The sequence below is a fragment of the Toxotes jaculatrix genome, chromosome 14 (genome assembly GCF_017976425.1).
Source record: "Toxotes jaculatrix isolate fToxJac2 chromosome 14, fToxJac2.pri, whole genome shotgun sequence".
NCBI lineage: Eukaryota > Metazoa > Chordata > Actinopteri > Toxotidae > Toxotes > Toxotes jaculatrix.
The window spans coordinates 16,691,490-16,763,578 of record NC_054407.1 but is presented as its reverse complement, the minus strand read 5'-3'; the positions used below and the strand labels follow the sequence as shown (position 1 = coordinate 16,763,578).

The 72,089-nt window shown below is 40.6% G+C and overlaps 2 protein-coding genes across 2 annotated transcripts; one reads left to right on the top strand and one right to left on the bottom strand.

The window, feature by feature from the left end:
* Positions 1 to 17,848: 17,848 nt before the first annotated feature.
* wnt9a (wingless-type MMTV integration site family, member 9A) lies at positions 17,849 to 38,220 on the bottom strand. Its single transcript, XM_041055075.1, is given in 4 exon segments — positions 17,849 to 22,114; positions 24,529 to 24,791; positions 24,880 to 25,139; positions 38,015 to 38,220. Coding segments are annotated over 4 exon segments (1,230 nt in total). The 3' UTR covers positions 17,849 to 21,613.
* An 11,002-nt stretch (positions 38,221 to 49,222) lies between these two features.
* Positions 49,223 to 62,143, top strand: wnt3a (wingless-type MMTV integration site family, member 3A). Its single transcript, XM_041055093.1, has 4 exons — positions 49,223 to 49,335; positions 54,477 to 54,718; positions 60,323 to 60,588; positions 60,676 to 62,143. The coding sequence occupies exons 1-4, from the start codon at positions 49,244 to 49,246 to the stop codon at positions 61,153 to 61,155; spliced, it is 1,080 nt and encodes a 359-aa protein (XP_040911027.1). The 5' UTR covers positions 49,223 to 49,243; the 3' UTR covers positions 61,156 to 62,143.
* Positions 62,144 to 72,089: the final 9,946 nt, after the last annotated feature.

Genomic DNA, 72,089 nt, shown 5'->3' with positions numbered 1-72,089 from the left:
TGACAAATTGTGGTCACGGACCAATTGGGCAAACAATCACTGTGTTACTTTCACAGAAGTGTTTTTTTAAAACTGGAAATGAATGTCTGCTCAACATGTATCCGATTTTATCCTCGGAGCTAATTATTTGCATAAAGCTCAGATTTTCCCATGGCTGCTCCTCAGCCTAGTGCAGCGGACACTAAATTGAATGTGGATGTTGGCATGCATTTAAAATAAAATCAATAAATGCATATTTTTTTTAATATGCACATTTGTCTTCCTCAGTCATCTCTGTCTTGGATCAGTAGCTCTGCCCGGCTGAACAAAGTTTGCTGCAGCTGGGCCTCTTGGAAAACAGAGAAGCTCAGTGCTTATGCTGAGCATGAGAAGTACCTGTGCACTTTGTCACCTCATCAAGTCTGCTTCATGACCTTAGATAAAGCCTTTGACAAATGCAGGGTGTTGTCTCCAGATTACACTTCCTAAAAAGCTGGCGCACTTACGTTCCCCATTCTTCTCCGTGTTCCCCTCTTTATTGCTTTTTCCGGCTTCTTTTCGTTGTCGTACAAATGTCCCCGAGTATGAGGTGTTTAATAAGTGTCCACATTTCCTCTGTTAGAGGAAATAATAAATCCCAAGTCAGTATTTCAATAAACAAAATGTACTCCTATCCCTCAACAGTTAATGAGAGAAAAGTGTGTTTGGCACATGCATGTAACAATGATATGCCAGGTGCTGCTATTCTGTTATTGAGACAGTCTGGCAAAAGCTGTTTCTTGGCATGAACGAAGGCAGTCATAATTTTACTTGACACTTAGCAAGTGAGCGTGAGAGTTTTTTTTTTTTTTTTTCTGGGTTATAATAGGAACTGACCTTGTGGTCATCAGTCTGGAGTCATTGACTAAATATTGGAGCATGAGGTAAAGAAATGTCGAGCTCGAAGCAAACGTCATCAGTCCAATTGTTCCTGCTCATCTCTGTGCACCATAACTCAGATATGTCAAGCTACCTGCAGCCAGATTTGCAGGCCTGGAGCGAGGTAAAAGTCAACCCTGACGACATCAAAACTATGAGCCTGTTGGCATGAGGGATTGAAATACCTTTCACATCCCTGTGACTGATGTCACCTCCGGAGGCTAAATAAAGCCATCCTGGGTCTTGTTACACACACAAGTGATCTGAGTGATTAAACTTTCTACCACTTACAAAAGTGAGACAGTCTACAGTAGACAGTTTTCAACAAGGATACTGCAACCGACAAACTTGTCATTATTTTGTTGTGTGTGTGCCATATACTGCCTGCAAGTTCAGTAAAAGTAGAAATACCACACATTAAAATACTCCATTACAAGTAAAAGTCAATTCAAATTCATGTTCAAGATTATACCTATATGCGCAGACGTGCTACTCGCAATATGTACTTAATTTTCTAAAGTAAAAGTACTTACAATGCAAAATGACGCCTTTCAGTATTGTATTATGTATTATGTTTTATAGGATTATTATGATTAAAGCATTTATTTAAAAGCAGATTTTCATATTGTGGTAGTCAACGTACAAGTGCCTCAAAATTGTACTTAAGTACAATACTTGATCAAATGTAGTTTACTGTTAACTTTCTATAAATGTTATTGAGCCACACTGTAACCAGGTCCGAGTCACAAGAAATCAACAAACCCTCAGCTTTCTCCGTTCTTGCCCCTTTTCACCGACAGATCAATGCGCAGAGTCAGCAACAGAGGATTAAGTGTCATCCTCAAGGACTCTACAGCAGCGTGGATGTTTTCCAAAACCAGGGCTTGAACCTGGCTTCTCCACTTAAAAGACAGCTGTCTCACAGTTTGTTCTACAAGCCTCCTAACCGCAGCAGCTCTGGCAGCAGAGCAGTATCACAGCCAACATGGGGCGGAAAGAGAATCTCTGACCCAAGTGCAAAAGACAATAGAAAATATGACATGGGAACGTCTCAGCTGTCTGGTTCTCCAACACTGAACACCGCAAGTCAGATCAGCGAGGGGATCCCCAGTTCCAACCTGGGAGCCTTCGCTTAGTTGAGGGAACTGCCTCTCATCCTGTTTTTGCTTTTCCTGTCCTCTGGACAACCACAGCCCGGGATCCCCATGCTTTTTGAAAGTGGAAAATGATGGTCTTGTGTCATTTGTCTGGACAATGACTGACAGTCTCTCCGCGTACTCCGGAGCTGTGAGGGGAAAAGGAATTTCCATGAGGGTAAGCAGACATGGGAAGTTCGGTTACAAGTCAGAGCCACACTGGGGAGACCTGGTCACTGAAGCTCATTTTTGAGGGGCTGACTCCTTCAAAACGTCTCAGTCATAGGAAACACTGAGTTGCTAGACATCATAAATTACTCACTAAATCAGTAATGACAAATCAAAAGTTATTTCCTAGTTTTTAGTTTTTTCCTTGCGAACTATAATATGTAACAGGGAATCCGGGTTTAACCCAGTTTTACCCTGAATTTTACGAGTTCAGTTTAAGCACAGTACTTAACTAATTCCCTTCCATTAAAACTTTCATAATGTTTATCACTATCTGTCACTGGTTTGAGAGCAGCTGAACTCAAACACTTGGCTTCAAGGGTTTTAAACATGATTAGAATTAAGGGTTCAGTATGCTTAATAACTAACTAGGTCGACCACGTCTGCTTTTGCCAAGGCAAGGCCATGGCCTCCTCCGTGGCTCCATCACACTGCCCTTCAGATCTTACACTGCAGGGAGTGGGCCATGTTCACATTGTCTGCTTTGTTGTAAAGGGTGTCTCAGACACTCTTAAATCATGTAACACACCTTTTGTTTTAAGCATACTGAGGCCTTTGGTGTCATCTCTTGAATCTTGTTAATAGAAAATACAGTTGTCTGACTCACTGGTGTGTTCTTTGTGTTTCACCTATCTTACTAATCTCCATCTGAGCCCTGAGCTCAGGATTTTACTTTGTTATCTGGAAAGTCTTCCATTCCTCCAATCTCCTCATCATCTATTTGCATTGGACTCCACTGCTGTCTGTAGATATTGGCCAAATAAAAACATAGCTTTCATCACACCAGGGGGTCAGTTCAACGGTCAGGTCATGGGGGTGGACACAAACATCCCACCCCTCAAACCTAATTCTCCTGCCGCTTTCTCTTCCAAGACCCATACAAATCCCACACCCAGCAGCCTCCCACAGTCCTAAACTGTGTGCTGCAGGAGCACAAATAAGGAACAAAAGCTGCCTGACCAGTGGGATTCTTTTTTTTTTTTTTTCTTTTTTTTGTCTAATCGAGGTTGGCATTCTTTCTCCCAGCCTGGGCTTGCTCTGTACAACAAGGGTGCAGCTCCAGTGGCTTAGGCCACTGGTGGCACCTGTCTCCTCTTCAGCGCCAGGCCGGGGAGACTGCCCTGCTAGCCTTGATCCCTGCGCTAATTATTTTCAAAGCAGCCGGGATTTATATCACACACATGCAGGCGCCAGTGGCACTACAGCTCCCCCAGGAAGCTGCTTTTCTGGCTTTCTCTCTTGCTTGGTGGGCAAAGATTGTCACCATGGACATGAGCAGCGCTCAGGCACCACAGAAGCATCTGGCCAGCTGGTTGGATTTGGTTGGTTTCCAGACTGGGATTACTTCAGTACATTTACAAATGGTCTCCACATTTGCTCCACAGAAACACAACAAGGTTATTCAGTGACATGAATAATTTCTCCTCCTCAAAAAGTGGATATGTGAGTTTGCCAGATATACACTCACATTGCCATGGAAGGAGCTATACTGCAATATTTGTGGAACACAATGCCTTACATGCTGTGGTGTAAACTACAACAGAGACTGATCACTCAGCTTTAACATCACTGAAGCCTGTGGGATTATCAAAAAAAAAAAAGTCTCAATCATGGTTATTAAAACAAAACAAAACAGTAGTTTGAGATCGCTTGCTAGTTTTTTCTAGGGCTTTCAACTGCAACTCACAGAAAAATGTATATTTAAATGCAGATAGTATTAAAATGTTATAAAGTTATATAGTGCCTGAATTGGTGGCACTATGCTAAAACAAAGATTACCTGAGAATATTTTAATTAAATCAGGTAACTTTCTAATTATAAGAATCTGATCACAGCACCCAAAGAGTTAAACGTCTTCTAATTTTGTTATTCTTATTAATATTATTAGATGCAGACAAGACAGAGTATGATTTGCCCCATGTCCTTTAATTTTTATCTTGATAAAAATAAAAGCTGTTTCCACTTTCTTGGCAGGTGACCAGATTCTTCTCGAGCTCACACAACATCCAGGATGTAAAGCCTGCCCATTTCGAAATAGGTGAAACATTACGGTTCAGCAGACCGTAAAACACACAGGAACGTAAACTGTGACCTTTTTCATACAGTAGCCTATTCTCTCCTCTCTTTGTTTTGTTCAGAAGTCAATCTGGATCATTAATTTTACAGGCTCCCCAGGGCTCGGTGCATTCTTTGATGTTTTCTGATACACTGCACTTAACATTCCCCACGAACTTCTTATCACTCTCAGGCTTGACGTGACTGACAAATAAGTTATATCCCATGCAACACACACTTATCTAAACACTGAGAAAAATAAGGAAAAGGCATGCATTTTTGGCTCTTTGCCATCCTACAGCACAGTTGAGATAAGGTCTACATTTGATGATGTTGCTTGAAGTATGAGGCAAACTTGGCAGGGTCAGTGCACTCTTGACTTGGGCAGCACACATGCAACCACATCGACAGACTATAATGGTCCAGTTGACACTGGTTCAGGTCTGCAATGCGAGAAATCCCCTCATTGCTCTGTGGGAAACATGGAAGAATTTTTTTTTCAAATTTTTCCCCAACTGTACAATAAATACCTTTCATGAAAAACAAAATAAAGAAAAAAAAATGCACACATGGTCTTGAACAGGAACTATATGAATGAATAAATAAACCAAATAATTTTAAATACATTTAAAGTCAAACTGAAAGTTGAAGTCTCCTAACTTTTTGTGCAATCAAACATAAACTATAATGATAATGCAGGAGCACATCACAGACCACACAAACATGCAAGCCCTTTACAGCATTTAAGATCTGGGAGGACCTTTTATACTGTATGTGTTCCTCTCAAAGCAGAGGCTAGCTAGGCTAAGTAACCTCCATTTGGAAAGTGGAAGCTTCTGGTTGAGCTTGCCAACATTGGCGCTGATGGCTACTTATTTTTGTTTAAGTTATTTAAACACCTGTTGAGTTATTAGGAATGCCCTGTTCACATTATATGAACGATGGGTTCCAACTTGCAGTAGCTGTCTCTCTACCTAGCATTAGAGTGATGTGACCCTGTTTTGACCAAATGACTACAAAAGTCAAAACAAACACCATGGAAAATATACCAATTTCTCAGCAAATATTAATTTTAATTTCACTCTGACTGTTAAGTAAAATTGTAGGCTCCGATTGTTATATATTAGAACATAACTCTGGTGATAAAAGTCTGATGATAAGGATCCAGTCATTTCTTCTTAATCTCATTTATTTCTCCTCCTGCTTTTTAGCCATTGTTATGAAATGTTTACACTTCCCAATCTGGCAGGTCCATAAAGACATGTTTGTCTCTAATTGACCAACTGGCAGGGGTGCTGTTGCCTACAGGTAAAAAGCCTTAAAGTTATTCACTCCACGTCCCAAAGGAATCCTAGAAAAAACAAACCACCATGTTTGACCTTTGCAGAGACTCTTGTAGCAACAGGCTCCTCTTACAACTCATATCAGCTTCCATTGAAGTACAAACAAAGGCTCAGTAATAGTAACCAAATAGACAAGCTGAGCAGAGGTCTGGCATAGGCAGGGAACATTATGAGCACGAGGCAGATCCAGACTAGGTTTAGACACTTATTATGACCAAAAACAATAACAGTTTTTAAGTGGGTTTCCATTTCCAATATTTGTGGACAAGTGGATCTATTAAAAGCACCTGTTTGATCATTTACATTAAAAAAAAAAAAAAATCATCAGATCAATAGAAACTCACATTTGACATAAAAAGTCACAGTTTCCCAGCTTATATACACAGTGACACTGGAGGGGATGGTACTGCCAGGGGAGAAGCCCATTACAACTGATTTTATAAATATTTAGGCTTAGCCACATTAAGCTGATTTGGGTACTTTACTCTGCTGGTCTGTCGTGAACACTTGAGTCTAAATCTGCTTAATTTGTACTGTGCCACTCCGCGCGAGTTTTGCATTCTCCTGAGATAATATAAATGCCTGATTTTGCAGTTACATCACCACACATTTCTTTATATTTAATAAGCAATTCATGGATGCTATGAGGGTTTTAACTTGGTCACTGGTGACAGTTTCTTACAATTTGATCTGGTGTTTTTGGAGCCTCTGGGTACAGAGAAGGCTCCCGTCATCAGCTGGGAAAGTCTGAGCAGATCTGTGATAATTGATCTGGGAAGCAAAGACCCTAGAAATCCTGGCAGTTCTGAATTACGAGTGAGTAAGGATCCAATACCAGGTTATTGCGGCGAGACAGCGGAGATGTTGTGGTCGAGGGCTAGGCTAAACCTTCTGGGTGAAGGGTAGTGATCCCTGTGGCTGACTGAAAGAACAATTACTGGAAGATTAAAAAGGGCTTCAAGAGAAAATATGATGAGGATTATAAAGAGCTGAAATAGAGATGTTTGTTTTTCCACTAAATTCTTCACTCCATTTTAGATGTTAGACATTTTTGTGGAGCTCAATTAAAAAAAGGGGATGCAGACAAAAAGACTGTGGTTCATCTTTGATCCCTGGTCTCAAGGTGCTGGCTCTGACCACAATACAAAAAAAAGGGAAACTGATTCTGTTATAAAATTAACCCAAATGGGTGTGTTTCATACCAAGAACTGGACAATTTATAAGAGGGAAACAAAAAAGTACTTTCAACAAGACTGTGAGTCTACAGCAATGCTAACAGCTCTTTGAGGCAATGCACTGGTGGCCTGAGCTAAATGCCAACATCAGCATTCACTGTGTTAGCATGTTTACTCATTAACATTTACTCATTAACATAAACACAAAGTACAACTGAGGGAGTGAGAATGTCTTTCATTTAGCAAGTATTTGGTCAGAAACCAAAGCAGTGGGATTTTTAAAATTTTGAAGGTTGTTACCTTAGGGGACCATGAGTGTCTGTAATAAATTTCCTGCCAATCCATTCAATACTTGTTGAGATATTTCACTCAGAACAAAAAATGTGAACCTCATGGTTGCGCTGGAGGAAAACTCAGAGGATTCATTAAGATTCGTCCTGCAGGAACTCTGAAGGTCTGTGCAAAAGCTTGTGTCAATTCATCTTGTAAATGATGAGATTTTATTGGACAAGCGACAACTTTGACCCGGTGGTGGTTCTAGAAAGAAAAGTCAGGGGATTGTCAAAGTCAGCAGGATTCATCCTCTGGGGGCCATGAATGTCTGTGCCAAATTTTTCTGCAATCCATCCCATAGGCGTTGAGATATTTCAGTGTGAACCGAAGTGGCGGACAGAGCAACGTTGCTGACCCTCAAGCCACTAGCAAGGCTAAAACATTACTTTGGAATTAAATATTGTATGTTTGTATTTCTGCGAAAAAAGCACCCAAAATATTTACAGTGATACCCATCGAAAGCCCCTCCTTTACTGCCTATCAGTGCTGGGATTTGATCTGCAGAGAGCCTGTTACCCTCACTAGCCTCTCCTTCACTGAACCTACTATCTTGGGCAAAATTCTTAACACAGCCACCGAAGAGCCAATGACAAGCTGGTCACACAAGTATTATGTTTTATGTTTTCCCCATTGCTGTCTAATGTTTCACATTGAGGTTGGGACCATCAAGCAAACTACAGCTCACAAAAGAATGGGCCCATTGATTCCCAGAGGAATAATTTTAGTGGAGGGAGTATTTAGCACAGGCCCAGCTAGAGAGAGCTATTAGCTGCTTCTCCAGCTCTGTGATCCATGACTGGAGAGGCTCAGTGTGAGGAGAGAAAGAGGACCCTCGCCTGGCACCGCATCCACACTCATTTCTCGTGGCAGGCAGTGCTGAAGTCATTTTTCGTGGTCTCATCAGAGCCATAAAAACACAGCCAATATGACTTCCCTGATATATTTCTTATCTGAAGCCTAAAACAAACAATACATCTTATTTTACATCACTTTTTACTGTTGATTTGATGGCACAGAAGAAAAAACAACGCTGGAAATGGTTTGTTGCAGCTTAACATCAAGCTTGCAGAGATATGATATAAGCAATTTCAGTATGCAGGAAACCAGTGTGTTTGCTAGTGTGTAAATCGTACCCTCTGAGACTGGGCCTGAAGCCCTCATTCTCAGGAGAAACCAAAGTGGTCCATCATTACCTCCTCTAAACTCCCCCTTTTCCCATTTCAGCACCACACTGAGCTAAGATATCAGCTAACACATTATCCTCTTAGCCCTGGAGACTGATAGCCAGTGAGGGCCTCGAGCCAGGAGCAGCCATACAGGTCAGAGAGTAAAGCAGGCGTCACAGTTACAGCAACACTAAACTTAGATAGACAGATAATATATAGCTCACTTATTGATCTAGCGACCGATTGGAATGCATGCACACTTAATTTTCCCTTTTAGCTGAAGTTTTTGTTAAAAAAAAAAACAGATTTGACAAATGTATTTTTCATGTGGTCATATAAAAATCCCTCTTTCACTGAGCATATAAATCTTATTATTAATAATTGTTGTTTTAGGTCAGTAAAAAGCAGCAAATATGGGAATCAATTAGTTGTAACACTATAAACCAAAGCAGATATATAGTGTCATTACAAAGTGTTTTGTTTTGGTTTTTTTTTTTGTGATGAGCCACACCCTGTTTATTGTAAGGCTGCACTAAGACAGCAGTAAGACCATTAGCATTAGAGAGTAACATTAAACCATTATCCCAGTGTCACTGAATATCGGGTGACATTATCCTGTCTGTGCTGCCCACCATGATGGACTTTTTCAAGAACATTTGATTGTATTTCTTGGCTCAGACTGTTCTATGTCAGCAGAGGAAGCCAAACCCACCAGGTTTTTATGATTTAGAGGACAAAGTCAGGAGGGTTTTATTCCAAACAGCTTGCCAAGTCATTTTATATCACTTCAACAAGCCAAAAACTGAACTTATGAAATGACATTAATAGCTGTCAGTGTAGAAGAAACAAAAGTCCATAATAGTTGAGAGATGTTTTACAAGAAAATCTGGCATTCCTCAGGCACCATGTTTTTCATCAGAGCTTGGAGGCATTTTATGTAATAGCTCGAGCCCTAAAAGTGAGATGTCATGCAGCTAAAAGCACTACAGCAGCCCCACATGCTGGCAGTAGCCCAAGATGCACCTGCACTTTCAATTACTCAGCGAGTGTACTTCTCTCTGCTAGTCTAGACACCCAACACCTGCTGTACATTAATCTGTAATGGCCTCCGTTGCCGGATATTCCCAGTTAACAAGACAACATCTGATTGCCATGCCTTTCCCTCCTGCCTAGCAGCGCCACGCTCCTTGGTCTGCTCTGTGGAGTCTGGCATGGTCAGCTTCACTTATAACTAACTGATACCTGCCACCTACCAGTGTGTGGTTTGGAGCTGAGTGGGGAAAGCCAGGAAGGTGGCAGATCCGCTTCACATGAATTTGCCTTTTTTGGCTGGGGCATTGTCAACCTGGATGAAATTGAACACCTCCATACTGCTTCACTGGAAGGTTACAGTGTTTCTGGATGTGGTCCATGGGCTTGGTTCTCGCCAGCCACCCTCTTCGCAAGCCACATAGTGACGTCATTATTCCCTGTAGTCACACCTCAGAGCTGGCTACAAATTAAAAGGATTGCAATTTGAACTGCATGCTCACATTTTAATGACCTCCCATTTTTTAACACCACTAAACTCAGCATGCATTCTGCTCTTTGCACATATACCACATAGTAGCCACCCAAATGTTCTGGTAAGTCAACAAGAACTGAATACTCAAGTCTTAAAAACGTGCTGCAATATGAAAAAAGGTCTTTCAAAAACAGTGACGTAACATGCTTATTCACGCTATTCAGTTTCTTTTTTGTTTTACCTTCATTTTAAAGGCATTTAAGTTCTTCAGGAATAGAGCGCAAGAAATTTATTCTTTTTTAGAGCAACAAGCCTGGAACAATAAACTGCTCAAGAAAGGAAAGCGCAGCAAGATCTCAGCAGACAGCTGTGCTCTCTTACCGGAGTCAACACATTACTAACACTAGTATGTGACTCGTAAGTATGTTAAACTCAAATGTCATAGGTCATTATACAGAAAACACACCTGTTTTATAATTAATTGTATTTTTTGGCTGGACCAACAGGTGGTGCAGTCATGGCTTGCAGCATCAGCAAGTTTTAAAAACTTGCAGACTCCAGATGGTAAATTATTCTGTCAAATGAATATATTTTGCTCCCCACAGTCCCAGTAGTAGTCTGAAAGGTTGCACCGCCATGTAGATTAATCACAGACGAATGATGCTCCTATTCTGGTCTTTAACTACTGTGATGCAAGAATATAGTGTTGAGATGCATCTTCCTCCCATGTCCAGATCTGATCAGTTGTGTGGTCTAGCACTTAAACAATGAGATTATTAACCAGTCAGGTCATGATCAAAAAATTAATCAGCAATTCTCACAACTAATCTTCTGAATGTGACTATGCTGCTTTTCTCAGATTTTTTAATAGAACATCTTTGGTTTTTGGATCTTTGGTCAGACAAAACAAGTTATGTTTGTTGAATTTGTGGCACCAGTCCATCCAAAAATGCTAATTTGCTGTTGCTGACTGAGTTCCTTGCGTACATTTGACTGCTGTTTTGAGGAGCAGAATGAACGATAACCTGAGGTCACTGTGATTTGAGACTGCAAGGTGCATTCATCTACCCTGGCTGGCTGCAGCCAAGGAATGGCGCGCACTCTGACAGCTGCAGCACCGTGTTGAGTAAAGTGAATGTAAGGAAACACAGAGAGAAGGAGACAGTTGGTCAACCTGTCGACAGCTTCTCCATAATTCAATAAGTCAAGGTGGAGGACCATTCCTGCGAGGCTACAGAGGCTCCGTAAATAGCTGTCTAGCATGATGAGTGTTTTTTTTTTTCCATGGTAATCTTGCTTGTCTCTCTCAACAAGCCTGCAAACATAATTGAAAACACAGACGTGAAAAAACACAAGTATCGCTGACACAAGGAATGTTTCTTTGTCCTGGATGGTTACGCTTTCACTGTCCTGTTTTAACATGTTCCAAGAATCTCTGAATCTGTCTACAGGTCAGCATGTTCGACAATGCACCCCTTGTTCTATTATCTTTAAAATGAAATTATTCATCGCTGTTTTCATGCATGATGACAATGTTTCTTATGTTTACATTGCCAAGGAAATACTGTTCTGTCAGTGTGCTACAAAGAAAAACATTTGTCTTAGATTTTTGGGCATGATTATGGTGTACGTGCAATTTGTCTTTTCAATAAGTCAGCTGAAGAAATTCTAGTATGCTGCCAACAGGGCTCCCTTTTTTTGTATGTCAAAACTTCCCTTGCATTTCTTATATTTTACAATCTCAAAATATTAGCAAAAACAAATCACAAAGTGTAGTGTAGACAGTAGTTAAGGACTTTTTGGCAAACCTACCGCAGACTGTTGCTTCAATTTCCTCTTCAAATTCCCCTTTTTGTCGAATAAAAGCAGCATTTCAACTTTCCCACCATCTCCTCTCAATATATCTGCCTCACTCCAATTGTGACTTAAGTCTCTGTTGGACTGGGGCCAGCATGTTAACTCCAGCTAAATCAATGGATTAACAATTTAGCCCAACCCCACCACACACACACACACACACACACACACACACACACACACACACACACACACACACACACACACACACACACACACACACACACACACCACCACCACCACCAATGCTAATCTTAAGGAGCTGACCTCGGCCAACAAATGACCAAATTCACACAAAATGGAGACCCGCCCCCAACGACAATGTGGTCTATCCTTTCTTCTGTCCTTATGAGAGGCTCCTATTGAAGCAGCCAGCCACACTTGTTGAGATTGTGGTGACAGATCCTCAAGTACCTCTCTGTTAAACGAAACCCCACTGTCCTTTGGGATTCAATTTAGTTGGCAAATGCTTGTCACAAAAACAGCAAGGGTGGGAATCCAGCTAAAGCAAACTATCTTGCATTTATAGACAGGATTATTATCTCCTTAGCTCATATTCCCACACCACATTTGTTGTTGGTGTTGTAACGGTAGAAGTGGTGAGTGAACGAATGAGTCGCCTTTCCGTATGCCACACAACTTTAGCCTATTTGTGTTACACAGTCTTAATTTATGGGTAATAGCAATGGTTTTCCTGCCTCCAGTTAGCAGGCCGTGCTGGTTGTGACCCATGAGGTCAGCGTCACTGTTGAACCCCTGCCACCGTGTCTGGTACAGTCAAGCGGGCAATGTGCAGCTGTGCAAGACTCTGGGCTGGAGGGCTGCTCACACACACCATGTTTGTCATTCCACATGTCAGTCATTCTGATTTCTCCCAAGCCAGTATGAGCACATTTTAGTGAGAGGATGCAGGAGGAAAAGTACAAACCTAATCTGTTAGCACCAGTGTTTCCCATATTTTAAAGTTTTCACATGCTGTTCAGCGTACATATGTTCCAAGAGCTACCTCTCATTACAGTGAATACATGTATAAACCTTCATATAGTTTAGTCTTTTTCATGATCTGCATGGATCTTGGCACATGTAATCTGCAAGGTTCAATAAATGTTCATGGCAATGGGATTTCAAGAATGTGGCATAAGACACAAGACACTTTGTTGTTATTGCATGAAATAAAAGTCAATTAAAATATTTTGTACATTTATACTATATAGTGCACATCTAAAGGGTGAGATAAACTGAATTAAACAGAATTTATAATTGTGCATTACGAGGTAGTGACCGGACCTGCATGAGTAGGCTCTGTAGTTACATCCTCCTGATGTTCGCCTCCCGTGGATTTACATCAGAGCTATGACGTGTACAAAGACACCCCTTGGAGTTATTTTCTTAGGAAGTTTCTTGGAAGAAAAAAAACATGTAATCAGATATGTATTAATTATTTCACCATGACTGGAGACTTGATTCTCCACACAGTTTGTGGTTAACTGTATGCTTACCTGTTGAAAAAGTCACGTTTTTGCATGTCTAGCTGTTCTACAGTGAGGTAAAGACTCTAGATTGCCCCAAAAATTTATTGTAATTATTTGAATTGGAAGTTTACAAAATGTATGCTCCCTACTTATGCTGTAATTTCCCAGACCCAAATTTTTTTCTTTCTTTCAATTCAATTCTTTGGAAATTATTAGTAAATTGTGGACCTGTAAAGTGCTGCCATTTTCTGCATGCATGTTTCTGATGCTGGTTGAGGCTGTGGATAGTGAAGACAACAACATGCAAGCTGAAGAAACATTCAGTAATATTCTTCTTTTCATTAACACTAGATTTATTTTGGGAATTCTCAACAAGAGATGATGGTTTGTTCTGTACCATGACTGAACACTGAAAGATATAATGTGAACACAATCACCTCATCCATCGAGTGTTGCGGTGGTGACATCACTGTGGAAGAGCTGACTCTGAGCTAGAGGAATGTAATGTAAGGTCACACAAGTATAAATCTAGGAGTAAACATTGCCTACTGCCTTTCTCACCATCAGGTAGCAGCAGGCATATTTGCCCTATTGTGGACTCAACAAACCCCAGGTTTTATGTCTGTGCTCAGCCTCCGCAGCATCATCCATCCATCCCGTTTCTCCCATCTCATCTCATTCTGCATTCTCCGGGTCAGAGGCGCCTGGTCTAACCGCGGTGCCATGTATCCTAATCACATAAGCACACGGGCTAATCCTCAGGACAGCTGGGGAATCTTTACTGCACAATTGAAGCATGAGCTAGACAGCAGCTTCATGGCCCATCTTTGTAAAACCCCCTCGCTTTCATCAGCCTGCCATTGTAACCCTCCTACCACCAACACACACACACACATACAGAGTCCCCACAACTACAACTAATTTCCTCACCATCACCCCACATGCAGACACAAATGAGTGGTCGTAGGTCAGCGCAGCTGCTGAGAGAAACTTCCCTGTCCTCCTTGATTCACAGTTGAACATCTTTCCCTTATGTGCTTATATAACATCAACATTTTGGGAGAAAACAAAACCCACAATTTGTCCCAGTAGTTAATATTTTATACATCCGTGATTCACAAAACAGGTGGTGACCTGGTTGAAAGAAGTTTCTCTTTCACAATTGTAAATGGCTGTTCTACTTTGACATTTAATGCTGTGTAGTTATGGTATTGAATATCCATCCAGTGATCTCCGAAGTACTTACTGTCTAAGTAAATTGATGGACTGAGGAGTATATGTCCATCGCATACATCCTACTGGTGATACATCAGAACACTCTCTTGTCTAGGATATCTACCATGATGAACTGTTTTCCTGAAAACAGTCTCTGTTAGAGCAGTTAGAGCATCCATCTCCTCTGAGATTCCGATGAATAATGGAGTAATAGGAGGAATTTCCTCAAGAATAAAATGTTTCTAACCCTGCACCTCTCCTGGTGAGTGCTCCAATTCTCCTGTTGCAATTTGCAAGCGCAGCAGGCTTGCCAAAAAACCCAGGCGTCTACACAGATCTATGTTTATCCCATCCCCCTAGAAACCCCGCTATGGGGTCTCTGGGGCTTTCCCCTCTCTCCAAGCATGTTTGCCAATGAAAGAAACACATGCTTCATTATTATTTATAGAATAATTTGTTTGTTTATTATTCTGTTTTTCCAGAAGGAGAGCGTCGACTCAGGTCCACTCTGATTTTATACAGTTTATGGGCTGTGTTGAATATAGGAGAAGTAGGGGATTTTGAAAAATGAGCTTTGTCATGTGAAGCTGACATTTTTATGATTGTGAGCAAGTGTTGAAAACCTCCCGAGCCAGTTATCATCATTATCCATCGCTTCTTGCGGGGAGGCCTCAGACATAGTCAATGAGCTTTCTCCCTAGTCGAGAGGGGGTGGAGTATGGAACAGTTCACTTCCAGTAAAAAAAAAAAAAAAAAAAAAAAACAACACTGATAGTTTTTACAGTGCATGTATCACAAGACATATTCAAGATGTATTACACTTGAATGTTCTTCCTGGCGTTTAATCATTTGAGCAGCCGGTCCTGTAATCTTTATTGAAGTGATTATTGAGTTAATATTGCTGTTACCTCAGAGGTATATAAATGAAATGTGTCTCTTTGTCAGTAAAAGCCCTATAAACCACTTCACTCAACTTGACTGACAGTCTACAATGATTCAAATAAAGTCATCCTTGTTTGAACAGCAGATTTGCACCACCAGATATATGCAGTACACTAAGTAGTTTTCCCTTAATGCACTGCATTTACTTAATTTGCTCCTGTTTTGAGAGATGCTGAGATCACATGTTTTTCCAGGCATGAGGGACAAGCGGGAGCTCTGACAGGTACTTAACAACAATCAAAAACAGTTATAAACAGGGTAAGCTATTGGGCAGGGCGCAGGAAGGAGGCGAGGAAGGCACATACCCTTCAGACCCCTATCACTCTTTCCAGAGAGGAACTCGCTTTTTCCCAACAAGCTGAAAAAAATCATAAATCTGTGAGTTCCACAGACCTGTGGCATGAGCTAAGGTGTTTTTATAGCGCTCGGCACATATGTTTCACCCGATGAGTCGGTCTCTGAGCAGCTAATGCTTGGATTCGCATTAATTGCCCTAAAGTCTCACATTTTTGTTGAAGCCTTTGTCAAATTTTTATAGTTTTTCAGTACTGAATCAAAGACAGTTGACACTTTGTTGTTTCACATGAGACTATGATTTACGTTTTTCTCTGTGCTCTTCTCTCTGGATTAAAGTAAGAGGGGGGCTGAGTCAGAGAAGGTACATATTTCTGTGCACCAATCAGAGTTTTAGCAACATTTAGTTCAGTACAGTGCCAGACTATTTCTTGGCCAGGTTCAGGACCCTCCTGGAGCCTTTTCATCACCATGAGGTGGCCAGGTTTGCTGTTTCCTCTTCTTTATCCTAAGCTAATCTAACCACCTGACTTTGTAGCTTAATATTTACCACATAGACATGATTGTCTCATCTGATGCTTGGCAAGAAAGCAAACAAGCATATTTTCTAAAATGTTAACTCTTCCTTTAGATCATGTTGGGTCTTATTGCCACTTGTTTCTTCGTTACTGGCTCTACATTTCATGCCATGAAGTCTGCATCCAGTTACATGATCCAGCACAAGAAGACCACAATCAACACTCCTCAGCAAATCATCCACAAGGCAGCACACATACATCCTGTGCAGTGGGATGATGCTGGAATAACAAATCCTCTGCCACTTTCAGCAGTTAAAGAATTATCTCACCATCCACTCTTTCTGCTTGGCAGCCCTTTGCGTGTCCAAGCAGAGCAGGAGGACAAGAGTGAGAATGAAGGGTAGTCAGGAGGAGTTCGGGGGGGTGAAGTTTTCTTGATTTTTTTTTTCTACCTTTTTTTCAGTCTGTGCTTTAGTTGCACCCACTTCCTTCATGGTAACAGCTGTCAAAATGTTGTCGGATTACAGCACACCGCAAAGTTACAGCTCATATTAGAGCCTGGTACAGGGCAGGAAGTTAGGAGGAGTCCGGTGAGCGGGGTACATTAAAGCCTCTCAATTTCTCAGAGCAAAGCAGCTCGGACCCAGGGGAGGAATAGCTAACACCAAGAGGGTGCTACTCCTGCACTGCTAATTTAGGTCCACGTGTCAGGGATATCATGGGCTTTTCCACTGATGTTTTAGGTATTAGAACAGATACACTCCCTAATTGTGTTTTGTTTTCGCAACCGGACATGAAGCTCCTATTTGCAGCCTGGGATCACAAGGCCCCCTTTCTCTTGGATTAGTCGACCGCCGAGGCTTGTATGATGAGGCCACAAGATATTTGCGAGATTGTTGAGAGAGAAAACTCCCTGAAATCTCCACTTGTCTGCTGAGGGAATAGAGCTTGTTGAAATAACAGCAGTTCAGCAGGGTAATTCTCCGGCACCTACGTATGTCCGAACACTGTAAACCCAAAACAGAAATGTTTATATCTTTCACTAATCGGTTTCATGGTAACTTTGTTTGACATTAAAGTAAAAACATCACTGCAATGGTAGTGTGGAGTGTAATATGACTGAGGCCTTGATAATCACTTTACACTAAATCAATATAAAATGTCATAGCAACCTGAGGGTGATCCTGCACGAAACTGTGAAAATCCAACAATGTCTGTATCAGATTCCTGTAAACACTTAACCTCAACAATGATGGCTGATTACATAGCAGGGAGGCCTTTTTGCGTCAGTCACTGTTCTTCTATCAAAAGGTGGGCCTCAGACATTTTCCCAGCAGTCCAGGAATATGAAGTGAGGACCTTCTGGTCAGTTCCCACTGCCTTCCCATCCCATTTGCTGCTGTTGCAAAGGGGGAAAACCCTTCAGTGTGTTTTGGAGCCGTTTTTTTGTCTCTCAATGAAGTTTGAGGTTTTTTGGTCTAAAATGTGAAAATACACAGTCATAGAGGTTTTGAAAGGAAAATGATATTTATTATTATTTCATTCATGCAAATGTGTTCCTTTTAGTCCATTTCTTTTCTGTCCACTGGGCACCCTGTAGCCTGTTATCAAGGTTCCTTGTAAATTATTGTTGTATTGTAAATTATCACTTTTGCAAAAGACAAAGAATGAAAGCACTCATGAAATAATTTAAAAATTCATTTATTATTTCAGATTTTTTTCGCCTTTGTTATACAAAGATGTTAAATAACTTAAATACATTCTTACCAGTCATTTGTGATCTGTTTATACCTACAAGCTATACACATGAGGTAGAGGAAAATAATTTAGGGTTCCCATAAGACATGAATAAGTGAACATGGACAAAGCTTTGCTGGTGTAGTATCGTCACAAAGGGTAATATATGTGTTGGTGTGTTTTAACTTTGTTTTACAAGCACAGCACAAATCCTAACAAAAAGTACATGTACATGTAAAATGATCCAAAGATGAGCATAAACCAGTCCACACTGATGAAATCATCACCATCATCAGTTTATACTATATCACATGGCCAACATTACAAAGCCAGAGTCTTTTCACACAATAGTCGATTATACAAAAAGATCAGATCCTATAAAAATATTGTTGATGACTGTGATTTTGTCTGAATACTTTCAGAAATGTTTCATTATTGCATGAATGAATGACAGACAGCTACAGGTGAGTTGATTCTAAATTTGTTAGGATTTGTTAGTGCTTAGATAACAGCAAACGTTGAGATATGAAATAAAATACGTTTAATGTATACATTGCTTCTTGAAGCCTCCACCCCAAAAGGAACAAACACCCAAAAGAAAAACAGAGTAAAAAAAAAAACAAAAAAAACAGGATATAAAATCAATTTAGACTTTGACGTTATTTACACTAAACACATGCTCATAATATATTTAAAAATAATTTATCTTTTATTTTTTTTTCTACAAAACAGAATTTTGTACATGATCCACTGACGACTAAACAGTGCAGTTTTGAATTTGAGAATATGGACGACTTTGACATCTAAAAACCAACTGGCTGCTGCATCATGCTCCTTGGGAGAAATTTTAGGCCTATGTACAATCTATAAACAAACAAAAATGCACTCAGTGTGCATTTGGTATTCCTGTCATGCCTGTTTTGAATCCGTTCAATAGTAGAGTGTGTTTGGGCCTAGGAGTATGTGTGTGTGTGTGTGTGGAGAGCACACACCAGAAGCTGTGGGAAGCAGGCATTTATGCTTCGAGTCTCAGCATAGCTATTATGGTTTCCATGTAGCGTGCAAAGTTCTATGTATATGTTTTGACCAGACTTTATTTGGCATGCCTCCTCATATCAAAATGCTTGGAATTCATCTCCTCAGGACAAATAAGCCAAGCAAGACTCGTTTCCTAAAGCATGATTTTGCTGTAGGGGGTGATGGTTTGATTTCAAATATCGTGATAATCATCTTTAAACACTAAACCATCTGTTTAGCCACTTTCAAGGATGTTTGGCTATATCGCTGTACAATCTGTAACCTTCTTGTTACTGCAGTTGTGAGCTGTTTCCACATATGCCTTGCCCCATTGTTTCTTGTTGCTACCAATTTCTGTTTCAGTTGCTTGTGAGAGTTGAACATGTGCCTCACTTTTGTCTCTATACCACAGGAGAAGAAACCTTAGCTATTTACAATTTCTGAGAAAAAAAAAGATTCTGCACTGCACTGTATCTATAAATACAGAACTTTAAATACTTTAAAGGGCTTTTGGGCTTCAGTGCGTGAATGGCGCTATAATACAAAGCTGGGTCCCTCACTCAGTAGTTAATTCACACCCATCAAAAAGAAGGCATATAAGGTCTTATATTTTATAATATATAATATAATGTTCCCAGAAGCTAAGTGCTGAGAATACAATGACATATTGTTGTCTGCATTTGTGTGGACAGAGGCATTACTTATAAAATTACACCTTTGAATTCCTGGTTATGTCCTATAGCAATAATCTGACATTTTGAACATTTTGAAATATTATTTATTTGCTTTCTTCCCAAGAATTAGATGAGAAAAGCGATTCAATCTCACATGTTTCCCGTTAACAGCTTACCCTAGCATAAAGGCTGGAAATGGGGGGTAAGCAGCCAAGCTGTGGTTTTACGGGAGAGTTGCCTCAGACTAGCTGTTTCCCTCTTTCCTTTATGCTAAGCTAACTAGCTGCTGGCTGTAGCCTTATATTTACCAGACCGACATGAAAGTGTAATCAATCATCTAACTCTTGACATGAAAGAAAATGTATATATTTGCCAAAATGTCAAACTAATGCTTTAAACGATCACTGTAGTTGCATGGCAGGGTTCAGTATACTGCATTGTGTTAACTGTGTCACTGTGTGCCAAGCAACAATATGAAAAAGCAAATTAACTCAACACCAATGCTGACTTCTGAATGAAGACATATCTGCAAAACCCCAATGTTTGCATTTGGACTCAATTTGTCAAACATTACGCAAATATTAGTCTTAGAAAATATAGTTATATTAGCTATGAGGCTCACACTTTCATTTTCACTTGAGCAATTCTGCAAGTTTCCGTCTCAGTTGCCCCGCACTGTTTGGACTGACCGATGCAGCTTCCACTGCAGATACTGCATGTCTACAGGCTGAATATGGCTCAATCAAATCGTGACAGCTGAAGAGGAAAGAAGGATGTAAAATGGTAGGGAGTTACATTCCTCCAGTTCTCCACAGTTTTCTTTACAACTTCAAAGTATTCAAAGTAAAACAAAAAAAGTCCTAATAAGTAGATTTAAGCTCTGCAGAGCGCCACAATTTTTGATCTAAGTCGCACATGGACCGTTTGCTGGTCAAATGATCATTTGTTGCAGCAGTATTGGCTATAATAACAAGGCCATTGTCATCTCCAACTTGTAAGTTATTTGTATTTGCACTATTTCTCTCTATTTCATCCAAATAGTTATAGTGGTTTAAGTTATTCCCTGAACACTGGTTCGCTCAAGGCCGAGAATAGCCTAAACTGACTGGTTTAGTTATTGTCTGTTAATGCATTTACTAACAGCTTCATATTATATTACAAAAAGAAAAAAAATGAGATTTTTTTCTCCCTGTGAAGGAGTAGTCCCAAAGGATCTATAAATTATCCACAGCAAGACGACGGACACAAGTGTGCTGCTTTCCAAAGGGCCTTGTCAAAATGAATCAAGAAGAAAAACGAGCGAGAGCACACAAACAACATACATTTGTGTGGTTAGTGGTTTGTTTTAACATAGTTAGATAAGTGGCTTGTATAATATCATTACAATATAACTGAATTTATGTACATACATATGCAAACACACAATGTGTGTGAGTGTAAATATGTGCGTGTAGAGTATATCTTACACCCTGTCTTTTGTTCGCAGTCTCTGAATATGGTTTTCATTGCCATAAAAGTCGTCATTCGAACCCCCCTCCCCCTTCGTTATCTATCACATGCTCACGTACAAACACACACGTAAACATTGACAAACACACACATACATACACACACACCATTCTTCTTGGGGCAAGGCCACTGAAACCAGTCTGTTGGTGTTACTGTCCTTGAACTGGATCCTCAACAACTGGATGCTAATCTTTGTTTTCTTTGTTTTTCTTGTGTGAAGTTGAAATGGATTTTGTAAATACGAAAATAAAAGTTACTCTCTTCAAGGCAACGCCATGACAAAAAGCTTGAGATGTTGACCCAGTTGTCTGAGAAGGTTGTTAAATCTGCAGACCCCAGACACAGGGGTCACAGGAAATCTGAACCCCAACCCACAGAAATCCCTCAAAGTGCTTATTGCTTCTCCATCGGCTCACTCCTCTTTGTTTGTTCAGACACCGTTCTGACAGTGGAAGCAAAACCTTGTTTGAGAACAAAACAACCACTCGTCTTCAACATGACCATCTTTTGCTTGCTCCACTGGGACTGACAGGGGACTGGTTTACCCCTTGCAGGTATAGACCTCTTCTCTCTGTGTGCACTGCTTGCATTCAACGTAGCAACACCAGCGCACCTGGCACTGGCAGGGCCTCGTCACCTCCCTACTTTGAGTGTTGTGGCCTCGCCCGCAGCAGATAGCTTCGCAGTTCTTATCCTTGTAGCACTTGCGGGCTGCTGTGCCCGACGAGTACTTGCTGGGTCTACAGAAACTGGGCGAGTCCTCGATGTGGAGCAGGTCCATAGTGCGAGGGATCTGATCATTTAGGCCAGGAAGGGGCTGCAGCTGCTGCTGTTGCTGCTGCTGGCTCCGGCCTGTGGAGATCTCTCCCTCCCCTGTCGCCTCGTTAGTGGAGCTGCCAACTTTGACGGAGGTCTCGTAGCGCTGCTTCAGCTGCTTGCCGATCTCGTGGAAGGGCAGGAGCTGTCTCCAGCAGGTCTGGACAGTGCAGGAGCCGGAGACGCCATGGCATTTGCAAGTTGTCTCCACTCCAGCCTTGATTACCTGGTTCAGAGGCAGAGCAATACTGTTAACTGCCATGAAACATTCAAGCAAGAGAATAAAAGCTGTATAATTTAACAAGCCTTTGTTTAGTAAACAGCTGTTCAAAGAGCCGAAGTACCCAAATATGCTCACAATTAGATGATGAGGGTGGAGCGCAGTGGTTTAGGAGGAACATATATTTAATGGAAAATGATTCCATTCACTGCTCTTTTTGATTTCATAATAAAAGGGAGGAAATCAGAGGCTTTACTTATTGCTTGTGAACTAAAAGAGAACAATGCAATCCTTTGTCTAAGGTTTTATATAAAATAGTAAGTGAATAATAGTTGGTGGGAGGATTGATTCTGTTATGATAACCACGGATGACATTTTGGTTAAACTCAATAACCGTTATTATGATAAGTGAGTGGAGGTTATTGCTTGGGAGCACCCACAGATAGTGTGGTAGGCACTATTCTTGTCCTTTGACCGTTAATGTGTTTTCTAAACTCAGAGGGGATCAACCCAATCTTCTAGTATGGTAATTAGGTAATAACGCAGAGAGTAAGCCATGCAAACAGTTGGACAGAGAAAAGAAAAATAAAGAAAGTCTTCTCTTCTGCAAAATCATACATAATTGCAAGTGAAACACAGAGATTGTCAGCTAAAAGGACCACTATGCGTTATTTTAACGCTACTTGACCTCTTAGCAGTCAGCCAAAGTTCACTTAAGCATCAACCACAATGTCAAAAAACAGTGTGTGTGCGAAAATCAATGACAATAACACATTGTCTTAGATGGGGTTTGGATAGCATCAAGAGTTCTTTTCTCAGACTGTGAAAGAGATCGGGGAACAGGAAGTACATATTCATCACACCAGCAGGTCAAGAAAATTTGATAGGTCAGCTTTTAAATGTCGGGGGGATGCGGAGGCTAGCACATTCCAGTTTCGTCCTCCATGTGGGAATTCATCCTGAATGAATGCAGTACACCTCACTACATGTGCAAATCACAAAAAAGAGCAAAAACAATGTTGTAAATCTTTTATCACAAATAAAATCTCTTGAGAGATTGGATTTTGGAGGGCCAAGCTGAAAAGGAAGAGCTTGCATTGGTCTTTTGGGAGAGTTTTGCGTCTGCTAACATTTGGGAAGTGTGCCTCTGCTATAATTCACTTTGAAAACCAAAATGAAAATGGCTACAATATGAGAAAAGCCGAGTAAAAGGATCAGCTTCCAGACTTTTAGTTTGCTTTGGCTTGACAGATTAAGACCATTCCCTCTTTTTTATTTTACTTCCAAGATGAAAAACCCATATTTGCTCTCCACAAACAATTGCTGAATTGTGCCAGAGCACAAGTGAGAGTTGTTGACTATCTAATCTGAAAGAGAAAACCAAATATTGACTAATGAGAACTTTCAGATTTTGCCAAATTTACAGTAGCAATTACTTCGGTCAGTTTAGTTTTCTTTTTTCCCAGCTCTAATGGAGATGATTCAAAAATGAACAGTATTTCTTCAGTAATTTAACTCTCCTGAGATGCCCCATGTATAACTATATCAACGTCATTCTGCTGTGGTCATATTAAATTCCTCTGTGGTCATTTTAACTATATATTTGGACGGTGTGTTTTGTCTTGGACAGCAGTCCTTTACCAGCACTGTAATGTTTAAACTCCAACGTTACAAAAGCAAAATCAGAGATATGGTAGTGCAGTGTATCCGGGATAAGGCTCACAATTGAATTGGCACTTCATGTTGCTGTTTGTCTACATAATTGCACAGAACTCAGACAGTATTGTATTATCACAGCTTTCCCACCATTTAACTGATTCATGTGAGTAATTAGCCAACATTTCTGTTTAAATACTGTCTGTGACACCAAATGAACTCTGGCCTTGTTCAGACTGGTTTCTTTATGAGAGTGGGCTGGTTAGATTCATGTGTGCATTGCTGTTTCCACTGGTGGAAATTATTACTTCAATAGGAGGCAAATTACGATGACACTTGGCGTAAATATACTGCTTTAATATTACTGAGTAATCTTTTTGTTTCTTGCCGTCAAATGTAACTCCCTAAAATTTTTTCTCACATGTCTGAGGTATACATGAATAACTGTCTGCTGCACTTAAACTGAGTCATAGTTTAATGTTTTTGACTAATTCAAAATCCTTGCAGCAGAGGCCAAGATATTGAGACTTTCTGTCCCTGGTATGGGTCAAGTTTGGAGTTGTGTTTCTGGCCGCCTCGTGAATCTAAGTCCAATACTCACTCTCATTTTAGCTCATCTCAATTCCTGAGTAGAAGTATCTGTCTCTTCAGTGACTAAATGCTCTGCTGTAGTCACCAGCTAGTCACTAACTTTGTCTGTCTGCAATTTGGTTCTGGGCTGCTCTTTTTTAAACCATCATCGTGGTCTGTTTGTACAGTCTTACCTTCATGCCCACATTTGTGTTATGCATGTCCACGCGTGCACGCAGGTCCTTGTTGGAGCGTTTGCCCAGGAAGTCCTTGACAAACTTGTTGGCATATTTGAGGTTGTCTCCGCAGCCTCCCCACTGCCACGCCTTGCGGTTCTCCAGGTCGGGGGCCTCGTCACACGTGCAGCGCTCCATGCGTCCCGCGCTGCAAGCTTTGGCCATAGCATGGGTCAAGCCCGCTGAGGAGATGGCGTATAGGAAGGCCGTTTCTTTAAATCCTGCAGAAGGATAGGAGAGAGTGACAAATGAGATGTAGGGAAACTGAGAAGTATGAGCTTTACCTCTGGAGTTGCAATCTGCTGATACCTCTCTTTAGTATGTTGGCTCGGTGGCGCCCCTCTAAGGTGCAGTTCCACCTCTCAAAGCGGAATTGATACTGGCATTCTAGGGCGCTCATGGTAATGGCCTCTCTCAGGGTCTCCGCCACGCCCGGGTCTCGTCTGCACATCCTGCGCTGCTTCTTTTCCAGTTTGAGCCGGTCGCACAGCTTGTAGTGGGCCCTGCCCATGTTCTCCTCTGGTAGAGAGTTCAGTGGCAGGATAGACAACGGTTCATTACCTGTCAACCTGGAGGGAAGGATCACAGACACAGTCGGGTCAGTTTAAACAGTGCACGGAGAGAGGGAGTGGATACATCTTGATAAAGTATCCAATAAAGTGCAGGATGCTGACCTTCCTGGATAAACAATAAGAGTTGCAAAGATATACTACATAAACAGCACAGGAAGGACAGCTGGGGCATATAACGCTCAAAAGTTTGGTTAATGTTCAAATGAATTCAGCTGTTCAGTGGTTAATGTTCAGGGGAATTCAACATTTGCTGGAGATTGAGATCAACCTCCAGCGCAGGCGTGTCTGTGTATAGAGCAAATTCTCTGCAGAGGTGGAAGAGTTCTTTCTTTTCAGAAAGCTCCTGACAGCATTTTGTGTTTAGATCTCTGTCATACTAATCGAGTCACAGAACCAACAGCTCACTGCCCACAGTACTGTGAATTTTAGACTGAGATTATAATTTGTATATTATGACTAATAAAGCATTCAGGTGGCATGTGGACATGTTTCAAACAATGACATGCAGTGAACGTGACAGTCATACCACATCCATGTGAAACAGTAGCCAGCGGATACTTGGTTTAATATTTATAACATATCCTGAGGGGTGAATGTCACTCACATGTATAGATTTAAATATGATCACAGAGCAGGATTTACAGTCTCATTATAGAATCCCCATAACAAAAGTCCAGTATTCAGGATCTTAAAGCTGCAATCCATCTGAAATATAACAAGCAGAAGTCTCACTTCTAAACATGGTATGGAGAACATGTGGTAGACTTGCACGCCTTTCGTCAGTTTATTTAAGGGAAGCGTATATAAAACACACAAAGCGGAGACTGCCACATAGCTGGCAAAACAGACGACCAGCGTTCTGAGGTTGTGATGGGGAAAGCAGAGCATTACTTTCATAAACACACACAGGGGACATGACTGTCAGCCTGTGACCATTTTGGTCACACCAACTGACAGGATTGGCACTGTAGTTGTTCATTATGTGTAATTTCTGGCCTCCTTTACACCCTTAAAGTGAAACTGAAGAATAAATGGATTTACAGAACTCACAAAAGTCCTCAGGCCAACGTGTCTTTTGCAAACGGAGTCTGGACATTTAAAGGACACTTGTGCATGGACTGACACCTCGCTTAATGCTATATTGACAAAACGCTGCACTTTGACCTTCTGCATCTGTTGTATGTTGTAGTGTTCATTTTTGTCCCTGTGAAACGTGAGTTAAGACAAGGATTAAAGCTCCCAGCTTTGCGGTGAATGTCTTGTAGATACATACAGCACATGACAGTTAATGGAAGCAAATGATAGAAAGTCTGAGAAACAGGATACTTCTGAGTAAATCCTTTTTAGTATAAAAGGAGGGCCAAGTGATGTACTTGAAATCAGAATCAGTATATTTAATTAGTGGTATCCACAGTATCAATCGCTGAAGTTTTTGTAACTTCAAAATGATGGTGATATTCATTGATTGAGATGTCAAATGAAAGTTTAAATTTATTATTAATTAAAAGATTTAAAGCTTTGCATATGTCTTACATTAGTTTCTTTTACCATTTGCATACACTCAGAAAAAAAGAAGTGTGTATTAAAGTATTACAACATCATTAAATAAACAATCTGGATTTGTTGTTCATCCCTTCATGAGTGTGAAAAGTGGATGCACAGCCAACTAAATTTTAAAAAGTCCAGCAAGAAAACTGTGAAAAATAACCACAGCAAATGGGAAACCTGCCATGGCGTTTAATATAGCCAAGTAGTGTAAAAGAAATTATTCTATAATATTTTTATAAAGGTGCAGAGCACCTGCTGGATGTCCACACCAGTTTAGTTAATGTACCAGAAGTGTTGATCAGTGATCGACATTTCTTGCATTTTTCCTTCATTACTGTTTTTCACAGAGGATTCTGTCACCACTCATATTCACTTCAGCCTCCAGCAGAAGGTCACAGGAGTTCTCCAACAAGAGATTTGTTTTATTAAGTCCAATAACTGACTGAAATGTTTCCCCTTGAGTCCTCAGTTTCATACCAATCGACTTAATAGTTTGCATATGCTATACGATATTGTCCTTGCAGTGCATTCAGAATCTGAGCAGTCAAATCAAAGAGGAGGCATCAGGATTTGCTTTCAGATTGGGTCAAATGGTTTCCTTTTTACAAAGCGTGTTTGCCTTTCCTTAACTTGTCTGACAGCTACGAATTTTGAAATGGAAACCTGGCAAGCTGCGTCTTGACAGAGATTGCTCTCCCAACACACTTAGAAAGTTAAAAAAAAACAAAAAAAAAAAAACGTATGGTTTGAGGCGCACAGAGCAAGGCATGCACAATGCACGAGAACTGTGTCTCTCTCTGAATAACTGACATTTTCCTCCTAATTGTTTCATGCTTTGTTAAAATACACTGTGCTAACAATGCCAAGGAAACATATTCAAAGTGCCAAAGCAAACAGCTCCAGCTGACCCAGCATGTTACATATGACTGACAATCGTTCCACAACATTTCTATGGCAAGCAAGCAGTCAGGGATTGAATGATGGCGCCACGTGGAGTACCTGCCTAAGTCTATTGGAAACAACAGTCTGGAAGAAAAACTTGAGATATTTTCCAAAGCCACACTACACCAGGAAGTAGTTTATTACATGCACACATCTCCAAATTAACAAATATCAACTGAATTTGTACTGTATAGATTTATTTATTCAATACCACCAACATGACGAGCACATTCCTCAGTAAGACATGCATAGTAATACATATCAGCGTCAAATCTTCTAAAAGCCCACATGCCTGCCAAAACAAGAGACCATTAGAGTGACAGGCCTCAACTGTCTGTGTGACGTCTGCCTGTCTGAGACAAAAATATGGTCTGAGCAGAGCTGGAGGGAGGCCAAAGATGACATGACACTGATCTCAGCGCTACTGTCTCTGCGGCTTTTTTACACAAAGGCATATTTCTAGCTAGTTACAAAGACAGCCGCAGGGCAAAGTGCGGAGGGAAGAGATTTGAGAACAAAGAAATCTCTTCTCACGGCTCCCGAGAAGACTCCACTTCGCTCTTGTGCATGTTTCCACTCTGTGGCAGACCAATTGTTATCACAGATGTACACTGATTCCACTTCTTCTGTCTTCGTAGATCGGCTATCCTATTAGTGGGTGACACTTTTTCGAGATTTACAAGAACGTCAATCATTCCTCTTTAATTCAACTTTGCAGCAAATTAAAGATAATATTTTCACTGGATGCAGTACCGTGACCTCTGTTGTCGCACCAAAGGGTCACACATTCCAAAATGGTGATCCGCAAAAAAACAAAAAATTTCACTCTGCTGTTCGCCGAAGAGTGAACTCATTCAACTCACTTGAGGAAAAAAAAAATCTGGAAAACAGCACAGTGGTTGAATCACAAAAATCATTACAAATCCGAACATACAAATCTTTGGTCAAATGGAAGTCATTATTTTGTTTTCCCATAACGATAACCACTTTATGTGGGAAAATGGAAAAACATCCACAGCATCTTTGATAACTGAGTGAAGTTAAATGATTTTTTTAAATACAGGGTATTTATTAACATATTAGATATAACTTCTTAACAAGAACAACTTGGATTGGTAAATTGCAAAAAAAATCCCTGAACTGTATCACTTTCCTTCAACAAAACGGCTGCATTAGATCTGGACCAAAATCCATGAATTCACAACTTATCAAGCATTAATTAAGTGATTACCAACATTTTAGGACTGCAGACATTGGTAAAATTTTTAAAAGTATAACACCAAATGTGCCTTTATAAAGGACGCCTTATTAGGAAGTTGTGCCAAACACAGAATATAGCTGCGTGTAAGTATGTTCTGTAGTTGCATACATGTAACTGTTTTCACATCATGGACCATTTTCTGTAGGTGTTTTTGTTTGAGGTGTTGGCACAGTAACACCAATTACACGTGGAATATAACACCAACATATAAAACTCAATATTGTCCTATGTGAGGTGGGATTCTTGCTGATGTTTGCTCAGCTTTGCTTTCCATTCACACACTTGCCTCTACACACTCCTCGCAGATCTCTGACCCACTCTCATGCTGCGCCTGATCCACTGTCTTTCACTTAGTAACACTGGCGTTTGTTTAGTCCTTTCTCTCTACCTGTCAGCACCTCCCATTGCCCGTGACATTTACTTTATATACATTTTCCAATGCAGTGGGTTCAGTGAAAACGCCTCATTTCACATGGCTGAGCCTCAGAGTCGATCTCTCAAGGAAATCATTGACTAGCACTAAACTTCAGCCATCATCACCCCTTTCCTGGCTTTATGTTACAGTCCTGGAAGTGACCCTCAGCTGGTAATTCTGCTCGTTCTTCACTGGTTTGGTATGTAAATAGTTAAAGAAATGTAATAATGCCTAAACTCTTGGAAATTGGGAAACATATGATCGCTCTCACTTTAACTTTCTTGGCCTAAATAAAATGCTTGCTTACTGTATAAGTTACAAACACACATAGCTAACTGCCGGTGTTATTCATATACTCACACAGCTATATATAAACAAAGGCAGCTTACTCCATGTGGTATAGATTAATCTCACGAGGATTAAGTTCACCAAGCAGTAAACCTTACAGACATTAGATGTGCTGAAACAATGACTGGATCAAAAAAAAAATGTACCCTTAAACCTAACCCTTAGATTACATAGAGTACAGAGATTACTGACAGCTTTATTTTTCAATTGTAAAATGTCCCTGTCTGTACATATCTTGGTCATTATTCCTCAAATAAATGAATTTAGGGAATCTTATGAAAAATGTTTGTTCATTTTATGCTTTAAAAAATGATTATTGGCCACTGTATCTATATATATTTAAAACTCAATCAGCTGGGCTCTAACTGCTTCTCTATTTAGATGTTTTTTCATTTAACAGATATTTTTGTCTTCTGCAGGTCACATATACATTTTAGAAACAATGCTACCAATACCCACAATGATGTCAAGACCAATAATTCAGAGTTTCCAAAGGAAAAGCTCTTTTACATGTTCCAATTCCGTTACCAAAGTCAACATATTTCTGTCACTGAGTTAGTTTGCAAATATGGAGATAGGAATTAAAAACAGCAAAGGTGTTTTTCAGCCAGTGTCTGTTTGTCTGATGGAGTCTGTCGTCTCCATCAGACTAACAGGTGTCGGCTACGCTTGAGTATGCAGATACCCTATACACATGTACGTGCATGTATGCACATGCACGTGCATATGGGCACTTACAACCTTAAGTCAACACCTACAAGAGTCAGTCGTGGCTGAACGCGCCCAGGCAGAAAAAGCAACAAAAGCCACAGTTCCTCCATCAGCCTGAACTTGCAGGTTGTGTGGTCTGGTGTCTCCTAGATCACAACCAACACCCGCCCCCCCAACACTCTTTTTTTTCCTCTTCTCCGAACTCCCCCTATTCCCACCAGTGAATTACTCTAAACGAATGCCAATCATTCCGCCCAGCTGTTGGCTCAAAACAAAGCCTCCTCTAGACAAAACCACCGCTGTCTACAAATGTAAGCTACACAAGACAATGACAGACAAGACCATGTGTCCTGGAACAGCTCGACTGTCATGAAGACAAAGTACCGTGTTCACCTGAGATTAATCTGGTTATAGTAGGAAAAAATGCTAGCATTATTCATTAAATTAAAGTTTTTGTAAGAAATTAAACTCGCCACTGCTGATCTCCTTTTCTCTCTTTCACTTTTTCCTCCTGCCTTCACAGCATTTAAAATGCTCCTTTTGGGGGGAAAAAAGTGTGTGTTTTTCTCAGAAATGTTGGATGAACTTCAGACCACCCTGCCCAAGTCCCATCTGGTGTATCACAGCCCAGGCCATGCCAGAGGTAGTAGGAATGTGTGTGTGTGTGTGTGTGTGTGTGTGTGTGTGTGTGTGTGCGTGCGTGCGTGCGTGCGTGCGTGCGTGCGTGTGTGGTGTTTTCCCTCTGGCCCACTCTAACTACGGCTGACAATGTGCTCCACAGCTTAGGCTTGAATAATTGAAGAAACCATGAATCAGTGTTGAATGGCTCTCTGGTACAGGGAGGCTCCAGGCTATCGTCCACCTCCAATAAGTTTATAAGGGAAGAAATCCTGCTCTGAACTCAGACATTTTCCCCATAGTGACACCGTTCATTCTCCAACTCATTAAAATCAGAAAATAGGGGAAAGAGTAAACGATGTGTATGAGGCTAAGATAAGATTAGTCACTGGTTGAAAGCACTGGGTGTTGTGACTACTCCTAACAAGCTGTGACTGACACAGTACAGTAACATGACAAAACGACTTTGAAAACAAAGTGGTACAGGCCTGGGACTTAGTAAGTCATTATTTGTTGAGTAATGAGCCACTTTCTGCTTAGCGGGAAAATCAGGCAACGTTTAGAAGCACTGCTATCCACAATGTGAGGGGGGGAAGTCCGCTATCTTGTATGACTTAACAGGATATGACCCAGAGTTATGTCATCTGCTGTCCCTTCTGGTCATTTACAACCCCCACAGGCCGTGTCAGACTACTCCCATTAATTGACTGATCGGGTCAAGTTCCTGGACATGTATTCTCTTGATATTTTTAAATGTGAATGACATGATGCATTAGGCATATTTTCTTTTAAATCAGTTATCGCACAGTTTTTCCACACAGAAAGTTTCCTTATATAAAAAAATCTTTTTCACTTCATAAAAAAAAGGGGGGGAAAGTTACTGTTCAGTCTAATTTTTTAATCCATAGCGACGAATGCAAGTGCTGGTAGCTGAGCAGTGGGGACTACAGGACCTGGGTTTGGGAAAGGGAGTGTGGGCCATGGTAAGAGGTTTAACTGCTATGTGAGAACTCAAGGTTTCTAAGGTCAGCAGCTCAGTTATAGTCACTGTGTGACTGGCACAGATTGGGCGCGCAGCAGTGTCCGCATGACTCCCCTGTTCTAGCCTACACCATGGCACAGAGCAGCCCTGTACCAGCGCACCGACGCACCAAACACGTTCAGGCACACATACTGTACTCGGCTCTCACCGATTCGCACATGCTGACACAAGACTCAGACTATGGTTATTTGGTGGGAGAGCACAACAGCTTCACTATAAACTTTGTGCAATTCTAAAAAGCCTTAGAGACTGGAAATGTCAGGTTTGCTCGTTTCTATTTCACTGGGCAAAAGCACTTCTGTGAATAAACGGAGCATGCAAAGTCAAACCACAAAATCCAAAACAAAACAGTAGCTGTTTTGAATCACTCATGCCTCAGCAACTGCAAGTGGCTGAGTTCATTAACGGTTATTTATTCTTACTACTGACAGATTTCTTTTTTTTTTTTTTTCTGAAAGGCCAACAGGACACAAATGCAAAAACCAAAAATGCAACATGTTATTGTTTTTCATCTGTTGTAAAATATTAAAGCTGTAACGTCCAAGTTAAAAATTGGAACGTGTTAATATTCCCCAGTAGCACGAGTTTCTGTGCACGTACAGACTACTCATTTATCGCCTGGAGTCAAAAAGTCTGACTCTCGACAACTTACGATTAAAGCCGCAGTAACCAGTTGAAAGTCATGCAAATGGGCCGTTTTTGACACGAAACTTCAGGGTTAATCGCCGAGGAAAACGTCTACCATGTCTTGGCACATTTGTGTCAGTGTATGTCTGACTGTGTCCATTCTCAAACTAACGCTCAGGCTTCATGAATAAATATGAATATTTGAAGCAAACCTTACTCTATATAATAACACCCATTTGGCAAACACACATATTTGAGTGGGGAATCTGAGTGCACGTCAGGTCAGGCTCCTATAGGATTTTGTTTATGCAAGATGATCATCCAGATAAAGTGCATTAAAAGTCTAACCCAGCAGTTCTGAAAGGGTTTGGTCAACATTCTTTCATCCTTTATGAAATCAATCTTCTTTACAAACAGGTGTGTGAGATTCAAAAGCTTGATTTTATGTTGGCTGTAGCAGAAAAACACTTTTTAATTTAAAATAAAAGACCAAATGAGTCAACATCTCCTTGAGTTAGACATGAGAAATGCACAGATATTCTCTGAAAGACCAAAACCTTAAGTGAGGGTTTGTCAATCTGCTAATCTTGGCACATGTTAAGTGCCGTGTCTCTTCTAACCCCACAAACCAGGCAGAGAAAACTTGCCTGTGGTCAAGAATGGAAAACACAGGACATAGCGGTCTCACTAACTAGCATCATCTCATCAATGCCTGACCACTAAAAGTATCTTGAGTCTATATTAGTTTTCCTGTTTTGCAAATTGCCCATGTCTCCAGCTCCATCTGCAAAGATCATCATGTGTGCGCAGTTTGGCCAACAAGAGTTTCCTTCAATGGGAGTTTCCCTCCCATATCTTCTGACTATCCACCAATCATGTTCACAGCTGACTGGTGGGACTGAGCTGGATCTGCCTGTCCTTTTATAATCAAATATGTCTTAGCTGCGGTCTCTTCAGCACACCGATGACACCAGAACTGAAAACCCCACGGATGTGAGCACATTTTAAAAGTCTCACCAAACCATGTAATCTTCGAAAATATTCAGTACAACCATGTTATTACACCATGTGAGCCCCATAACAACCCACTACAGACACCGCTGAAACCTTCATAACAAAGGTGTGTACCAACTTCTGCAGTTTCTGATGATTCAACTTGCAAAGTAAACAGTAACACTGCATCACTCAGTTTTGAGAAGACATGCTAGTCTGTGCACAGAGCTGAATTTTTGCTTTGTAAGCTAGACTTAAAAAGACACTTTGTACATGTCATGCAGGTTGACCACAACTAAGCATGTGTAGAACTATTTTCCTTTCCTAAATTATTTTTACACAGACTTGGCTGCCTTTAGATTTGGTGTTTTCACATTTCATTTCCCACTCTCCTTCTGTTACACCAAAAGGTTACAAAGTGCTGATTGAGGACCATCCTGCACTCTCAGAAGACACTGCACCACCCTGTGGCATCCATGGGCATAGCAGGCCTTTATCCAGAGGGATGTCATAAAGCAGAGCACTCAAAGCAAAGCATGGCTTAGCCCAAATCCGGACGTATCAAACAGAAATATAAAGAAAACAAGGCTCTCTCTTTTCGGAGCCCATGCGGTCTGTTATCTAAGCCTCCAGGTTTGCGTGATCTCACCACGCTACACGGTCACAGCGCCAGTGCTGAGAGAATCCTATCTTCTTGGCTCACGGTAAAGTGATACCCTTTGAGGTGTGGCTGTGGCCACAGGATATCCTATGAAGTTGGGAAATCCCTCTATCAATGGTGCTCCCCGCCCTGCTGCACGTCAGGGCTAATCAGTCCTTAAGGCCCGGTAATGAGACGCCCGCCACCACTGTCTGCCAGGCAACGCCAGCCTGAGCCCACACTAACGCTGCTGCTCCTAATGAGTGGTAATCACCCAGCAGTTCCCCACAAACCACTGCAGGGATGCCGGCACGCACACGAGGCAAGCACACCAGAAGACGGGAGGGGAGAGAGACAGAGAGAGGAGGGAACCAAAAGAAATGTTGTTTACATGGAGCTGCTTAAAAAACAACTTGTAACATTTCTGTGCTGTGCTCAAGGAATGAGACTCCTTTAAAACTTTAAAACACACCGCAGTTTGATACACACCAGGAACTAATTCAGCACAGTGATAAAAACCTTTTACAGCTGCATACTGAAAAATCACTCCTCATCAGTAAATTTACACACATCCCATTTGTTATTCTGTTGTTTTTGACATGTCGCCTCATTTAATGGAGCACTAAAAACAATAGTACCATCTGAAAAGGCATCAACTCTGCTTCAGGAACAAACTGATGATGGAGTGTTTGAGGATTTCACAGTAATTAAATAGCAAGTAATAGCAACCGCTATATTTGCTTCTTCCGGATGCTGCGGTGCCTCGGTGATTGGTAAATCCTAGTTGCATGACTGTGGGCAGCCTTCCTGTATATGTCGCACATGAACTAAATAAAAACAAACTCTTGACTCAGTGTTAGGACTCTTCATTCAGCACAGTTTACAAGACCACAGAATGACATGCCTCTCACCAAAACTCAAATTTAAACCAACAGAGTCGTCTCAGAGAGCACTCCGAGCCCTGACGGGGTCAACTGAGCAAACAAATCACTTCCTTCTCCGACAGTTTACACAATATCTCATCAAGGTGCTGAAACCTATGAAGTCAAGTAAGGAAAGATAGACGAACATCTCCGATTCAAACTCTAATGATAACGGATTTAGATTTTACAGAACCAGCACCTGCCACAACAGGCTGAGGGAGAGAAAATGAGTGTTCACATTCTTGTGGCAAAGGATGACAATTTAAGCGGGTGCCTGACTACGCCAGGAATCCCACCCCACCCTCGGCTGTGCAGACTATGGGCAGGAGAGATTGTGTTTATGTTACACTTACGCTCCACCGCACTCTGGAAATTGGGTATGCAACATTGACCCTCTATTTTGAGTAAATCAGTACCCAGGAGGCCCTAGGATGCCTCGTGCTCATGGAATATTTATTTGAACAGGTTTATGTTAGTATGTCCCACAGTCAAAGCGGAGCTGGACTGTGCTGGAGTGTCACCGGTGTCGAGTTTCTGGGAAGTTGGCCGTGGGGCAGTCACATTTTGTATCTGTGTCACCTGTGCAGACTCTTTCAGTATGTTTCATGTTCCTCAGCTGCAGGGCTAAATCATTCACTGACAGTCATTCATATCCCCTTCTCACCGGGCCACAGAACAATAAATCGGGAGTATCGTAACACCTCGTCTCTCTGGACTACACAAGCGCAAAACAAGTGCTAACTAAATAAGTAAATATGCATTACCATTAGGACCATTAAGGCTGATGCAAGTGCCAATTTGGCACATCAACTTTAATACACACCGCCTGCCAAGGGCGACACTGCAACAGGGAGGGAGACAGAAACAGAGAGCGGGGGTTACATTTGTCCTTCTAAAGCAACTTTAGAGCCGCGCTGACACTGAAGACAGAATCAGAGACAGAGAAAGTAGTTTGTGTATGCATGAGTATTACAGATGATGACGTTTTACTGAAAAGGGCTGCGATATTTCCAGCATACAGAGTAATTACAGGTGCCACACAGCATGTTTGCATCACCCAGTTTCCAAAGATGAGTGCCAACACTTTGGTGCAACACCCAAGAGAACAACATTTACTCAGAGATGTGAAAAACTGGGTGTAAATTACAACAATGTGGTTTATTCAGACAGTTTGAGATCTAGAGAGTATTTAAGTACTTCCAAAACTGAAGTCCTTGTATACTTTGCTTGTCCTTATCTAGTTTTTCTCGAGATTTTCTTACCTTTTCTTACCAACTGAAAAAAGCGAAACCCACTTCAACAGGTTGACAGGTCTAACACACTAGACGTTTTAACGCACCCTGAGGGGACGGTGTTCTCTTGCGGATTCACAACAGTTCCCAGATCACCTAACACCCCTGGATCCTGCACAACACCCATACCTACCATAAATTTGACTCTGCTGGAAAGGCCTCAAGTGTCATCACTCCACAGTCTACAGCCATTTGTCTCCTTGTGCCTCTGCACTGTTTGCAGCCAAAGGGAGCACTAACAACTCTCATCAACACAGATATTTGTAGATATTATGAAAAAAGACTTGCTTCTGGTGAGTATGAGGTGCCACCTTGAGTGGTCAGTTTTTTTAAAGGGAACATATTGATTTGTCAATTTCCAAACATTATAAGTGTCCCTTTTATTTCTATTTTTGGATCAAAACTCTTGAGCTCCAGGTGATACATGGCTGCTCTCCCATCTGACATGCTGACCTCATTTCAATGACCTTGGCTTCCCTGCACTGGAAATGTTCCTCTAAGACAGAAAATAAAAGTGAGAGTGAAACTCATGTGAGCACACAAACTGGAGTTAAGTGCATTAGTAGCCACTCTGAAGTGGAGGTCATAGTGGGCTACACCTAAAATCCAAGGCGTTCCCAGGGAATGACTTACTTTGAAATATACACCCTTGTGCGTGTTCTAAATTAAACATTATTGTGTATACGACATGATTCACGAAACGCTAAATTTTTAAGATTAATTTTTCCCGACACGTGTTCCAAAGTGTTTCTTAAACTTGATGCAGGCAGCAGAAAAAACCCCTGCCGGAGTTGTGTGATGTTTATGCTGGATGGGGGAATTTTCTGTGCAAGCTGAGCAGACGTTTCGGCCACCAGTTCAGTCAGTCAGATTGCCTTATTGTTACCAGCTGTTGAGTCTGAGGCATATGCACTCACCTTTCGCTCCGCGCCTGTTTTCAGAGTCGACTAAGGATATGATTTTACAAGTGCAAAATAATCACTCGACCGCTGCCTGCCATTCAAACGTGCCAGGGGTTCCTTTACAGTGGGCGCTGGCTCAATTGTCAGGGAAAGAATGGGGTGAACTCTCCTCGGCCAACATTACTCCGAGGTTGCGTTCATCTACCTATAATAGATGCTGTGTTGATAGGGTACAGTTTCGCTGCCTGCTAAGATATTTGCTGACACTGCCTGTCACGAAAAATTTTAATTGTCAGCAGCTTTACCCTTAGAGAGGCCGGATCATAGTGCAGACAACCTGCTGCAGCCATCAGCTGTGAGGCCGCTGAGCGCTGAGCAATCGCCGCCAAGTGACACCTCGCTGACCCGCAGATATTAGTGCATTCAGAACATCTTACAATAAATCAAAATGGTTTTTGTTTCACTCTTTCTGAAAATACTTATCTTAGTGGTAAAGTTTTCAGTGAGTTAAAACAGGAAAAAAAAAGTTGTTACCGGCTTTGTAATTGAGGAACCAATCAAATCAATGAAAGCAGCATCATGGACATGCTGTATGACTTTCAGTCCTTACCCGAAATATGCTGCGGTTGGTCCAGGCAAGTTGAGAAGATACACTATAACTGTGAATGATAACCATCCCAGGAGTAGGTGTCCATCCAGCATTTTGCTGCGGCTCCAGGGCAGATCATTTCGTTTCTCCTGAGTAGCTGTGTAAAATCCCTTGCTCAATGTTCAACACTTCTTATACAGAGGGGAGCTGCGCTGCGCTCCTCCCATCAGCGAGAGAGAGAGAGGGAGAGGTAGAGAGAGAGGGGGGGGAGTAACAGGGCAATACATACAGAGAGCTGAACTGATTCACAATTCACTCTCAAGTTTCAGACAGATAAATCATCTCGGTTGTCTTAATTTATGATTGCTATGACAGTTCCTCCTCTGTGGGCGTTGTAAGCACCATACCGTCAGTGTTTGTGCAGACTGAGGTCAGTCTGAGCAGGCCTGTTACTGTATGATAAAATACTTGTTTGTTTACCTTCAGTCAGTGACAGTTTATTTCCAGAAAGCCAAACCTTCATTGGGCCTAATCAGGCATAGGCAGCATATTGCAGTAATATTACTATGTATACTGCACGACACAGGAATGTGAAAAAGAAATGTGAGCCAAAAGTTTGGCTCACATTTCTTTTTTATGGATTTAAACTTTTTTACTTTAGTCAAATGTTGAAGAGTAACTAAGTACATCTAATAAAAAGCACTGTACTTAAGAATTACAGTATTCCACTTCAGTTTTGACAGAGCTGACAAAACAATCTCACCACAAGGGCAACTCCACCTGCTGAGGAAGATCATGTGAAACAATCAAAGGTTTCAGAGGAACCACTGCTGTAACTGGATCTTGTGGTTTCCAAGGTGTAAATGAACTTTGAATCTCAAGTTTTGAATCTATACTTTATTAAAGTAGGTTATTAAGAAGGCTATTTCCATGTTGTGGTAGGGCATATTTCTACCATACATTCCACCGCATTTACTTTGATTATTGCTGGTTATGAATTAACATAGAAAACATTTGATAATGAATTGTTATAGATTAAATTCAACTAACTGCATCAACAGTACAAAGTAGCTGAAGTGGCTCCACCTACATTAAATGCAAAAGTAAAATGCTACTTACACATAGTGCATCAGTATTAACAGTTCAATGACATAAAGCCCTTATAGGGGCTATTTTCCTGCACGAGTAGAGTATATTTTTGCTTGTCCAAGTCCATGAGATTTTGAATGCAGGATTTTTTACATTGTTACATCCTTTCACTTAAAGATCTGAACTGGTTTCATCTGTCAAGAATACATCATATATGCTGCAGAGGTGGCTTCCTGTTTAGAAGATATTGGTTAAAGATTGTCTGTCGAAGCGAAATATCAGTCTGGTCTTGCCTTCTGCGAGACACTGATCAGTTCTCCTAAACCACATGCACTGAGGTGAGTTCATCTGCAGTTCACAATGAAGAAAGAAAATTAGCCCGCAAATATAACTGCAGGCAATTTCACAAGACCTGAAGACGAAACCTTCAATCACTTTGCAAAATATCATATTGAGCACCATAAATCAATTGGCAAACTATCAATCATTCTGGCAAGTAATCTGAACCCTTTGGCAAGCCTGCTCTTGAAAAATATTTATTCTTCCTACGCATTTGATTGCATAAGATGGGGAGATTACCAAAACATTTAGTTTTTGTCACAGAAAACCTTCTCTAACATGCAAACTGATCCACTGACTCACTTTTTGAAATTTACGTGTTTTGGGGTTTTTTTTACATGAATTATTTTAAGGCACAGACTTGATAGATGGTAAAACTGTAGCTATTTACAAGAACTTTTCACTGACGTGACAGTAATATTTACAGATTTCTTCTGCCTGCATGGACAACACATTTGTTGACTAGAGTTGACCTCTTGATTTGTAAACAATATCCACCGACTGTTTGCCAGCAGAGAACGTCTTCTGTCAGGGACAACCCTACTTAACTCCTGTGTAAACACCTTTCAATGGCTCAGCTACCACCTGACATCTTTTGTGTCCTCACACACCTTGATTTCTGGCAGGTAAAGAGAGAAAAGTATCTGAACTTGGGAAGAGTCCAGGTTTTCTCAGCTACACCTGGGGAGCGCTCCTGCCAGGAATCGGGATGAAGTCTGTTTATTCCCAGTCTCAAACAATATCCAGCTCATTCACCATAGATCACAAACAGCCAACGGTGGGCCAAGTGGCTTTGCAGAGCCAAGTTTCTACCTACTGTGTGTAAACAATATGGCACCTCAAATTGGAGATTAAAGTGAGCTGAGGTTGATAATTATAGTTGCGTGTTTCACATGATAGTGGATCTCTGATGATCATTCCATTCAACAGATCTCCGATTATTAAGCTTTTGCACCATGCACAAGCGCAAGACAGCTACCTGAGTATGAGTGAACATGACTGATTGCCTTGCAGCACTGTAGAAGGCTTGTTTTTTGCCCAAAGCAAAAGTTTGATGTTTTGGGAAACATACTTATTTGCTTTCTGACAAAGTATCATTCCTGTTTTATTTTGAAACCATGGCCCTTGTGTATCTTGTCTTTTTCTACTTCCTGTCTTTGTCTTGTTTCCCTCCATTTGTGATTGTCTGCCCCGCCCTAATTGGTTTCACCTGTTGCCCCTTGCCTTGTGTATTTAAGTCTCGTCGTTTCCCTGTGTTCTTGTTTGTTCGTTTTTGTCTCATGCTCTTGTCTCATGTCTTGTCTTTTGCTCAGTGATCAAGTCATTCTGTTTCCCTAGTCAGGCTATGTATTATTTGTTACTTTGTTTCTTGTTAGGTTTTGTTCCTTGTTTAGTCTTTCTCCTCGTTAAGAGTGATTTTGTGTTCACGTTTTGTAACCTTTGTTTTTGTGCCTTTTCCCCTTTATGGGTGATCCTTAGTTAGCCATTTTGTTAGAATAAACACTATTATTTTTGAATTCATCTGTGGGGTCATGCATTTGGGTCCTAGTCTTTGCGTCCTAGTCTTGACACAAAGACTGTAAAAGAAGTCAACAACTAGCTTAGCTCTGTCAAATGGTCAGAAAATCCACCTACCTGCACCTCTAAAGATCACTAATTAACTCGTTTGTTTAATCAGAAGAACTGTGGTGTAAAATGGCAAATTGCTGTTTTAAAGGGGTTATTTGGCTCTGAGCAGCTGCCAGGAAACAAGCAGAGACTTGAGAAGTTGAAGAAATTGTCTGGCACGTAATGTCCAGTAAAATAGCAAATTGATGTTTTTACACTTTGATTTTTGTACAGATTAAACAAACAAGATACACCTCTAGCTTTAGAGCTGCTGGTACGTGGATTTTGCTATCTTGGCAACCAGGATGATTGTTTCTCACTTTTTCAATCTTTATGCTAAGCTAATATAACTTCTCATCTAAGTCTCAGCAATTCAGTTTATTTCTACAAATATATATATATATATAGATATAGATATAGATATATAGATACAAATTTACAAAAAGATAGAGAATGTATAGAGGATTTGTCAAAGCAGTCACAGCTAAGGCTGTAAGTCTAACAAATTTGCTTTTTGCATGATTTCACTTTCAACGAGTGCTCAATATCATTTAAGACTGAACACAGGTGAGCGCATGAAAGCACAAGAATGCACTTTTTTCAGCATTATAAGCTTGTCAGTCATTCCTAAAGGGCAGTTATTCAAAAGCTTATAGGCCCCCAGTAAGGGCCTTGCTTCTTAATAACACCTGGTTTTAAGGAGATCAGCAGGAGGGTTTGTCAGTACATGACAAGAATGGACACTAATCCCAAGCAATACCCACTGGTCCTGCATGTCTCTTGAGTGGGATAATTGATTCCCACACCCTTCTTAAAACACACTCGCCCCCTCTTCTCAGACCCGGCAACCAAGAAAACAGAGCTTGTTTCATTCTGGTGTCGAGGGAACACGACCATGAGGACAAAAGCGTGTGGGTTTTTTTTTTTACCGGGGCTCCTATGAGGGTTGAAGTGAGGGCTGTCATAAGTGTTGTAGGTGGTAGCAGAAATTTGTTTGGTAATGGACACTAATCTCTTTAGGCTGTCAAGAGTGTGTCCCTCCCTGCTGTTGGAGATACTACCTTACCTTTCTCTACCATTTTATGCCACTTGAATTCTCTCTCAGAAGCTACCACGCATATATGAATGAACAAAATGCATTTTAGATGTGAATATTATGGATCTGTCTGAAAACAGACATATCAGATATCCATGAGAAAGTCACCCTTAAGGAACAGTGTAGAAAAGTCAACTTTGTTTCAGCTCCAAGTGTGACTAGAATACTCAGTTCAGATTAGAGTGTTAGCCTGCAGTGTTACATTTCTTTGCAATTACAATGAGGTTCCTCTGGGCATTGAGGTTGGTCTGTGGGCCGACTATTCAAATGAGATGGAATGTGCTGTAGGATGTTAATGGAGTTTGGGGTATTTCCTTAAAAGGAGCAATCTCCTAAAATGGGTCCAATACATTTCACTGAACAGCATATATTTATTGACAAACACTGTGTGCAAGGCACCTGCTGCATGTCATCACATATTGGACTAGAGGTCCAGTAGTAGATAAGTAATTTAATGCAAGATTGTATCTCATTGTTTCTGAATGTTATGCAGAGTTCACACAAAATATGGTATTGTATTTTACATAAAAAATTTTCAGTAAAGAGAAAAGATTAAATTCCTCCTCCCTCTCCTCAGAGTCTTATGTATTAGCCTTGGTCTGACCTTGTCTTGATATCACATCCCTGGAGAGGAATGTAAATCGTATCCGTCCAATCCCATCCCAGTTACCACCAAACTCCTCGTTCTCACCACCCCTACTCCGCTGCAGGGCCACATGATCTTTTCCATGTACCAGACATAATTTGTGGCTTAGGTTTGGAGGCTGACGGTGCGTCTGCGCCACTCTGCTGTTTCAGGCGTCGGGTGCACCATGTGCAGCAGTTCTCAGGATTCAGGAAAAGTCCGTCCTCAGGGACTGGAGAGGTAGCTGTTGTTTTTGAAACCTCAGTACAAGCGGTGTCAACCTCCTTTTTTGGTTTGTCTGCATCTTCAGGAAAAAACAAATCAGATACTGTGAATGAATGGAGATTGAAAGAGTTTGAAGGAGAGCAAAGGAGGCAAAAAGGCAACCAAATCAACCATTTCCCAAAAAAAGCAACCAAATGAAGGATATCACTAATAAAGCTAACGTCGCAGCTTCGAAGTTACAGTACTCTTGTCTAATTGCATCTCCCAGATTCACCTCTTGCGCAGAAACCAAAACAATTACTTTGAGCACCTTACTATGAAAAAATACCATAGTGCAACTTAATCCCAGAGCCTCATTTATGGCATGTAACCTATAGTCCGCGTACATTTTCTAGTGAAGTGTTATGACACACTTGAGCCAAATTGTATGTGAGCATGTGGCGGCTTGTCCGTTCTTGAGAGCATTTAAGTAGGCACATCTAAGCCGCTGCTGCTGTGTAACTGTGGGAGGAAACATGAAATGCCTTTAATGCAAGGTGAAATGCTTGGTGGAGCGAAACTCAGTCATGAAAAGGTTTAAACTTTTGGACATTTAGCAAAATTATGTTTCCAGATGTATCTTTCAGTTTTATTTTTACAGCATTTTCATTGCAGTGGAAGGCAACAGCTTTGCTCATCGATGCATTAATCGATGACATTAATATCTGACATTAATATCAAACCACAGTCTACTAGGTCTTTTATTGCAAAGCTGCATGATACGATCCCCTCTTTGGTTTCCTGGCAACCTGTGAAACACCCTGCTTGAATGGTGTTTACAGAATCGCAATTTTCTATTTGCCCTTGAACAAACATGGCCATTCATCCAGGTTGACTTCATTTCACTGGAGAAAGTATCTACAATGACACACCACAGTCTCAACAGTAAAAGTAGTGACATGTAAAGAGTCAGAGCCAGGAAAGTACAGGTAGCTTTACGTAGACAGACGACATGGTAGATAGTGATTGGGTCCTGCTCTCGACCAACAGGTGGTGTTGATGGAATGGTATGATCTGCTTTACTTAGCGTTAATGAAACAAGACAGAGGCCAACTGAGCAGCTGCAGACAGTGCAGCCTCCCTCTCGGCCGATCGCGACCTGGGATGACCCAGAGGAAAGTGTCATTGAGAGGGAAAGACCAGAGGAGAAGAGGAGACTGGAAGAAGGTGGAGAAGTGGAGACTCTGTCTTTCTCTCTCTGTCTCAGCAGTTGATAAAAAACACAGCACCCTGATATGACATGCAGGGCTGTTCCTGTAATTAAAGCTGCATTGTCTCGTCTTGTTTTCTGGCTTCATCCTGCTGGCTTAATGTGTGACCTCAGCACTAGCATAACTATCTGAGTCCCTCCAAGGAAAAGCCTTGTGACCAAAGATTCCCACCACAGACTGCTTAAGACTTCAGTTATAGACAAAATGAGATTTTACAGGGCACACATGTGGACAGAGAGAATGATTTTTGGCCTTCGGGTGCGACTATTTACTTCTCATGGTCTCAGATATTAGTGTGACTCTTTTAAATTGCAGGATTAAAACCCAACCAGACATCTGTTTGACTGCTTTTAGGTCTTACTGTGGCTTCTGACCACTTTTAACTAAATGTATAAAGTAGTGGGTACTGTTTTAAAGTACATTAGTGTAGCTAAAGAGAACTGTAAAACCTACAATACCCATTTTGCTCATGGAGTACTGCAGGGAGCTGTCCTCGGTCCTTTACTATTCTAGGGTTCTACATGCTGCTTTAGGTCAAATATTTCAAAATTAAATTTTTCTTATAACTTAGAACTTTTGTTTTATAACTCATTATCAAAAGTTCAGATTCTCTTAGAGTCTTTGTCTTTTAATAAGCCTCATTGCAGAAATGTTGGGTGACATTTGACAACAAACTTAATTCTGATCATATATGAACTCCGCTGTTCAATCTTTTTTCATCTGCGTGAATACGATCGTCATCAAACCAGTGACCCCCTCACACTCTTTGTGGAAGCGTTTGTTATGCTTCTCCATTAATTTATTTTGGGTTTTCCCTCAATTTGTCATTGATCGCAGCTTGACTGACTATCCTGCCTCATTCTCAGCTGACACACTCTACAGTGACATGTTATAGGCGTGTTCTGAGCTAAAACACAACAAATCTGACCTCAGAGACTACCAGGACAGTTTACATTAAGATTTGGAAGTTGTCTCCCATGATTTCTCTTATCAGAAGCCTTTTTACACCCTGTATTACCAAGAGGCGAGCAAGCAAGATAGGGATGTCAACGCCTGTGGCAATGCCCATCCTGAAGATAAAGTTAAAGCAAAGGCAGACCTTTTGCTTTGTTTCCCTGTCTGGGAACCGACAGACAAGTACAAGGGGAAAGTGATGACTTGTTTCCAGGTGTGAGCTCGTGGGGTGTGTCGCGACTTATTGAGGCACAACTCTCCTCCCTTTCTCTTGGAAAGATTATAGCTTAAACAGAGTGGGTTACACAGAGGGAAGATAGTTTACATTGTTTACATGTCCTGCCTCTGTCTTTCACCAAACGTGATTTTATTTTTGATGGTCATTTGCAGAAAACAGCATTTACAGTGGCAACACGACAGAATAGATAGACATAATCAATACACGGTCAAATGTATGAAACCCCTAATTAATCACAGATCAGGTCTGTCTTGATAGGAAGTGTTATATGTTTGCTACCCAAAATCCCTAAAATATACAAAAAGTAATTTGCAGCATTAGTCACAGATTAATATTGAACACAAACACAATAAGATAAGATGAGCTTTCTTAATCCTTCTGGGGGGGAATTTGCATTGTTACAGCAGCAGCCGGATACAAAAGTAAGTTCAAGTGTAGTAAAAAGAAAGCTATTTACATCATCAGTGTATTTAAGTGAGGTGCTGCATTGTACATACATTATGGCAATGGTGAAAGAAATGCATTTATTACTAAGAAATATTGCACATAGAACTGATTTGTAATTTAAATGTGGTTCTAGGGCTTCTCTGTTCAAATAATCTTGCTGTGTCTTACCTTAAAAACATATCAAAAAGTACTATGTATGAAACACGCTGAGATTCTTTGTCTATCATAACATTCATCAGTAACAATAGATGTTATAATTCCATTACAATGCTGACATCTAGTGGTGCTGTCACATTTGCACACAACACAGATCTCACACTGTTCATTGTTTTATCAAATCTCCCTCCTGCATCTGTTGCAACTTATTAACACACTTACACGCACAAACGAGCATTAACAGCTTCATGGCACATGAGGAAAAATATCCATGGAAAAGTGAGTGAAGTAATGAAAATGTGATTAGTTCAATATTTGTGTATAGCATGATGTTAGTGTGGCTGTGTTATGTCAAGCAGAGGGAGTCTGACTGAGGCCTGTGGTGCAGAGCAATGACAAGACTCACTTGTCGGACATGAATCGGTGCTAACGGCACTTCGCTAAATGACATCATCATCATGGTGAGGTCACCATGGGCACACAGAGGTGCCATGATGTGTCCTTCTGTTTGCTCAGAGGGAGAACCTGAATGGATGGACTGCAGAGACAGGGGCAGAGTAGTGGGAAATGTGTTGGTGGAGATGAAATTGACACAAAGCAGCTTACAGTTTCTTACTAAACTGATTATTTTGGAAGATCACTGAAAATTAGTGGACGTCCATGTATGTACGTACAAGTTTAACACCATTTTACACACATTTTTATACATTTATATATTTGCCATAAGCTGAACAGGCATCATATTTTTCTCATGCTGACTTGGCCTCTGTGTCAGGGCTGACAGCTGCTGGGGAGAAAAAAAAGGGCCCACTTCACTGATGATCTAACTTCTCCCATCATACCATTCTGGTCATTCATGTCTGAATTAGTCAACAGAACAAATATTTACTTGATGACAATGATTATGGTTATTATTATTAGTTTAGTATTATTAATTATTTAGTATTCATACTTATTATAATAGCAATTACAATCACTTTTAATATTACAGTTTTTTAAAGATAATTATGTTCATCAAAATGCTGGAATGTTGACTGTAATTTTGACAGAATATGGCTCTGGTTGTCTCATTTTAACCACTTCATATACTGCTGGGTGGTCGTATAAAGTTGGTAGTATAAAGCAGCAGAAAACTGACTTACTAAAGTAAAAACTCTGCCTGTGACCGTGAGCAGAACTTTTGCTCAAATTATTTTAATCCTTTGGCTTTCTGCTGTGCACAACTGTCTCCACTAGATGGCGCCAACATCTCGTTTTCAAGCAGCCTCCAGGGATTGTGGGACTTGTGTACAGAGTTTTCTATCCCCAGGCGAGTCAATAAAATTTAGCACATGAGCACATTTTGGAAAATAGACGGCAGTGACAGGGTTGACTGAATCTATGCTGCATGACTGCACGATAAGGCAATGGGCAAGTGAACAAGGGAACATCAGGAGAGGAAAGATCAGGGACAAGGAAATCAAAAAGCGATGCGCTGACAAATTTAATATTAGTTTGGAGATTAGACTTGTAAAGACTGAAATTGGTAAAGAAATACTCCCTGTATTCAGTTATGTTATAGGTATTTATGTCCCATATAGAAGGAGATGTTCAATTTCGTCCGAACAGGTAAAGCAAACTTCAAAGTCAATAGTTAGTGGAACAAATAAATAAATATATTAAAATAAACTATTTTCGTTTCAATTGTAAGTTGACAGAAAAATACGCAGTCTCCTGTGGTATCATTAAGTTCAGCGCTGTCTCTTATTACCTGTTTCAGCACTTATAAGTCCTGCAGCTAAAAGCTTCTGCTTAGTGGGAAAAAAACAACTTCTTTATTTTGCACATTTAATTCCCGAAAAAAATCTATTGACTTATTATAATCATCAAATAACCACTACTTTTAATATTTAATTGCCTACTAAACAACATTACAAGCTGACTTAAAGAAGATAAAATCAATGTCACTTGTCACAATGTCAATCACTTGCGTTAAATTTAGAAACTGACTTTTTCATTGCCACTACAGAACCATATTAGTCACTGATATTACACAACTAGGATCGGGTTTTTTATCTTCAGATAAGCATCAGTGCCTGTAAATGTAGAGACCGGTCCACCTCCTATTAGATCAGCTATCAACAGCCACTTGACATTGAGAAAGGGAAACAGACAGTCTGCCATTTAAACTCAGTGGTGCGGCCAATTTGAACGGATATTTTCGTTGGAATAAAGAGTCTGGCAGCTTCTCATGTAGGCAGCTCTAAAGTTAGGCTCTTCAAGCTGTGAACACAGCACAGTTACAACAGAGCATGAGGTAATACTGGAAAAGGAAAAACGTTTCCTTCTTGAACTAATGCTCAAAATGTGGCCTCTGTTTAGCTGCATCTCAAGATGCCTTTAATTTATGACAAGTACTTTAATAGTACTTTTTTTTCTCTCTCTTCATTTACGTTTTAAAATCTCAGAGCATAAATTAAAGGAACATATAGAGCACTGATAAAGAGGGGGTTTTTTTATTTCACATATTAAAGAATAAATAAATGCATTAGATGACCAAATCATAACTTTGAAAAACTCTAATAGCAATTTAGTCTAGTTTTATTCAATCCATCAGTTCATAGGAAAAGAAAGTTCTAAACTTCTAATTTTACATTCAGGCAAACAGGCACAAATAAAAGACTTGAGACCTTAATAATGGTCTGAAGCAATTCACACATATTTATTTCTGCATTTTAGAAGCTTCAAGCCAGGGAGTGAAATCCGGACAGGTTGTTATAGCTACGCAATCCACAGGGGTTCCGATGTCTATTTAAAACCCCTCAGACCCTCCCTCTCTCCTTTAAACAACATTATATATCACACACACTGCATGCTAATGCGACCAATTCTCAATGAGCACTAAAACACATCTTTAAATTGTCTGAGTTCAAACTCCCTGACAAGGCAACAGAGGGAACATATCATCAGAATTCCCCCTTTGGCAATACCTGCTGATTGGGTCCTAAAAACAGAGCAGCAAGCAGCTTTTAACTTTTAATATTTGGCTCCCGAGTTCTGCCACGAGTAGTCGCGAAAGACAGATTCTCCCTCAGTTTCTGAAGGACAGGAATAAACATCCATCAGGGCAGATTTGTTTTTTTTTTTCTCTTTCTTTCTTTCTTTTTTTTTTTTTTTTTTTTTTTGGCTCTTCACTTAAAATCTCTGTGCGCGTAAGAGCGCGCATGTAGGCATTCTGCTGGAGATGTTTTGCGAAACTTTAAGGATGGTATACCTTGGATGTTTCCTGTTGCTCTGTGGGCTTACGCATGTCATGGCAAGTTATCCCATCTGGTGGTAAGTTTTATTTTCATTATTTCCCAGACAAATTGCGACACATTTTCTTTTAATAAAACCTCGAGAAGTGTCTAAAGATCCGCTTCTGTGTCAGTTTGAGTGGTTTTATATTTCGCTTCTGACAGCAGCGGTTGTTCCAGCTTGATTTCGAAACGCTTGACGTGTGTTAACTCTCTGAGGTGCAAATGATGGCTTGAGTGTATTTCAGAGAAAAAAAAATACGTGAATCAATGAAGCTCTTAATTTTAAAACTCTAGCAGAGAGTCGAGTTGTAGAAACCAAAACTATTCGACCAAAAACAAATTTCTAAGCGCTTCTATCTACTGTTTATGCGTATTTTTTAAGGCTAAAGACGCCGACGTTTGCAGCATGAACTAATGCAATTTGACTGAGTGCAATTTTCATGTTCAGAGTGCAGCAGGTGCAAAGATTGTGTGCTCACAAGTGCGTGTGTGCGTGTGTGTGTGTGTGTGCATGTTAGTTCGCGCTTGTGTGTATGGTGGGGTGAGGGTCGTGGTGACTGGTCAGCACAAGGATGAAATATGAAATGTCCCGAGTTTAGCCTTAATGCTTGGGATGTTTAATCACACTGATCATGTAAAATATACTGTATTTGCATGAGCCAATTCTTTATGTAAGGTATATTATTCATGGTGTTGTTAAGATGACAATCAGTTCAACATTTGAAAATCTCATCAGACTTGGAGACTTTTAACTAAACATAAGTGAAGGATTAATAACCAAATTCACAACAGTTTGACAAGTAGTAGCAGACTTTGCTGACATGGACGTGAACATCTCAGGCCACCACTGTTTTTTTTTCCATCAAATTCTTTAGTGTTAGGATTTAACATTCATGACAATGACAACAATTAATGTCTTTCTTGTAATTTCTTTTTCTTTTTAAATACACAAGATGCAGTAAATTACAAGAGAGTGCTCTCTAATGAGCTTGTAGATTAATGAAGAAAAAGTCTAATCATCCCTCATATTTAAGAAATTAAAGGTGTGAAAAGTGTTGTCACTGATTACCAATATTTATGTACATTTTCTTTTCCTGATAAATATGCTGTCACATCCCCTGGAAGAGCTCTTGTCTGGTTTCATAATGTTCATGCTTGATCCATCAGCTGCACACATTAATCTCAAACGTCTTTTATGCACTAAACAAACAAATGATGCCTATATTTTTTTTTAATAATTCATTCACTATTTGGGGTTGCTTGGATATTGGGTGTAACTTAATCTGCTTCCCTTAATGGGTCCCCTGGTGGTATTACTGATTTGAAACTAATTACATGCTCAGCTGGAAGGAAATCCTGATGTAACAGCAGGCCCTTTGGACCGAGAGATAGAGGGAAAAAAATCAGTAAATTCCTGGTTCTAAAAGTCAGTGGATGCAGTCACAGTCAGTTCTTTTTCAGTTTATTTGATCTTCAGTAAATTTGTTGAATGGTATGTGTTTTACCATCTGATATGAGCATGTTTTGCACTTTTTGTTTTGTTGGATGCCACTGCAAGTTCACGTTGGATTTCAATCTCAATGAGAGTTTTTTTTTTTTTCATTTCTTTTTTTGTGCCGCCAGTTATGAATGACACAATGGAAGGCAGGTTTCCATTCTGTCATAACAGAAAGCCTGCAGCAAGTCAAGAACTAACTTCTGTGTTGATGGTTTGATGTTGGAGGGTGGGTCAGGTCATTGTTTGAACACTACAGAAGCAAAAGAATGGCAAGTGAACATTAGAGGAATAGGTTAGCTGTACCAGTCCTAACACCACGATCCAAATTTGACTGCAGAAGTAGCACATGAAGTCACCTTTGAGTTCTGACTTTTTGAGATAACACTGAAGTTTTGTTTTTTTTTTCCTTGCAAGACTGCTGATGTATTTTTTGTTTCATGGCAACTCATCCCAAGTCAAATAATGCGGTTCCTTTTGAATTGCACTCAATGTGCCTGCATTGTCGCTCCATTTGCAAACAGCATGTCAGCTATCTAAGAGCTATCGCCTCTGTGAAAAGCAGCTCGAGATTTTTTTGCTGACAGAAGCTGCTGAACTTGGCTTCAAGCGGCCATTGGAGCTGCATCACACACAACCTCTGTGCCACAGTAGTCTGTGGGGGTACGGATCTGCACTAAGACAGGTTCATGTCTGTCTCTTCTCGACCTGCCATGACATAGCCTGGCTGCAGACGCCACCACACCACCCCCTTCCCTAGTCCACCCCACCTTAGAAGATAAATACCTGGAGGTGAAAGCTTGCCGCACATTCCTTTTCCCAAACATATTCTCTTGATGTCAAAGTCGGCTCCAAGGCCCCAGGGCCCACAAGTAAAGTGGTAATTCTAAGGTACCCTGCTTGGGCTTGCTGAAATATGCATTAAACCTGCGCTGGATACACTTAGATGAGAGGGGGAAAGTCTGTACTGAGACAAAAATTGAATGTGATATATGTTTTGCTTAAGTATTTATTTGTAACAGTTTTCACTAAAGTGTTCATTTGACAGCATAAATCTTAACAACATTACTGAATCCTCTGTTTCTTTACCAGCTACTCTGAGCATCAGTTTCTCCCTAGGGCAGCTTGTCTGAGGACGTATATGACTGAAGGCAACAATGCTCAATAGCTGCCTAAAATCCAGACAGCACATAAAACACTAGCAGTTATGTTTAAATATTTGTTGGAGCTGGTATCTAACAACACTGCTCTTAATGCAATAGCTCCTTAAAAAAATCATAAATCATCCCTGGTGGAACATGCCCTGCCTCCTCTCGTAGGCCATTTCCTAACACAGGAAGAGGTGGCATGGATTACTCAGCCCCACTGAGACAGACACAGAGACACACATGAGTGGAGCAACCCAAGCACACTGACTCATGATGGTTTTGTGTGACACGGTTCAGGAAGATGACCTGGCAGAAATGCATGCAGAAAGATCCTCACAGGTGCAGTCCTGATGAGTACTTAGGCTCATTACGGACTTTGTTTCTAACAGAGCAAATCGCACGCCAAATCCAGAGTTTGTCAGCTGTTATTTCTGCCTTAATAGGAGATGATTTCTGCTTTTAAGATGCATTTAGTCATTGTCTAATACAAATGTTTTTTTTGTTTGTTTGTTTTTTTTTTTTTTTTCAAAAAATGCAATGAAAACTCAGAGGAGGTACATTTTTATCTTCTGTAGAGGAAAAAGGAAGAGGTTCGAGACTAGACTGACAAGGTAGTAGTATTTATAAGAACTGCAGGCCTGCAGCGCTTGTTTTCACCTCCCATCGGTCCCAATAAAAATCTCACAATGATGAACATCTGATCAATAGTTGTACATTGTACATTTCTGCTCTTTTTGTTGTGTATTTGGAGCGAACCATAAGTTCTCACCAGTTTAGGACGTGGACTCAGGTTTCTACTGAGAGCGATGTGCTTCAGGGTATACGGACTGACAAGGGGCAAAGGGAGGTCAGTTAGTAATAGGAGTGCCCTTCTTTATTGATGGATGCTGTAGACAAACTGCAGACAAATGTGATTTCCTCTGGAGTCATTTTCAACTTGCCATTGCCCGCTTACTGGATGTCTCATTTATGATTAACTAGAGCAGTCTAGTCTGCAGAAATTAAGCAAGAAATTCTATTAAAACCAGTGTGACACATAACTCTGACATTTGCTCGGGGATATAAAAGTATAGTTCACTTACAAGGTCAGCTGATGGCTTACACACACCTTGACACCTGACAGACAACTTAAAGGCATGATCTTAAAAATGAAAAGAAATCTTCCTTGAAATTTCGCTACATAATTGAGGTATTCAAGGTCAGCATGTTGGAAGCCATCAGAAGCCGTCAGCCAGGGGTCATTTTGCTGAGGAGATCTTTTCTTGGGTTGTGAGGTTTTAGAGAAAGCACCCTGAGGCCAGTGTCAGGAGTTTTGGTAATCTTGTTGTGATCAGCGATTAGTCCTTGAACAACAGTGAACAGGTCAACAGATAGTGAGCTAACTGACTGGCAAAAGGCTGCACACCTGCTCTGGCTCTGACCTTGTGCAAAAGCTTCAGTAACTGTTTCAAGCCTGTATCACTCAGGGGAGGATCATCAGACAACTGCTGCCAGTGTTCGTTCTTTAACAGACAGTTGATGTGAAATAAGGACTTGTCTGGCCAACAAGCTACTTTGTAACTGCTCTGCAGGGCATTTGCCAAAGATAATAGGAACTGTGCTATTAAATAATCAAGTAGTCAAAATATTGATTTTGGTGACATTTCAATAATAGCTGAACAGCTCAGGTCAGCAGGTCATGCATTTATAGACAAATGGTATTTGTTTGTCTAAACAGATGGATGGATGGATTGATGGATGGATAGTATAAGCCAATAAATGTTTCTGCAATGTGAAAATGCCAACAAATAGACTAACTAAGGGTCATGTACAAGTACAGTACAACAAAATGCTCCTTGAAATTGGTCCAATTACATACTAAACAATGGTACAATGGATATCCCATTTCTATGATTACTAGTTACTAAAAGTTCCTAATTGAGAGAACACAGAAAATAAAGACAGAAAGACAGAGAGAAAGCAATAAAGGCAGTGAGACAGAGATGTAATCAGTGAACCAAGTTTGCACTTGTTGTATCCCAGAATACCTTCCTCAAAGGAAAAGGGGGGTTGGGTTGAGTGTTACACTTAATACACTCTCTGAAGTTTCAGTGTGGGGTTTGCACTCTTATTACCCTAAGCTGAAGGCCTGTTAAGTGTGCGGACAGTTAATAACAAGGTGTAGTTTTCCAAGTTGTCAGCTTAAGGTCTATGAAGACCTCTAGATACATTGTGGACTTTCATCTTAGACAGAAACACTGCCTGCTTCTGTGGCAGCAGGGCTGCAATTTCAATACACACAAAGGCCAGGTGTCTGCAGACACAGGGTAGTTGAAGGGATAAAGGATGGACGCCTAATGGTAGCATCTGATACAGCAAATAAACACACACAATCAAACAGACGTAACAACAGACTTTAAATTACCATGCGCCTGAGGAGGGAAATCAGTCTTTAACTTCAGTGGTGGTAAATCAATAGATAAAGACACAGACAGATAGCAAGATAAGATGCAATCATGAAAAAGCACTGACATTGTGACTTCCCCTCTCCTCCAGGTCACTAGCAGTCGGCCACCAGTACTCATCATTGGGTACTCAGCCTATTCTGTGTGGCAGCATCCCAGGTCTGGTGCCCAAACAGCTGCGCTTCTGCCGGAACTATGTGGAAATCATGCCCAGCGTGGCCGAGGGGGTGAAGATTGGCATCCAGGAGTGCCAGCACCAGTTCAGAGGCCGACGCTGGAACTGCACCACAGTCAATGACAACCTGGCCATTTTTGGGCCAGTGTTAGATAAAGGTAATGTTACACAGCAAACAGCTGTTTCTCATGCAAATTCTGATAGATGTAAGACCTTTCTTTCCTTCTAGTTGTGTGTGTCGGGCCCATTGCCAGATAATTTAAAGCCCCCCCCCAAAAAAAAATCAATTACCGTCGTAAGAGGCTGTCAGAAATTTACATTACCAGGGAAAATAATTTAGTCAAGTAACCAGGATTTATGTGTGAATCATCTCTGAAATGAAAGTATAATGCTTTTAGTGATTGTATGTAGCCGCACACCTACAGTGTAGTAGTAGCTTTGTTGGTGATGTCTGACCCCAATGCCCCCAAATTGTGTTTCTGGATACTATACCACCTTATAATTCCTTGAAATTTCTTCATTCTTCAAACCCCCCAAAAAATGAAAGTGACTTACTGTATATTTGCTGATTAACCTTTCCATTAGCAATCCAATATTCTCTGTGTCATATATTTGCATTTGAAAAGCTGCATTCCCCGCGTGCATCATTCATTATGCTCATTCAAATCCTTGTTTAAATAGAGTTTGGACTGAACAAGCTCTAAGCAGGCTGTATGCATGAAATAATGTACACAATTAAGACGAGTGAGTTTTGTCTTGTTGGAGTTTTCTTTAGCAGGAAATCCCCTGTGGCTGTTCTGCTGTACTTTCCCCTGAAGTACCTTATATAAGATATTGAACTGAGTTAGACAGTTTTCTGAAATACATTTTTCTGATGATGTATTACAACTTTGAAGCGTTTGACAATTTTTGTCTAATCATGGGAGGCTCAGGCTGTAGAAATCCCCACTACACAATACAAAATTAAAAAAAAAAAAACACACACACACACCAAGCCCAGAAAAAAAACATTAATAAATCCATATTTAACTGTGGGGTGTTCAAGATTTGGGAACTTTGTTTGAGGTAGAAATAACCTAAACACTTAAAGTAATGGTTTGTGGCATTTTGTGAAATTCTTCCAGAGAGTTAGATCAGAAGATACCACTCTCAAATCTGTTGCTTAGTAAAATAATTTTTTTGGTACAAATTAAACAAACAGGACTTTAATGCCTCCAATAAGAGGCTAAGATGGTGATGTTTTCTCCTCCTGTGTTGCTTCTTGCTGATTTCCAAATTGAGTTTCAAAACTGAGAATGAGTGCAGGGCGTAAGGATTGAGGGTCGGGATCTAAACATGTCACCTACTTTGCAGAAGACTGATGCACGGGGGAACACAGGGGGTTGAAGGTTAGTTGGGGCAATTGCTTTTAATAAACTCCTGAGCCAGTTGATAGAAGAGGCTAGGTGGCTAACGATGGGGGTTCTCAATCTGAGCCCTTTTGTGGTGCAAAATGCCACCACATCTCTCCCATTGCCTCCCCTCCCAGGCTGAAATTGCAGGGGTACTGAGCAGAAAGAGGAGGCAGCTACTGGGCTTTAGTAAATCATTTTGATTGGATTAAGGTCACTGAGGCCCTTAATAATGTGAGAGGTCAAAGTGGCTGGATTAAGTGCCTTTGTCAGAGGCCAAGGAGAGTGACTCAGGGGCTCACAGGCCTTTGATAGGGCTTAGTAGGAGAGGGCTTCCATTTCATTGGATTTGATTGATGCTGGTGTTTGTCTGTGCAACAGGGCCATTGTCCTCACTGGTGTCTGTTTGTCTGCAATTCAGACTGTTGTGTGTCGGTTTCCTCCTGCCTTTTTTTTGGAGGCAAAGCTGAAAGGAAGAGTAGGTGCCTTTATGGGCTTGAGAGGCTTAGTTCCTATCAGTTAGCCCATCACTGCTCATGTCCTCCTCACCTTCACCAAGGGCATTAGTTTGTTTTACAGAGGTGGATTAGGAAGAGTACGAGAAGAATGAAAAACATGGCCATTTAAAGAGTGAACTGAGTTGAGACTACAGCTAAAAGAATAGAGGACTGAATTGAAAACACTTCAGTTTCTGCTTGTGGAAATGCTTTCATCGCTTACACAATCTCTTTTCAAATACATGTGCATAAACATGCTCATGCCAAATGTGATCATACATGTGCGTGACCACACACAAAGATTCACCCATCTAAATGTACACTGTCATACTCATACAAAGCTTTATATATCAAAACATAAAAGAGTTAAGTTACTCCTGCCTGTAAATGTTTACTCTTTCTCTTGTGCATGTTCTCGCTCCCTTACACATGGTCTGCTCCTCATTCTAAGTTTCTCTCTCACTCCACACCCCAAATCACGAGCCCTACCTCTAGGCTATGTCTGCGTCAGCACTCATTAATTTACATTAACTAAAGTGTCAAAACATGCTCTGCTGGAATCTGCCTCTGATGAAAGGTAATAGAAAGCTGCGCAGGTGTTCATAGTCCGCAGAACCTATCCCAAAGCTGTTTCGGCATTCTTGGTATTTACAGAACACTTACCTACTATATGGGTATAATCAGCCTCCAGTTTATGAGTCATATGATAGAATTATTAAGGCCAACATTGCTATAAACAGTGGACAGTCACAATTTTACAGATGTTACCACCCATACAGGTATGGACATGTACCGTAACAATTCTACTTGAAACCATTAAATTAAGGGTCATAGGAAACTCCTATTACGTAATATGTAAAGCATGTGGAGGGAACTGCAAAGTTTAAAACTGTGGTAGCTCTGACTTATCTAACCTTCATTCCCTTTAGGTAATTCTGCCCCGCCCAAAACCTCCTTACCAGGAAATCCATCTAATAGATCAACCTAAATCATTAAGTCCCATCTAAACTAACTGGGAAAAGGTCAGGGGATGTGGGTTACGACCTACGACCTGAGGATGAGAAAGTGTAACTATTTAGGATGAGCTAAGAGGTCTCTGCTTTTCATGAGACGTATGTCTCTCCATGCTGGGGGAGGGAAGCTAGCGCACCAGTATATCATTAACTCTGGGCAAGAAAGAAAGAAGGGGTGTGGTAAATGGAGTTGATGGGGGGACCTTAGCCCCACTCCCTGCTGGGCACTGCTCAGAGCACAATATCTTCGCAACCATGAGATTAAGCAGGAGAAAAAGTGCTTTTCCCCATTCACACGCCCTTTAGATTGTTTTATTAAACCATTTGAATAGGGATTTCCCCCGTCTGCCGACAAGCGGGGTCCAGCCAATGCATAGTTCTCTGTTGCTATGACTTAACTTGGTCCCCACTAATCACTGGCCAGGGCAAATTTCATATAAAATATCTGGGGCCATTGTGGGACTAACACAGCGTGACAGTGGAAGCACAATAGGGGATTCAACCCCCCAGCAGGTTGTAGGGACCACTTGGCCTGCCAGGATCTGGCAGAGTTTGGTGGAGGCGCATTGTTAGAGGAAAAGTGTTCCAAAATACCATAAACTGATCATAAAACTAAGAAAAGCAGTGGAACTAATGGAGGAGCTGGTGTTTCCAGGTGAAGCGAATCCTATTACAGGTGTATTTAACTCCAAATGGTGACACTATGCTATATGAAATACCAAGAATGATATGTGATAGTAGTCGTTTGATAAAGTACAGCATATGTACCACACACCTGGTTAAAATATGCATTTTAGTAAGCATTTAAAAAGTTGATTTAATTCACTCAAAACTAAAAGCTTGCAGTTTAATTGTGTTTCTGTATTGTCTGCAGGTGCTTAATGGACAGTAGCATTATTGTTCAATATTTACCACAGTCAGCCTGTTTATATGTATGTATCAAAATCTTTGCATTTTTCATATATTAATAATGTAAAATATTGAATCACTTTTCACTGAGGGTAGTTCATATTCTCATCAGTGCACCTTTTAAGAGTGTGGAGTAATAAAAAGAAGTCCAAACCTGAGAGACATACTTACATGATGTTACATGATCTTTGCCCCACCATGCAAACACAGAGACACCAGGTCATATTTAATGTGCCCTGATCCTTTTCCTTTGCTCATTTCATCCCAACATAATCCTCTTTTCCTCTCCTATTTTCATCTCTCTCCCTGCATACACTTGGCAGCGTCAATGCCAGTCATCTGAAAGGTGACGTTTCCAACGGTGTTCCCCAAGGCTGTGGTTTAGGTCCACTTTTCTACTAATTTTTTATAATAATGATCAACATTCAGTAGATTAAATAAATTATATTTCTATGCTGATGATAGAGTTTTGTATAGCAGAGAAGAATCTCAATAAACTGATACCCAAATCTTGGGTCAAATGGTTCAAATGAGTATTATACAGGGAGAAGATTTTATCCAATATAAAATCTAGTTACAGAATCACTTAGCCCCTGAAATGGAATCCATTGTATAAATACCCTGACATTTTAGATTGATGTAGTGCTGACACCTCAGAAATTCACTTCAACTCACTCGTAACTCAAAAATTTAAAACATAAATCTCATACTTGGTCTGCTTTAGATGATGCATGGAGATATGGAATTAATCACTCTAGACAGTTTCTTCATGCTGTGATTAAATCTTACAGCTTTCAGCTACAGTGATCACAAAGAGAATAATACAATATCCAGGTGAAATGATCTGTGGTGGGTGTAGTAAGCAGGACTCTGCATATGAAGTAGTAGTATGAAGTGGGTGGTGGAGGGTGCCAGTAGACCTTTTCTCTTGCATCATTGTTTTTAATGCCCTTTAGTCCTCAAACTGGTTGGAACCTGCTGTAAGGGAGGTGCTCCTCCCTTCTTTCTTTTCTTTCCCTCCGTCGTTCCTGTTTTTAGTCAGAAACATGCACTTGCACATGCACTGCTGCTTTCTTTCTATCCCCCACACATATTCCGACATACTCCCAAACTATTGATCTTTAACCGTCTCTGTCTATCTCTTGACTCTTTTTCACATTGTTCATTGTTGTTCATGTTTACCCCTGGTGTTTCCACTTTGTTGATCCTCTTCTCTCTGTCTCTTTTCTTGTGATTGTGCAAGACCATACAAGTACATATATTCAAAGCAGCCGTAATGAGTCCTGTTAAAACAGGGAATGCTGAAGCATGCAATGTACTGCCTTCTGTAACAGTTGTTGGGATTGCATATCTGGACACTACAGTCCCATCTCCATGTTGTGTCTATGAATTGTCCCCTGAGTGTGAAGCCGTCTCCTAACCTTTCAAAAGCTTAATTGAGTCTCTTAATTATAGGCCTGTCAGGCCCTTCTCTTCCTCTCATCTCTCTAGAAGATCCTGATCCCTCTGAGTCATCAGTTAGCTATGTCAGACAGAGACATAGAGGCCTTTCTGGTCTTATTCAGAGACAGGACGATTGATGTCTGGGTTGAATGAACCCACACACTGGTACATCTTGGTAGATATGACCTAAATACAAGTAGCCAACCAGAGTAATGAACTCTAAATTACTGTATGTACAGTTTACTGGATGTTTTCTTGTTGGCTTGTGTTGAGAAATATTTGCTTATGCAATTATACAAGACAGAACACAAGCTGACGTCCATATACACAGGTGGAAACCTACATTTTGTAGCAGTTATAGGTACAACTTTTCTATAAATTTGGTCCTGAAAATTAGCCTTAAGAAACTCATTGATGATTCATGATTATTTAGTTCTGGGATGGGATGGTGCCATTCAGAATTTTTCAGTTGTTATATTTCTTACAGATTTGTGTAATTCTCTTTCCAGCCACTCGAGAGTCAGCATTTGTTCATGCTATTGCCTCGGCGGGAGTGGCATTTGCAGTGACTCGTGCCTGCGCTGACGGTTCAGCCACCATTTGCGGGTGTGACACGCGCCACAAGGGCCCCCCTGGTGAGGGATGGAAGTGGGGTGGCTGTAGTGAGGATGTGGAGTTTGGGAGCATGGTGTCCAGGGAGTTCGCTGATGCGAGGGAGAATCGCCCTGATGCACGCTCAGCCATGAACCGACATAACAACGAGGCAGGAAGAATGGTTAGTCTTCTAAAAGCTGTTGATTGTGTTGTGGCAGTTTTTCTACTTTCAGATGTTTGATTAATACATTCTTTTTTTTCTCCTTAGTCCCTCAACGACAACATGTTCCTGAAATGTAAGTGCCATGGTCTTTCGGGTAGCTGTGAGGTCAAGACATGCTGGTGGTCTCAGCCTGACTTCCGAGTCATTGGTGACTACATGAAGGACAAATATGACAGCGCATCAGAGATGGTAGTGGAGAAACATAAGGAGTCCCGCGGATGGGTGGAGACCCTGAGACCCAAGTACAACTACTTCAAACCCCCCACAGAGCGCGACCTTGTTTATTATGAAAGCTCACCCAATTTCTGCGACCCTAATCCTGAGACCGGCTCCTTTGGCACTCGTGATCGTGTCTGCAACCTGACGTCGCATGGCATAGACGGATGTGACCTTCTGTGCTGCGGACGAGGTCACAACACCCGGACTGAGAAGCGAAAGGAGAAGTGCCACTGCATTTTCCACTGGTGCTGCTACGTCAGCTGTCAGGAGTGTGTGAGAGTCTACGACGTGCACACCTGTAAATAGGGATGTCTGGTTCTCGTCTTTTATCACCAAAATTTAAAGTCTTCAATAGGGAGAAGAACGACTACGGGAACGTTTCTACAAGACGTGAGAGACTGTAAAGTTGTCTGACCTGTCCATGGACTCCAGCAGCAGACATAGCGACCCTTTTGTTTTGTTCTGTGATGCTAAGAAGAGCCAGTCTCCGTCTTAATCAGCTCAAACAGTTGAGTAGATGCTGACATCACTAAGCATCACACACATATGAACTGTAATGGTTGTGATGATGACAACAATGTTGATATCTATAGCAATGACAAAAGAGTTTTCATGTACTGACGTAGGGAAAGGAGATCTGTCGGCTAATTTACAAACACCATATTGGTGACTTTTTTTTTCTGTGTTCTAAGTAGTTACTTTTGTTGAGAATAGTACAGCACTGCCAATGTTTTCAAGTTTATGGGGCAAACAATGAAAATGTCACATTTTCTTCAATGTTTAATAGTCACTTGTTTTTGCCACAAAAAGTGACAACATTTATGAGCAATTTACATTATCAGACACTCAACAGCATGCATTCTCCTCCTCAACATTATTAGTATGTACCTGTATATCAGAAAACTAACATGATCGTTGTGTGAATGAGTATTTGTTTTATAATGTTAATATGTTACTGATGTTTGGGTAAGAATGCACTTGCACCTGAGTGAATGTAGTTATTATGCTGTAATGCGTTTACATGTTCACAAATTCTTAAGCTAACAAGTTAATATCTGCTTTAAATTACTAATTTTATCTGAGAATAGACATGAGCCACATCCACTGAACATCTGCGAAACAAGAATATACACAGTCTGCACATTTCATGAAACACCTGAAAACACTGGAAGCTTTTTCAATGCTTTGAATGACCAAAGACAAAAAAAAGAAAAGAAAAAAACCCTGTTAGTCTGTGGTGGTCAGAGAGCTGTAAATGAATCTGAAAGGTCAGCACTTGTGTCCTGTTGAGAAATATGAAGCATGTTCTCGTTTTTGTTTTTTGTTTTTTTGTTGTTGTTTTTTTTGTGTTTTTTTTTTTTTTTTTGGTTTTGTTTTGTTTTGTTTTGTTTTGGTCAGTATTAGCATTCTCTCATGTGACTGGGTGTGGGGAAAACTGTTATTTATAAAAGGGATATTCCCACTTTTTTGTTTCATTGCTACAAATACAAGATTCTTTCATTTTGATATTTGATCAGAAGTAAATTCTGTGCGTCCTGAGAAAAAAAGACAAAACACAAACTAAGCTGTATCATATAAGCTCCGTATAATGCAGTATAATTTGCAGATGCAGTAAAATGATGACCAAAACCTGTGCATGTGATGATTCTCAGCTGTGGCTTATTGTTCCCCCAACTAAACAACAAGCAGCATCACTGAAACTATCAATACTTCCCTTATTTTAATGCTGCTAAGAAAAGATAATATGTGTATGTGTTTGTTTAGGTCCTTACATACAGTATGTCTTTCTCTATCTGTGTTATATGTATATTCTTGCATGTACTGATTCTTTCTGTGAAAGAAATATATTATATATAGTTTGGAAAAAAATGTGAAGTTTTGACTAATTCTTATATACAGTAATTCCCATTTAATCAAATAGACCAAAATAGAGTTTATGTTATTTTAGTTGTCTATGGATTTTGTAGTCGTGCCAAACATCAGGGCAAAAATGATTCATGTTTCTCTCCCTTGATTTGAGAAGATGAAATACAACACACTATTTATTTATTTGGAAAGTGAAAAACTACTGAAAGACACAAAAAGCTGCAACATGTAACACACTGTTTTTGAAAAAGGTGGGTGCCCTGTTTCACTGACAGCCTCGACCATGGAGAGATGTGTGAAGTCATCGATGAATCATTGTTCACAGCGAATGTAATGCTGTGTCTCAGGCGTGTATAGTTTTCAGACCCTAATCAAAATTGCCCGCCCATGATTACTTTACATCATGACTGAACATATTAATGAACCAGCCATAACCAGTTTCACATTTAAGTAATTTTAAATAAACTACACAGCAACCTTTATCCGTACAAGATCTATTATCTGGCATATATTACTGTACACTTTATATGTGATTGATTGCTTGTGTGGACAATTTGCTTGTGTTCTAATTCTTTGTTAAGTCTTTAAATCCAAAGTTTTGTACAAACTAGTTTTGCATTTTTATGGGTTTCTAAAATTGGATGTTTTTTTTTATAATTATTTATTTCATGCTATGTACATATTAGTAAGTAAAATATATATTTGCAAAAAACTTTTTTTCCCTTTTTGAAACAGTGTTTTGATTTGTAACACTGTAGCCTTTTTACCTCATATCTGTTTTTTCACTGACTCCACAGAGGTATCGTTTGTCCTCCTGCCTGTAGTAGATTTCCAAGGTTAACTCTTTAACACCAAAATAAAACAACATAAATGACCAAGCTGTTGTTCTATTATCTATGACTGAATTTTACATGTAATAAATTATTTTGTTGACTCTTGTGACTCGTGAGTGCCAAGAAATTAGTAGAACCAAAGATGAATCAATGGCCAGTGTCCATGGACCTCTGACAATGGGGGCTTGAGTGAGGGAATGGGCCATCAAACTCATAAAAATGTGCATATAAACATCTGTTAAAATAACACACAAAGAATGGAAAAACAATGAAAAAAAATATTTTCCTTTTGATTAAGTGGTGGGTGGTGTGAAGTGGTGCCTGTGAGTTTTCAGATCTGACATGTGTGAAATAGTTTATATTGATTTATAGAATAAAAATATACAAGACAGATGGAAATTTAAAAAAAAAAGTAGCCCCAAGTGGAAAGTCAAATTAATCTCTGCCTTCCCAAAGAGGACACAAATATATGTAATCTTACACTGTTTGCTATTTTAGGCTTTATTTTACGTGTTGGAATCAAAGGTCAAATCAGTGACCGTCCTCTGACATTGGTCAAAATCAGCTTTGGAAGGGTGTGAAGTAGGTTGTGAGACCCCAAAGATGATTTCTACAGGAGCACCCTAATTGGTATAATAATTGTAAAAATAATTAATAATAATAGCAGTGCTTGGGTATAATTGTTTTGATGTTCACAAGTAATGCAATGTCCTATAAACTTGTGTGCATCAAATATTTTCATGATTTGTTGCAAATCTCAGGTATGAGAGATTTTAAATTTGCTTTTTTTGTCTTTCTAATTTGGACAAAAATCCATATCACAAAAATGCAGCTTTATTGCTTTATACTTTAATTGCTCCATTGTCCTTATAGGAAATCCATCAGAAATTAAAACTAACTTTCTTGTGTTCCATTTTTCTTACTACAAATGATATTGAATGAAAGGACATGTAGTGGTGAATTCAACTCAAGCAGATGGCAGTCCTCAATTCACAAGGAAACATCTCTGCAAAATAAAATATCTGCGTCACAGTATTGCTGTTTGTAAACAGAAGCATTAAAATCTCTCTACTGATAGGCCAACAATGAACCCTCCTCAGCGACAATCATGCAGGTGTAGGCTTGAAGTTGGCACAGAAGACCATGTTGTTACCACATAAGACCATGTTGCAACCTACCACAGATAATACAGATGCCTTCCATTGTTTTCTTAAGCACGAAATGAAAAATCTCATCACAATCACATGGACGAGCTGTCAGTCATGAACACCAATAGATTCAGGCCAAAAAGCCCAAACATGGGCTGTGGATTTGACATAGAAAGAAAAGAGAAAAAAAAAAAAATCAGGCTGGACTGATAATTTGATTCCTTTCAGAGACTGCAGAGGCCAGCTGTGCTTTTTGGAGAAACAATAATAACAGAAAAAAAAATCTCAATGATGAGAGTTTGGAAATAGATGGAGCTTTGTTGAAGAGAAAGACCCGATCTCAAGATAGATTAGTGGCTGGATGTGAATGGAGCCCACCAGTGCTCCGGCTCAGCCCCTGGACCCCTGATAGTCTCTGAGCCCTGCAACAATGTCACCACCAGAGGCCAGGTCTCACTGCTATCTAACCCCATTATCACACAGAAAGATTGATACACACCCCCTCCGGAGTGGAAGCACCACAAAAAGTGATGCCCTTCCGTTCTCATTCATGTGGATTCATTAGTCTGCCCACCCCCACATCAAACTATATTTTAAGCCGTCTTTCAGAGTTTGTCCTGTGAATAAAACTCATCATTTACGTGTGCTTATCTTCCCAGACATTCATAAAAATGCTATGGCATTTAAACCCTGCCTCATGATGGGAAATTAATTGAAGAATTGTTGACAACTCTGGTGCGGGTGAGCTCCTGAGAGTTGGCCGAGGCTCAGGTTTGGTTTAGTGACTGGGAGACTGTCAGCAGCTCATTCCACACCTCGACCTTTGACACTTTTCACACCATGTGAATGGGAGAAAACAAGTACAAAACATGAAACAGATCACAGGATGGACAGAAACTCCGGCCCTGCAGCAACGCTGTCTTTTGGCTTAAGGAAATGGGCCCTTCCCTTCAACCAGACCCACCTAGCAGCTTTGTCACCCAAGTGAGATGAACATTGTTAGCAGATAGTTGCCAGAGGAGGCTACAGCAGCCCCAGTGAGAGGGATGGCGTCCTGACTGTGAGAACTTTGACGCGACCAAACTGCAAGTGGCACCACCCAATAACCATATAAATGGGAGACAATGGGCCTAATTGCAATCAGTGTCCTCTTTTTATTTTATGTCCTGAGTTTCACCCTGACTTTCACAAGAGAGAACCCCATGCATTTCAATAAAGCTATGTTGTTGTGGGACAGACCAGAGCGACATATATACAGTGGAGTGGTGCAAAGGCCCACACTCAAATGACATGATGCAAATACTCCCACTGAAGTCACACTTTGGTTACAGCCAGCTTCTGTTTTGCTCTTCCCAAAGCCTTTTGATGTTCAGTCATGAAAATCTCCTCAGACTGTTAACAAACATGCAAGCTGGGAGGATTATTGATACCTGATATTATCAGTTTGATGTTTCATGAAAAGTGGAGTTAAAGAGATACAGGCTGATATATCAGAGAGACTCAGCTGCTCTAATGCACAACATTAGTCTGTGTGAAATGAGCACAGACTGTAACTTTAAAGAATGTAATTCTCAAAGCTCTTGTTGTTTATAGGTCATACACACCAAAGGTGGTGGGCCAAAACTCAACTACAGAGCGAAGTGCAGTGTGTGGGCATTTCATTATGTAACTGACTTTGAAGCCAGTCTTTTGATGTCTGTGTGTCCTTCTGTCTGAAATTAGATCACTCCCTTGGATTCAATACATCTCTTTAGTACATTTAACACATCAGAGCATCCAGATGGAAAAATTAGCAAAAGCAAAATCATTTTATGGAAATCAAGCTGACACACATAAAGTTTTTCTATGTATGTATTCTAATATCACCAACTAATGCCACCTAAAAATGTTAAAATGACATTATTTCTGCCTTGTTAGCTTTGTATGTCTACAGTCTGCTGGTGATAATGTTTCTCACTTCCATTTTCTAAATAAATAGATCCTGACAGTCCTCACACTTTTATCCAACACTTCAGCCACTAAATTCTAACTAAAGATTCTCCAATGTGTTGTTTATCACACAATACTAATCGCTTTTTTGCCACTCTTGGATAAACATTAGACACAGGAGAGAGGCAAGATAATCTGACTCTCATACAAAACAAACCTTCCTCTCCTTGCATTAATGGCCGTGTTGAAACATCTTAACATCTGTAGCAATCATGGTGGCATATTTTCTCTTTTATAGCCAAGGAGGGGAACGTGTGAAGTATGTCACCTGCCTTGAATGAGGATGATGGCTTATCTGCAAGATTTCTAAAGAGGACAACCATCATCAGAAGAGATGTGACACCTGTAAAGCAGCGTTATCCTCTTTTGAAGTGCCTGTTTGTATTGTTGAAGCCAACAAAGGAATTTTTCTACCTCTGTACTCATAAGAGAACATTAGTCAAACTGGAGAGATAACAGGGGGGGTACTAATGCACTGTGCAGTTTACTGGTCTGTGTTTGCACATTCATGCATGTGCATTAGGTTACTACACTGACTGCTTTAAGACAGCTCATTGTAGTTCTTCAGGGGAGCTCCATGTGTTCAAGTATGCTGCTGCTGTAAGATGTGGTCTGGTGGTGGTGGTGTGGGGGTGCCAAGCCTGAAGGTTGACAAGAGGTCATCCAGATCAGTGTGGGCTGGGGTTGTAGAGGGGAGGAGGAGGCAGACGTGATCACTCATTAGTCACCTTTTCACCTCTCTGTACCTCAAAGTGATACAGCAGGTAGGATAAGCATGAGCATGGGCATTATATGAGAAAGATAAGATGATTTATACAAATTTTGTCTCTCCCTTGTCCCTGACAATTATACAGTTATAAAATTGCCATAAAAATGCTGAAAATAACATCAGCTAAAACTGAAAGTCTCATTAATTCATTTCTTCAACTTCAAAAACAGGGTAAAATAGTCCCTGGCTGAGAATGTTAACTTAATAAACTAAACTAACTAACTTAACAAAACTCTTTAAAGCTTTAAAGATAGGATAAAATAAAAATGCTGGTTTTGTGTTTAACTATTAATGAGAGAAATTGAAATATCCAAAAATGCTGATTTATGATTGTCAACCTGTCAACAATGTAAGCTATTCTGCCCTCTCGTTAAGAAGTAGTTCTGTGCATGTATCTCAGATGTTGGGAGAACTGGATGCAAACCAGTTTGAGAATAGACTGTTATGGCTTAGCAGTGATGGAAAAAATAAAAATTGTGAAACAGCTGCAAGTAACCTGAGAACCTATATTTAAAATCATTAACATGAAAACAATGAACACCCACAAACACCCCTCTTTTTCCCATATTATTCCTATTAGGCCTCCATGCAACTTTCCATACAGCAGTTCAACTATCAAACAACTGAATACACTGAGGAAATCAAGTTAATAGACATCACAGTGGTACATTTTTTCAATCAAACATAAACTTGAGACGTTTTATATATTTCTATATAAACTTATAGAAATAGCTTAGGTCTTGTTCTTGATTAAAAAAAAAAAAACATCAGCTTACTGCAACTGGAAGCCACAATGAGGAGAGAAAAAAAGTTGCATGCTCAAATACATCCACTTTATTGTGGACATGTCCTGAGTGAGTGGGATTGGGTATATCAGTTACAAGGTGACTAGCAGGGGAGAGGAGCGGGGTTATCATTAGCAGGGACTGGCGCTGGCCTCTGGTAGTTCCAGTAATTACCTCACAAAGGGTGGTGCTTGCCTTCCCACTGCTTTTCCCACACTGCACTGCAGGCTCAGAATTCCAATCGGCCCCAGACCTGCAATCTCCTCAGTTTTAGACAGCAAATTACTGACAAGTCCCATTCTTCACAGCACTGTAATTGCTTTTTAGTGCTGTTTTTATTGAGGCAACCCCAACCCCCTTGCCCTTCCCTCAATAAAGCTAAGTCAGGGAGGGGGCGAAGGGTTAATATAGATAGCATTAGTTCCTAATTGGAAGGTCTCGAAATGTAGGAAAGTTTACTTCAATTCCTGTAATTTCTCTAGGCAGTGAACATAACTGTGTTTCTGTATTATATTTGATCTGCTTTGTAGTAATGGAGAAACCTGTGTTTTCTTTGTTAAAGGGTTTCACATTCATTCTGAATATACATGCAAACTGCAGTAATGCTTCCATGTGTGTTTGCTCCAGAGAACTGGTATCATCAAGGCTCTTCACATCCCATACAAAGAAAGGTACTGAGCATCTTGGCTACTCTACGACTTAAATCACTTCATGTTGTCTTTCCCACCCCTGCGCATTACTCTCTCAATCTATTACTTTGTGGAAATCATTAGTCTCCATGTCAATACAAGCTCAGAGCAGAGAAAACATCTCATTATGGGACTTAAGGAGATCCGTAGCATTCTTGGCTCTGTCAAGCTGTTCTTCTTTTCTTCAATATAGTTACTTTCCTTTCACCGAAAGGAGAAATTCTCAACGTTCCACTGCCGGACAACCAAACAGTTGCCATTTGAAATGAGAAAAAGAGAAAGAATGGAAAATGGCTGAGGGATTAGAGGATCTAAACAGGATAAAGGGATAGGAGATTCTTGGTGTGATCCAGTTTAGTTTGAAAGATGGAGGGTCTTAACAAGGATTTGAGACTTTAGAATTCACTGTGCCATTATTTCCATCTGCTGCCATTTCAGCTAAATTGTTTGTCCTTTCGTGGTCCTCACAAGCCCATAGTTCTTCATATATTTTCTAGCCAGTGTGTGCACACATCATTAAAATTATTGTCACATAATGTGCTGATTATACCTTTATTCTGATTTATAATTTTTTCCAGTTTGTTTCCCACATGTATGTTTCCATATTTGCTCTGGACATTCACAAAATGCATTTGAGGGGCATGTAACACATCACATGCAACTGGCATTATCCATTCAGTTTTCAGCCTTTTATTGCATTGATCTCCCCAGTAATGATAGCTTCGCAGTACTTCACAAAAACATAAGGAAAATGTCATAAAGAGGAAAATCCAGAATGCAAAACATGATTTGCTAAAGTGGTTTATATTTCTGCTGTTTTCGGTCCAAGCATCAAACGTGACATCCGGCCTGTACTGGTGGAGCAGCAAAGTGCCCTAGGGCCACAACCTGCAATTGACTCAAGTATAGCAGCCTAATTCGCCTGTGCCCTTATGTGTCCATCTCCCTGTCAGGCTGAGCAGGTTGACACCTCTGACCCTGTCAAGAGTGTCAAATAGCTTGTCAGAGGTCTTCAGTAAAGTACAATGACAAGCCCTCTAATGCATTACAACACGAGTGCCAGCCAGAAATGAGAGGCTATAGCCTTTCCAGCCTCAAGGCAGACAGGTGCGCAGACGAGCAACACACACACACACACACACACACACACACACACACACACACACACACACACACACACACACACACACACACACACACACACACAAACCAAAACACACACACACAAAACCAAAACACACAAAGAGGAGTGAACTATCGAAACACTTACATTTTTGGTGTAAACAAAACTACAACAGAATAAGGAGGAATTATCAATTATCAAAATGATCAGTTGTGTTTTTTGGTCTGTGGTGCCCTTGCTTGTAAGCACTGTTCAAAATGCCTCCAAATTCACTGTTCAGTTAGTTAAAGATTATCATTGAGGGACTTACATAACTGAGAGACATCAGTTGTCAGTAGCAATAAAAAACACCCTACCTGGACCACCTTGGGAGCATGTTAGGCCTGTCACCAGGGGGCCTCTCTCAAGGGCCCACAGGGCCGCTTACAATCAACCTGTCAATGCCACGGATGCCTGAATGTTGGAGAAATAAGATGAGAATGTGTTAGAAATCATTTGGCATCAACATGACAAGTGAAAAATTCCAAATTCCAAATCTGGACATCTACCTGGTTTTGATGCCATGGGTTTTGGTTGGTGCTGGTTGTCCTCAAGGCCCTGCTTAGACACGCTGTGCATTCCAACCAATTATCTACCCCAAGGTGCAACAGGTTCACACTTTAATCTTTGATGCCTCCACCAATGGGATATAGTTGGATTTGAAACAGGGAGCAGGGGTGGGACAACTCTTAAAAAGCTGTATACATAGCAAACATGAATCAACTTCAAACCAACCCACTGAGAGAAACAAAAAAGTCTTTCAAAGAAATATCCTTATCCTCACTATTGTTTCATCTTGCAGTGGCTCGTCATAGCCTCTGTGGATGCTTTAAGCAAGTATCAAAGAGAGAGCAGCAGACGTGGCCTCAAATATTACACCAGTTGAAATGTCCTTTGAGTTCATAGAAGGCAGCAAAATGTCCTGTTAATTGTAGGTCATTTAAAGGGTGCTGAGAATTTGAAGAAGTAGACCATGGTAACCTCACGTCCAACCAAGTCATCCTTTACCAGGAAATCCAGTTCTCTGGCATGGACGTTGTGTTCTATGTGTACCCTTACACCTTGCCAGTATGCCCACATCCTGCAAGCCAGCGATTCCCATTCTTAATACAACCCCGCCTTCCCATGCCAAAGGCCCCCATGTCCTTTCTGAGGAAGTGCGTCGTTGAGGAGCTTGTCTCAACCATCTGTCACGGATGTCCCAGAACATCTCCCATCAACACCAATGGCTCCCACATATACTGGACCATTTGTCATTGGAGGAATGAAAGAGTCACATGGGCAGTGAAAACTAACAGTTGAATTATGTTAAATGGACGGTTGCACAATTGCTCACTTCAGAGTCCAAATTTAAATTAAAGCACAATTAATGATCATTTGTGGCACCAAAGATGGAGAAATTTGTATTGCACAAGTAGGGTTTCTAGAAAATTCTGATTTAAAAAAGATGTAGATGCTCATGAACTTTACCATCTCTAATTTTGTTGTTGCAAAAACTTATGATGTGGTGTGCATTTCATATTCTTAACTTCCATCCAACCAGATCATTTCATCACCTTTGTTTCCATAAACTGTCAAAATACATGAGAACAATCTTCATGCAGTAATGACTCAATATGGAATCGAACATTTCCGTATGAACCCGGGGCGGAGTGCAAAATGTTATGTAAATCCCCTTAACGACCTTTTCATTCCACCGACAATCACCATACAAAGGTGATTGGCAGGCGACACTGGTGCACATTTATCCTTTTGCCCCAGCCTGTCTCTCTCTGTAGCGCCCCCTACTGTGAGAGGCGTGGGGTAGGGTGCCCACTGGCACTTGTTGCCAATGGATGAAGCCAGCATGGATCCTCTCATGGCAACGATGCGGGTCGTTGTAATAATGTTCGGTTTGTTTCTTGCTTCACACCTCATTTGGGATTTTGCCCGACCTATAATCCAGTACATGAGACGCAGAGGGAGGCATCCCATGCCTGTCCATCTGAGTTCCAGCACT

What these genes read in the sequence shown, in the direction of transcription:
- wnt3a (XM_041055093.1), top strand. Translation starts at nt 49,244, where the DNA reads ATGTTTTGCGAAACTTTAAGGATGGTATACCTTGGATGTTTCCTGTTG. An exon ending in TGGGCCAGTGTTAGATAAAG is followed by an intron (nt 54,719 to 60,322) that starts GTAATGTTACAC and finishes TTCTCTTTCCAG; the next exon opens with CCACTCGAGAGTCAGCATTT. An exon ending in ACAACGAGGCAGGAAGAATG is followed by an intron (nt 60,589 to 60,675) that starts GTTAGTCTTCTA and finishes TTTTCTCCTTAG; the next exon opens with TCCCTCAACGACAACATGTT.